This window comes from Semicossyphus pulcher, unplaced genomic scaffold, assembly GCF_022749685.1.
Source record: "Semicossyphus pulcher isolate SPU_LCO1_2020_fin unplaced genomic scaffold, fSemPul1.0.p SCAF_18, whole genome shotgun sequence".
Taxonomy (NCBI): domain Eukaryota; kingdom Metazoa; phylum Chordata; class Actinopteri; order Labriformes; family Labridae; genus Semicossyphus; species Semicossyphus pulcher.
In genome coordinates this window covers 4230104-4302192 of record NW_027211691.1, presented here as the reverse complement: position 1 = coordinate 4302192, position 72089 = coordinate 4230104, and the positions used below count along the sequence as shown (strand labels likewise).

Below are 72089 nucleotides of genomic sequence, written 5' to 3'. Positions count from 1 at the left end.
TGCGTTCCTGGGACATCACGGTACCGTCTGAGCGGGTATTCTCTGTGGCAGGTCTCATAGTCAACAGACTGCGCACCAGACTAACCCCACAGCATGTCCGATTTTTCTTGACCAAAACCAGTAGAAAAAACAGTCTCCCACATAATAAGAACTGGTAAAGCCTGACTGCCAGGGTCAGCCCTACACATGGGTCTGAATGTGACTGACTGACTGTATGAGTGAGTGAGTGAGTGACGGTACTCTTTCAGAGCCGTAGAGAGAGAGAGTTGCGTCATTGTGATGGCGGATCATGGAGCATATTGGACCTCCCCTGACGCGACTTTCTGTCTATACGGCTCTTGATACTTTGTCCAGGGAGTAGGCGGGGCTGCTCCTCCGCTGTCCTCACCTACGTGCGCCTGCTTTCAAACATGTTGTCATGGGCCTCATAAGGACCATCCTTGTAACACAATGCCCACAAAAGCCCACATTGACCTCATGCAGTCAGCCACATACGTTTTTGAGCAGAAACGAAAACTAACATTTACACACGAGGCACAGCAGCGTAACTAAATTATTTAAATCTCGAGACACGCCATCAGGATCGGACAAGATCTTATATTTATTAAAGTTACCATCAAAGAAAGGTCGGCTGTAAATCTTTATTTACTTATTGTTGCTGCTGGATCAAACGGCTGTATTCTCCAGTGCGTAATGGACACTGGACAGTGTATTAATATCTGTGTGTACAATAGTTGATGCAACAGGTAGTTATGTTTGAGGATAATAATAAATGTACCTCTTAATTTCGTGTGTATGTGTGTGTGTGTTTCTACGAGTATTAGAGAGACCGCGCATCAGAATGAGCGCGCATGATGGAGAGCTTGTTGTTGGTTTCCACGCTCTGCAGCCACACTTGGCACGGGAATTGTAGAGGCAGTCTTTTCCAGCTTTGCCCAGTCAGGAGTAGCTTTCCCCCGAAATCCTGGAATTATGCCACAGGGAATTTCAACCCGCCATAACCACGCAGTGCTGTCATTACCAGCACTGTACCTGGCCCAGTGCCGAAGTGCAACTGATGGGTCGCACTGTGCCGTTGTCCGTCTCTGCCTGTCCATGTCTCCATGTCTAAATAGTGAAGGCATAGTTAAGTTTATATTTAAGTTCTCTTGGCAACATCTTTTATTAACACAGTAGCCTATTCAATACGGCATTACTAATTTTGTCATTATTTATATATTTGGCACATTTTTTTTTTTTACTGTTTAACAGATAGTATTAATCAGTCAGCATTGTTATTGTCAGTTAACGGTTAAAGGTGCTATATGTAACTTTAAGAAAATCCTCATTACTCGTGACACGGTCGGCCGTTGAGGGAACAGCCGTCAACCTTCTTGTATGCGCTCGCACGGACACTCGCACACATGAACAAGCATCCAGATTGTTTTGCCTAAAACACCTGAAACTGAGCATGCTCAATCTCGGAACTCACCGGCTCTGTTTACTTTTCAATGATGAGATGTGTTCATTGACCAGTGTCATGTTGCCTGCCATCATATTGTCCCAAATCAACACTGTTTGTCATAATACCTAAGTTAATATCATGTTAGGTTGTCAAGCTAGACTGACAACACTGACATACAAACTTGGATAGTATTTTGGTTGTCATAACGTTAGCGAGCTAAGCTAAGGTTAGCCAACTAGCTCTAACATAACTACACTGCATGGATCTGGCATTGTGCTTCGTAACCAAACAGCAAATTACTCAATTACCAGCCAGATCAGCCACGGGAGTCAGCGTGAGTTAGCTGATGTTATCCACTCGACGGTGTTTTGCAACGTTGCCTAACTGGCAAATCATCTACAACAGCAGACAAGCTAACGGTAGCGTGTTTCCGGCTTACAGCTGGCTGGCTGACCTTAGCCTAGGCATGTAATGCAATAATATTGGCTAATGGAAAATAATCAGAAGTTATACACATTTGCTTTGTTCTGCTACATAATTCACAAAATCAACACCGTTTGTCATGTTAGCTGGCAAATTTATTTGTCAAGCTAGAAAACCGACATACACACTCAGACAGTATTTTGGTAGTCATGACATTAGCGAGCATGCTAAGGTTAGTCAACTAGCTCTAACATAAATACACTACATGACTCCAGCATTGTGCTTCGTAACCTAACCGCAAATTACGCCGGCAACCAGCAAATCATCACAAGCATGAGCTAACATTAGCCAGGCAGGGCAGGGCAGGGCAGGAGGAGAGAGTTGGCGGTGCAGCGTCGACCAATGAGGTCCAGAAAGCCTCGACCAATAGAATCGGACGCTCTTCAGGACATGCGCATTGCGACATCTAGCGATCACAGTCTTCTCCGACAGTGAGCGAGCGAGTGAAGGAGCAGCACCAAGTAGTGAGTAATATATCTTCCAATTTCATTATTTATGATGTAAAGTTTTTGTAAGAAACCTACGTCCAACGCCTATATTGAAGTATCTGAGTTTTAATAAATAAGCTAAAACACAGGAAAATTTGTTTATTTCATGTTCAATGTTCTGTCCGTTTTAGCTAGCTAATACAAATTAACGTAGTTGACATAACTTACTATTATACTAGTCTTCAAACCCCCCGAGATCAAGGGCAGTAGAAATAGTTGAGTTTAACACAACTCATTTGTGGATCCTTATAATATTTCATTATTATTTGTAATTCTCCCAAAAATGTAAGCTTTTTACAGTGAAGTTTAGCAACTGCCTGATGCCGCTTTTTTTCTTTTTGTGCGTGCTTTTTTTTTTCTTTTTTCTATGCATTAGTTAGAACGAGAGTTCATATTATTTTACATACCAAGCTGTTTAATCAGTAGCGATCATGTTCTAATCAAAAATTTACGCAAATCCATTTTAGCTGACAGATTCTACACTGAGGCAGGCTTTACAGTTCGTTTTTATAACACTGATGTATTTTAGGAAAATGCAGCCTTTTTCTGGGTTGCATTTTAGCATTTTATAAGGCTTCTTTTTTTCAACTGTGATCTTGTTTGGCATATTTAATAGTGTGTGATTTCGGGTTCCCCTAGTGGTGCCATGACGTTATAACGCAGTATCCTACAAGAGTCATGCATCCACAAAAAAAAAAACGTTTGAGGGGTGACGCACGACAGCTTAATCGATCCGCGTACAATAAAGGCAATAAGTCTGTGTTACCTTATTTGACAGAAATCTATGCATTTTCCTGTTTTTTCTGGTCATTTGGTTTATTGTCTACGGTGCTTGAGTAAATGAAATGTTAAATGAAAACCCAGTTTACAAAACTTTATTACAAACAAGTGCTCCTCAGCGTCTTGCTGCAGTGTTTCTGCAGGAGAAAAACATCTGGCGATCTTCCAGAAAGCTTCGCTCAATATTCAGGATATCAGTTCGGGACAATTTCCGGAGCTGACTGCTGGAAGTCAAAGATGTGTTACTTTAGTTTACGTTCAGTTTATGAACTCCAGAAACAAATGCTGCAGACTTCAGATTAGATTTTTTTTTCATTTCACCTCTTTTTTTTTCATTCTCAATTTGGCGCTGGCTTAAACCTCTTTTTCTTTTAATTCCTCTATGTACGTAAAACCCTGGAATATCATGCAATGTAAAAGACTAAATTACCCAACAGTAAATTAAGTACCATAAAATGTCCTATATTAATTATATATATATATTGTGCCTTAAGCTATTGCTACATTAAGTAAAAGCCCTTAATGCTTACTCCACCACAGCCCTGTACATGCACACATTTGTAACACTGATTTGAACATTGACCAAAAATTTAATTTTGTAGTTGGTAAGTTTTTATCAATACAGTATTTACTTACGTGATGCATCTTATCTCACTATTAATGTAATCAAGTGATATTTTTGTCTTTGTAGTAGGGGTGTAATAATTCTCCAGATCCAAGGTTTGGTTCATCAGCCAGCTCTATGGCTATCATTTGATTAAATAACTGACTTAATAGTAAAATTATTACTCTTATTTTACTGTTAAGTCAGTTAATCAGCCAAGCAACAGCCACAGAGCTGGCATATGTCACCCACATGACACGTTTCACATTACCCGTTAGACACAGAGAGTGTGCAGGTTTTTTTCGACTGCTGCACGTGTTTTCCTCTGTGTACTTTAGTGAAATGGAGTTTCATAATGGCAAATCATGGACAAGGAGGAGGAGAATCAAGGTTAGAGTGCAACAGCATTTAATGAGCCTTGCCATGGAGGCTGTGGACCAGGCATATCAGACAGTGGACCAGGCAGATCAGGGTATGGACCAGGCAGATCAGATTGTGGACCAGGCAGATCAGACTACGGACCAGGCAGACCAGGCTTGGGGCCAGGCAGATCAGGCTGTGGACCAGGCAGACCAGGCTTGGGGCCAGGCAGATCAGGTTTGGGGCCAGGCAGTCGAGATGAAGATGTGGAGAATAATGCTGATGAGGCTGTAGATCTGGAATGTGACATTGATAGTGATGATTATGACTTGTACATGGCTAGTGACCCTGATGAAGATCCTAGCTGTGATTTTGCCGGAGAGCAACCCCAATCTGACCCTAAGAGGAAACTGTCTGAATGGGCAGCCAACTGAAATGTGTCTCATTCTGCACTGTCAGAGCTACTAGGCATACTTTTGAAGCTAGGTATGGATTTACCCAAGGATCCCAGAACTCTCCTCAGTACATTGAAAGATTGTGAGGTCAAACATATGGGACAGGGAAGCTAATACCATTTTGGCCTGCAAGTGCGATCATTTCCGAACTGAAAATGACAAATGAACATGAACTGACAACAGATACATTGACTGTTCGCGTGAATGTTGATGGATTACCTCTCTCTAGGAGCTCTAACATGCAGCTTTGGCCTATTTTAGGTCAAATAGTTGAACTTCCAAAAGCAAATGTGTCCATCATAGTATGCAGGTCCCTGTAAACCTAAATCAGTACACAACTACATGCATGATTTCATAGAAGATTTGAAAGTCATCACAACAACTGGTGTAACTTTTAATGGCAAACAGTACAATGTACCACTTCCAGATGCTTTTATCTGCGACACTCCAGCTAGAGCCTTTTTAAAATGTATCAAAGGTGGCTACAGTTCTTGTGAGCGTTGCACACAGTATGGCACCTATTTTGAAGGTGGAGTTGTGTTTCCAGACATGCATTCTAGCCCAAGGACGGATACACTGTTTGAACAAATGTCTGATGAAGACCACCATAACTCTAAATCACCTCTCCAGGGGCTAGGCATTGGCATGGTTTCTTCTTTTCCTCTGGACTACATGCATTTAGTTTGTTTGGGCATTGTCCGTAAATTGATTGCTGTGTGGTTTAAGGGACCATTGCAGTGTCGTGTTCCATCTTCTGTTTTATCTGCTATCTCTAATCACTTAAAACTGTGTAGACAGAGCTTACCACGCAGCTTCTCCAGAAAGCCACGTTCTTTACAGTCAATGGAAGGCTACGGAATTCAGGCAGTTTTTACTATATACAGGGCCAGTTGTGCTTTTTCAAAAATTGCCCCGTCAACAGTACAATAACTTCCTGGTTTTGTCATCTGCTATGAGAATTCTTTTGTCTCCTCTGTGTCGAGAGTACTGTGGTTATGCACAAAAATTGTTAAGATGCTTTGTTACAAACTTTGCTAAGATATATGGGACAAAATGTATGATTAACAATACACATAATCTTTTACATTTAGCAGACGATGCTGAAAAGTATGGCCTTCTGGATTCAGTTTCATGCTTTCCTTTTGAGAACTATTTGGGACAGTTAAAGAAAATGGTGAGAAGACCACAGTGTCCTGTTCAACAAATTGTCAGGTGTGTCTATGAAAGGCAATTATTTCTGCGCACATCTCAAGAAAACCCTGAAGGTGTTGAACTGAAACAGCCTCATGTATCTGGACCATTGTTGCCAGAATTTTCCATGCATGTTCAATACAGGATGTATAAACACAAAGACAAAATAATCTCAAACTCCAGTGGTACCAGTTGTTTTGAACTCGAGGGCAGAGTTGGGATTGTGTGGAACATAGTGCATTCCACTGGAGGAACACATGTACTGTATGAACTTTTTGAGACAGGGGCATGTTTTTTCAACTACCCCATTGATTCAACAGCTCTGTTTTTTATCCAAACTGTCTGGGCAGCTTGCTAGTGCTCCAGTAACAGTCTTCACAAAACCTCTGCTTTTATTGCCTTTTAAGAATATGTTTGTGACTTTGCCTCAGCTACACAGCACATGACTTGATGAACTTTACAGGATGCCCTCATTCAGTGTGGTGGAGTTTGTGGATGAAGTTGACCCTGATGGCAGCAAGAAGGTGGACATCATTCCATCAGAGTGGTTCAAGGGCCCTGATAGAATTGCTGCAGGAGTCGGCCTGGGAGCTGACTGGAACACAGGAGCAGGAGTCGGCAGAGCCTCCGACCAGGACACAGGAGCAGGAGTCGGCAGGACCTCCGACCGAAACACAGGAGCAGGAGTCGGCAGGACCTCCGACCGAAACGCAGGGGCAGGAGTCGGCAGGGCCTCTGACCGGAACACAGGGGTAGGAGTCGGCAGGGCATCCGACCGGAACACAGGGGCAGGAGTTTCTGGGGAGCTAGGCAGTGGAGGCTCTGGGGCTCTGGGCTGGAGAGAGGGGCGAGGAAGACGAGAGCCACGATAGCCGCGTCTTTTTCTGGTACCACCTCGTGAGCCAGAATAAACAGCAAGGCGAGTCCCAGACCACGGAGACTGCGGGTCGGTTTGGCAAACCATGCTGTCCACAGAAAGCTCACATATTCCAGGTGAACAGGCAGATAATGGAGGAGCGGGCTCTGGACTAGCAGGTGGTGGGCTTGAAGGCTGGAGGCCTTTAGAGTATATAAAGTCATTTACCCACTCCGGTAAAAATGTCTTTAGCCAAGGCCTAGAAAACACTTCTTGGTGTGCCATAGAGAGGGCTTCCTCCCTGTCCTCTCTACTAGAGGCGTATTTAAAGTCATTCTTAATGCACATTAGGTTATATGTCACCTCACGTAGTTCTACAAAAAATAAAGGGTCTGCTGGGTCCATGCTTGGCCAGTTCATTCTGTCAGGGTTTCGAGTTAAACAAAAAGGTGAGGACCCAGATGCAGACTTAGATAGATAGGTTTAATAAACAAAAGGCAAAAAATGTAAAAACAAAATCTAAAATCCAACAAAAGACAAAAAAAGAAAATCAAAAGGCAGAGCAAAAGACTTACAACAAAACAAGGAACAGGTAATCCAAGGGACACGAGGGGTCAGGTGAAGCACACAGAATATCCAGGGGAAAAACATAAAGAACCAAACCGAGGTCAGGGACATAGACTTAACTCAAGAGAAGGACGACACAGGATAGACGACAATGAACTGGCAACAAGACAGGGGAGCACAAAGACTAAATAAACTTGGAGGTGAGGTGAGGCCAATCAGACACAGGTGAGACAATGAAGGGGCAGGTGAAAACAATCAGGGCAGGGCACAGAATCAAACAAGCAGGAAACACAAAGGCAGGAAGTGGACCAACACGAGAGACAAGGTGACAAAGTAAAACAGGAAATGATCTAACCAAAGAGACACAAGTGAAATACTTAACTAAACAAGACTAAACACTGACAAGAACACAGAATAAACTAAATACAAAACCAAACGATGAAAACTCATGACAAGGGACAAAGTGACGAGGTAAATCAAGAAATAATAACTGAACACCGAAATACAAGACAAAAACATAACTAAACTAGAATGACTCATGACATTAACTTAGTGTACCTTTAGTTGTTTTTAACCAATTGTTTGCACACGTTTTCTTTTAGCACACCTCATATTCTCAGAACTCTACACATAAATCCAAAAGACACAAAAGGCAAAAATCCGAAACAGTGATATATATTCTCAAAATGGTAGTTTTTTGTATGACACAGTTTTTGAAAGAAAAAAAAAAAATTTTTATTTTCATGGTCAGCAGCCAGCTCCGCGAATTCCACTTGAATTCATCCTGGCTCAGTCGCCGGTCTAGGGATGTCCAGAGCGCGGCGCCGCACATATATTACTTAACGATGCAACAAGTTTGGCCGCACGCTAAATACAAGGGAGTGGACTTACCTGTCTAACCTAGGCACCCTTGGACCAACGCTCCACAACATATCTTAATGAAAACCGTTTAAGATTATAATGGCTGCATTTTTCAAGGCAACATTTAAATTCTAAGAACTTTCAGCTTTAAAAAAAAAAGCTGGCCAGGCTCTCTTCTACATAGATCCCTATTTATTTTCTCTCTATACTTCCGTGTCCTCTCTATCCCACGTATTTCTCTCCCTCAATATTTTACGTCTCTTTAAAAAAAGTCATTTTACATTTTAGTATCACATTTTGTATTTATTATCATGACACTTTTTTAACATTCCAAATTTTAAGCAAAGACAGAAGAGATGATTTCAGTTAATGTAATTATAATATTTAAAAACAAAGATAATGGAAAAAAATAAAACTTGTATTTCAATTTTTGGAACGGCTCCCGAAAGAGACCTTTTCCTCTTGTGTGACATCTTTGTTACCTGTTCCTTCTCATCCTCCTCTTTCTCCCCTTCTTCTTGTTCTCCTCATCCTCTCCTCCTGCTGCTCCTCCTGTTCCTCATCTTCTCCTACACCTCCTTGTCTTCCTCCTCTGATGCTCCTCCTACCACCTCCACCTCCTCCTTGTCCTTTTACTTGTCCTTTTCCCCCTCCCCCTCTCCTCCTCCTCTGCCTAGGCAGGATTCACGTGTGCTATAATTATATATAAAATATATAAATAAGTATACAGATTTGACTTCACAAGTAAATGTTGAAATATATGAAATGCTTATTTTATATAGAAAGATTTTACTATTTGTCTTGACACATATCTATGACTCCAAAAAGTACTGGTGTTAGTGTGTAAACAATTGAGAAAAAGTCATACTGGAACTCAAAAAAATGACCCACACCTGTGACTGAGTATGTGTGTGACCGAAGAAATATTTGCACCGATCATGAAAACACTAAGATTCAACCAAACTACTCTTATGAGACTGGTATCATTATTTTTTGGTTTTGTTTTTCCTTACTGTAGGAGGGGGTAATGAGCTCATAAGTCTTCTTCCTGAAGTTTTCAAATGTCATAGGGCTAGGGACACTCTTTTCAAACCTTTTTTATTATCACCCTTATTTTACCTAGCAAAAAAGTGCTATTTGTAAGTTAGTTTATATATATTCCCATTTGTTTTACAGAGGCTCTGAGGAAGAATGCACTGACGTCCAAGGTCAACCAGCAAGAAGCTGAGAGGGCTCTCTCAAAGTGGTTTACCGGGGCTCGAGACAGAGGAGGACTCAGGGCGTCCAGAATGCACCAAAGTGCAGCCTAAGGGATGTTTGGATGTGGCCACAATGCATTATTCTGCTAGTAATTTGATTACACGTTAATAAATGGGCTTGGATTTACATAACTGTTGATGGTCAGTCTCCTTTTTTGTGGAACCCTTGTAGTCAAGCAGACTAACATTAACAAATAAGACTATTTTCTGAAACCTTCTAAAGGCTAGTATTCAAATGTTCCAAGAAAACCACAAAACAAAAATGCATTATACAAACCCTGGGTTTTATCTCTCTAAATTAATTTAAACTGACTAATCTAAATTCTATTTTATACCATACATTATATAATATGTACATATCCTTATTATATTTTTATGGGCAAAAATATGTTTCAGTAAAAACTGAATTTTATTTGAATTATTTGAATTTGAACTATTCAACTTGAATTGTCAGGGTCTGAAGTTTTCTTGTGTTTCTGTTTTTTCTTGTGGCTCTGTTTTTCTCTCCTCTTCCCCCTCCTCTTTTTGTTACCTTTTCCCCCAGTGTGTGTGGCAGGAGGCGTGGCTGATTCACCCTCCTCTGGAGCTACAGCAGAGGCACACCTGTTCTCAATCATCCAGCAATCACCTACTCCATAAAAGACTGGTCAAGACTCCACCACTCTGCCAGATAATTCCGTCCCGTTCGGTAGTGCTGACGCATGTATTTTTGACTACAGAGTTTTTTCAGTGTTTTTGCCAGTTTGCCAGAAGTGTTTTCTTCCTGCTGCCTAACTATTGCTGTTGCTAACAGTTTTTTCCTTTTGTGTTTTTTCAGTGTGTGTGCCCTGCTGCCACGCCAAACTTCAGATCACCTGCCCTTTTCCCTCACCACCTTCAGTGGTCAGCCAGCCTCCAGCCACCACCACCTGGCTCATTTTTGTTTTGCCCTTTTTGGACTTTTTACTTTTGTTGAATAATCTTTTGCCTGCACAAGAATAAACACCTTTTTTGAACTGCTATCTTTGTTGGTCTCCAGCTACTGCGGTCCTAACACTCGTCCAACCCTAACATGAATAGTTGAATTAAACATCTGAATTTGAATCACATAATTTGAAATTGTATTAGTTTGAAACTAAATAATTTAAATTCAATTTTAACTGACACGTGTTTTTGCCCATCGTTTTTGGAATAGAATTCTATAAAAATAAAAAAGATTCTGACCATGTTTAAGGTCGTTAAAGTCATGGGGGCTAGATGGGTCTTATGCATATTGCCAGTTTGGGCCCGCCTTACGGTAAATAGTGTCATAACTGTAATACAAAGTGTAATTTATCTTGAAATCCATTTGGGCAATAGGCTTGGGCTCATTATGTAACCCGTGGACAAACCCACTTGCAACTCATATTTCATCTCACATAGTTCCCATGTAAGACACACATAAAGCTTGAAGATGGGAAACGGATGGTTCTTGCTTATTTTGTGTAGTTGGGCCCCAGTGTAATACTACATGAAACCCTTGTGGGCAATCTGCATGGAGCCAATATGGAACCCTTGGACAAACCCACTTACAGCCCATGTAGTCCCAATGTTGTACCCACACTGACCTCAAAGCTGGGGCTCATGTAAGTCTTACGGATGTTGCACAGCTGGGCCCAACCTAACATCAAGTGTAATCCTGAATGAAACCCACATGGGCAATTGCCATGGGGCCACCATGGAACCCGTGGACAAACCCACTTACAACCCATATTTCCGCCCATGTTGTTCCAGTGTAGTACCCACATAGAACTTGAAGCTGGGTCCAAGATGGGTCCTGCGTATGTTGCCCAGATGGGGCCCACCTAACACCCAGTTTAACCCTGCATGAAACCCACATGGGTAATTGTCATGGGGCCACCATGAAACCACTTGTGACCCATATTTCAGCCTATGTATTCCCCAGGTAGTACCTATGTAGAATTTAAAGCTGGGACCAAGATGGGGCCCACTTATAACCTAGTGTAAACCTACATGAAATCCATGTGGGCAATTGACAAGGGGCCAACATGGAACCCGTGGACAATCCCATATAGGTCCCATTTACTACCCACATGGGCCCCACATACAAATGTTGGCTGGGCTAGTGGCGTAGAATGAGCTCTCGGCAGAGGTACTCACAAACGCGCAGCTACATCACATCCTCTTGTTTCCCGGAAAAACCGACCCGAGTGCTTTACATAAAAATCAGCCCACAGGTTGTGAGGGCCAATGGAGGACGTTGAGGTCTCAATTTATCAGTTCCTCAACTATCCCTTCACACACTGGCAATAAAAAATTATATTTGATTGATGAATATCTGTAAAATCTTACGTATAGCCCCAATAAACGGTTAATTAACGTACCTACTCAGCATTGATTCCATTGTGCAACTTTTGTTGACTGGACCGCATTGGAAATAAACAAAACAAAATAAAAAACTACAAAGATTGTACAGGAGTAATCGTTTAAGCAATGGGACAAGTAATCGGTTAGAGAAAATGGTGAATTTCTGCATCCCTCATGTGGATAATTACCTGTGGGACTTTGTACCTGCTAAAATACCCAGTAAAAGACATTATATTCAAGTCTTGTGTTTACGTGGGCTGCACTTGGGTCTCCACACCTCCCGTTGCAGTCTTACCAGACAATTTAAATTGAAAAAAGCAAAAAAAGTGTAAAAATGTTAAATGTTAAAGCAATTCTTACCTTTCTGGCATGTCCCTCAGCACTTACTTAAAATTTGAACAAGAACAACTCCGCCTCCCTTCAAAGTCCCACCCTCTTCCCCCTGCCTGACCTCTGACGCTCCCCCCCATCCATCCCTGACGCGTGCGGTGAGAGAAGCAGTGCGAGTGAAACGGCTCAATGGAGTCAGAGTCAGGGGCACAGGTAAGTGAAAACTAACCAACAGTAATTAAATAATATTCAATTCTGCATGTGGTATAAAATAAAATTCCCTCCCTCGTAACGGTTAGTTACCTTTTGTAGTCTGACAAACTACCAACGTTACTATCGTAATTATAGCATTTCATCGCCTGTTTGTTTACAGTCAGATGCGTCGTTTTTCGGCAGAATTAATATTTTCTTGCTGTCAAAACGTCTTACCTTGCCTGAATTGTCCTGGTGACGTTTGTCATTAAATTAGGAGCAGTTGAAGCACTTTTGTTTCCAGGTTAACTTTGTTGAGAACCTGTTTTGTCAGCTAACGGTAGCTAACTTTAGCCCTCGTTCACTGTTTAGCTTCAACATTTTTTTCTTTTAACTTTATGTTATATAGTCACAAAGTAAAAGGCTCTTTCTTTTTTTAAATTGTGGTGCTTCTTGGAGGAGAGTGTGGTTGGAGATCCCGACTACGTTCCGGATCTTCAGAGGCAGGGGCCGACAGCAGCAGCCTACAGCAGGAACCAGCACAGGAGGTGTAAGAGCCCAGAGAAGGGCAGGTCCTTCCAGGGGCTACCAGGGTAGGAGCAGCAGGGGCCGTGGGGTGATGCAGAGTGGGGAATCTGCTGAGGAGAGGCCCAGAACCAGCAGACAAGCTGCCCCAAGATCCACAACAAGAGCCAGAGGTTGGAGGGCACGTGGACCTGCTTACTCAGTCCTGACGATCTCATCCGAGTTCAGCAGTTTCAACAGGACAGGGTAGCAGCCGAGTGGGTAAAGCAGTACATTATTATAGTCATCATTGTAATGATTCATCTTCTTATTGTTGTTACCAGTACTGCGGTTGTTGTTGTTGTTATGGCTGAGATGTTCAGCAGCTTTTCTATATTTGTGTTGACATTATTGCTCTTGACAACAACATCTATTGACATGAATTAGTTTTTTTTTTGCACAAAAAAGTGTCTTGTAAATGTTTACATGTCTGTTGCTGCTTTTGATATGTTCTTTTTGGGTGTTTGTGTAAATTTTAAGCCATTTTGTTTTTAAAACAATTGTATATATACATATATTTTTATATTTTTTCATATAGTTTTTTTTTATTTTTTTATTCACGTTGTACAATAAAACCTTGCATTATATAATTGCCTGTCTTTTTACTCTGTAAAATGTTCATGTTTATTATGCTTCACTTCCATTATGCCCCTTTTTTCATATTCCCACTTCATCTGAATGAACTGCAGTGAATTGCTAAAATCAATTTTTTAGAAAAACAATTATTGCACACAGTTTATCTTTTCTTCTTCTTTCTTCTATTTTTTTTTTTTTTTTTTTTTTTTTACAGCTGTCTTGTATATCAAATAAGTTATTTGATCCCAATAAAAAAAGCAAATAAATAACATAAGGCACTTGCAAGATTACTGTTTAGTAATGCAAACAAATCTTTTAGATGTAACATTCAGCTCTTCATGAGTTCCAGGGGTACCAAGTCTTGGCTGGTGCTGGATGTCCTCCATTACGGTGAGAGTGGTGTACCTTGACAAAGAGTAAAAAAAAATAGAAACGTGACACAGGATATAAATTGCATAAACTCAAACAGGCTAGATTTTATATAGATCTTAGGCTACTTTGGCACGGAGTGATGTTATCACAATGTACAGTAAGTGGAGCAAGTGTATGTATCAACTTCTTACAATTTAAAATTCCCTACTGGTAAATAGTACTTCTTCCCAAGGATGGAAAAAGTCAGAAACAGACAGACCGGTCTTATTTACACAGATGTCAGCTAGCCAGCATTATCTATTAGCCGGAGAAGTCTTCTAGCAATGTGCTGAACTAGCTCTGGTTACTGTACAACCAACCAAGTCAAACGCAACTCCGGAGTTATAATACTAGAACTGGGTTAATGACAACTTCACAATAAACACTGAGGCTAACGCTGAAGCTAACGTCACCGGTAGTGTAACGTTAACAAACCAAGCTGTGGAGGCAGTTTGTTTACACTACCGTTGTGCAAGATTAACTGGTGGTTGGATTGACTGGTGATAGTACGGCAGATGTGTTGTGGGCGTGGCCTTTTAGGACCCCACGTCTACTAACCAGGAAATAAAGGTATTGATAACTACAGTCTTTTCGCTGTATCTTGAGACATGAAAGGATTTATTTCAACATTCATGGTGGTCTCGACCAGAATACATGAACAATCAGCTGTCTTCATTTCGACAATAACCGTCATCTGTCCGCATAGAAAAGCAAAACTACGAACGCTGGAGTCGAGCCCGTTTGTGTGTAGACCAGATTTCATCTGCTTCTGGCACAAGATTCAATAAACATTCACACACATTTACAGCAATTTTCAAGTCTCATGGTGCCTAAAATTATTATTTAAGTGAGCAGTGCATCGCAGTCATCAAAAATGTATTTTATGCTAAATTAGTTACGTATGGATTCGATCCTGCATCAACAGCACTCACACCGAGTTCTTATCCCTGTCTGCTATTGACGATTCATGTTACACAGTTGTTCGTTAGGTATCAATCGGTTACGTCAGCATCTACACCATACAGCCCATAAAGTGCCGTGTTAATGTTTTTTTATATGCAAGATAAAATGTGTTGAAATTGCGTCCTTGTGTAGACAGGATTTCACCCAACACAGCAAAATGATTTTAGAGAAATGACGCTACAATCATTACATCCTGACCCCTTTATTGCTGTTGTGAACAAAATGAGTAAATAAAAATGAGTGTCTAACACATTGATGTCTTAACCGTATTTTAGGCTGTTGAAAAAAGGTTTTAATTAGGTCTTAGATGATCAGAACTGATTTCACCCCGTTTTCAACCAAACTTCAACGTTGAAATCCCAGTTGGAGCTTACTGGGTATTAGACACCAAAGCATCTGTGCTATTTCGCCTGATGGTGTAAAAGCAGACTTCACGTAGCCTGTCTAATTCTGAGCTAAATCGTGGCTATACATAAACCATGTGAAAGAAATGACACACAACCTTGTACTCACTGTTGACTTTGCTTACATGATTGGTTATCAAACATCTTGCAAGCTGTGCCAGCAAAAACTAACTTTAATCCATTTGATTAAAATTTGGCCTACACATAGTACATCTATTGCTTGCTGGGCGTGAACGGCAGAATTCAGCTGTCACTATTAATTTCTATACTAATATTTCTCAAAACCACCAGAGACATCAAGGACATTGGAGACACAAGAGAATACGATTCCCAGTGCCAGAATTTGTCTTTTGTAAATTGTTTCAATAAAACCCCTCTGCATCTAAGGTGAGCAATTCGTAGCATTGTATATTGTTGCCAGACAATGAAATAGCTTCACATGTATTAACAACAACTGGCTACTTTTTCTACCCATCATCATTTAGACCCACAGAAAATATTGCAGATACTGTGACAGAAGGAAAGACAAAAATAATCAGATATATTTTGACTTTATTTGTCACAACCGTTACAATAATACTCTCCCTCTGTAGAGGGGTTGCCAACACTTACTGTGTGGTACCACAAGCCACATGTTGTGCACTCAATCTGAAAGGGAAAAAGAAACAAATCTTTAGGGCATTGTTAAACATTTTGACAGGTTCACACTAATCCAAAGCAGGATGCACAATGAAGCAATAGTTGAACATTTTATGACCGTCAGATTCTGGATTTAAATCTTAGCTGTGGTCCTTTGTGTGGAGTCAGTGTCTTCCCATGCCCTCTTAGTTGCTCCATTGTCCTCCAAAAGTTAGGACGTGCAAGTTGGGTGAATTAAACTATACATTTGCAATAGCTGTGTGATTGAGAGTGTTCACCCAGTGATGTTGAGGTAACCTATCCAAGGTGCATCCCAGTCATCTAGCTGAACGGTGGCCTATTGTTAAATTTATCCTCTTACCCACTCATCGGTTGCAACCCCAGCCCCTGAGCTCTCCTCGCCACAGGCCCTGCAGAGCTGGGAAAGATCATCTGTAAAAATAAGACAGGAATTATTATAGTGTCAATGGTAATAGACAACATTTACGCTGTTAAGTGTACTGTATACCTGAATCATTCAATAATTTTGTTGCAATGTCGAGGCGCAACCTGGCCACACCCTCCTGGTCCACAGGGTACTGGACATCTTCTTTGTTCAAGATTTGCTCTGCAAGCTAATAATGTATATCATAAATGACTTCATAATGATTGCTGGACAGAGATTTACAAAAAGAAAGTGTTACCTTGCACACAAAACCCCACATGACGTAGTGTCCTGCTGTTTGGAGTGGGCAGTGGTTGTACATGCCCATTTCCCTAGAGCAGGACACTTTTTCCTGACAAGTGCCCTACACACAGAGTACAGATTGATTAGTTGAATCATGTTCAATAATTCCTAAGGGTGAGTTAGCTCAATGAACAGTAGTTAAACAAATGCATTTAATGTGGCCTGTGTTGCTCCCTAAATATTTTCCAAACATGCATTTGTTCATATTTCACTCACCTTGTCACATCTTTACACTGCTGAATTTTGGCTGGAGTTGCCCCAAACGGGTCGATGAACAAAGCCCTCATTTCCTTAAGATACATTATCTATGGAAGAACAAAAAAGTCAAACCCTCATACAGGCAGTGTCATGTTTGTGCCCAATTAATATTTAAGATTACTTACAATGAGTGTCCAGTGACCATCATGGCAGACAGCGCCAACTGCCACATCATGTTTCATGAGGTCAAGCTAAAAATAAATAAATAACAGATCATAAACAAAGATAACTATATTGAACATGTAAAACTCAAACAAAATACTTACTCTTCTCAAATCTTTGTGCTTCCCCTGCCAGAAGGAAGTAATGGCATACGAATCTACGACCAGAGCACCAGTTGCTCGGGCAACAGTGCTCAGATAGGCATTCACAACCTATGAAGTACAAGAATAACGTTATCTGCTGTTTCTCCAACAGGCTCAAAGAAATCAGTCCAATAGTAATGTCATTAAGAGTAAAATACCTCACTCTCCAACTCCTTCCCTGGGGCCAAGTCCCGAAGGTTCTCAGAGTAGACCTTATAAGGCCCAACTTTTGACCATAAGGTCTGTGTCCTCCTCCCTGCCCATATGTCTCGGATTACTGTAAAGATATCAATGTCAGTTATTTAGGAAATGCTAAATTTGGAGTGTACATTTTCGGTTTACTCAAATATTTCGGCATCAGGATGTTCAGGGTACTTGTAGGGTGTAACTTCAGAGGACGTTTGCTCTAATGCCTGTGATGGGCCAGCCAGAGGAGAAGGATCCATCCCTTTTTTCAATTTGGCAGGGATCCTCTCCTCTGGCTGGAAATAATGAGTCAAATGGTCAATGTTGACCTTTATGTGTTTCTTGCCTTTTTCAGAAGCCAGGTCTGCATTTTTCTCATCCAGTTTCAGGATCTTAAATAGACCCAACATGTCTGCCTCCAGCTTCACCCCTTTCCTTTGCTCCTGCCGCACATTTTTGCGCAAGAGCAGATCTCACACTTCAAAGTTGTCCGCCTGGCCCCTCTCCTCTTTCCTTTTGTGGACCTTTTCCTGTTGTTTTGTCACATTTGCTTTGCTTTGCTTTGAGTCCTGAAGTTGCTGGCCTTCACAGACAGTCTCGCTCTGCAACAACATGCAGACCTTCTCTTCTGTTACCTGCCAAAAATCAGTTAGAATGTAGAGATCAACAACCCTTGATAAAGATAGAACAAATACAAAAATATTAAAGGATGAAAAGACAAGCCAACTTTGTACTCCTCTGGAACCTCTGAGGGATACCTGGCCTCCCTCCCAAACATCAAAAACTCGAAGCCCGAAGCGAAACTCAGAGCCCTGGTCTGTTAGCAGTCTTTTAGGTGGACCAAATTTGTAAAAGAAATCGAGTATACAATTTGTCACCTCATCTGCTGTTTTACTCTTTAGTGTGTAGGCCTCTGCCCATTTGGTGAAATAATCAACCATGACGCATATGTACTGGTTGCCACCATCTGTTTGAGTGAGTTTACCCACCAGATCCATCCCAACTAGTTTGAAAGGCTCCAATACCTGTGAGTACAAAAAACAGCATTAAAGGAATGTGTTGGAAAGTTGACAATGTATGGCATTATTGTCATGAGTTCTTATTGTTTAATTTTGTATTTAATATATTGTGTTCTTGTCTTGATTTAGTCTTGTTTAGTTATGTAATTCATTTGTGTTTCATTGTCTAGAGATTTTCTCCTTGAGTTCTGCTGTCACAGTCCTGAGTTTGGTTTTTAGTGTTTCCTGTTTTATTTTGTAGTTCTTGCCCTATGTATGTTTTGTCTTGTTCTCCTTCCTGCCTTTGTGTGTTTTCCCGCCTGTTTGATTATGTGCCCTGCCCTTATTGTTTTCACCTGCTCCCTTGATAGTCTCACCTGTGCCCGATTAGTTTCACCTCCCCAGTGTATTTAGTCTTTGTCTTCCCTTGTCCCTGTGCTAGTTCGTTGTCATCCACCGTGCGTGAGTCTTTGTCGTCCTTCTCTGGAGTTTTGTCGTTGGTCCATGTCCATGCATCTTGTTGTCAGTACTCTCAGTCTTCCCTGGATTTTTCACCTTCTGTTTTATTTGGATGACTTATTGCCTGTTTTGTTTGGACCTTTTTACCATTGGATTTTGTTTGCCTGCCCCCTTTGGATTCCTCATAAGAGTAAGCCTTTTGTTTCGCCTTGTGCCTTTTTGTTTAAAATAAATTCTTATTTCCGTCTGCATCTGGGTCCTCAACCTTTTGTTTAAACTCGAAACCCTGACAATTATTTCCTTTACCTGTATTGGCTTGTACTCCTGCTTTTCCATGATGACCGCTCTCCTGGCCTGGCACTGTGGACATTGGTTAATCTAAACAGACAAACGTGATTTCAGGATTATGACAAATGTTATGGACATTAATTTCGCACTATAGAAAACTAGCAGTAGTCATTTGAGCATTTAGTAGGCCTATGAGGAATTATCAGCTGAAAATTAAATTGCAGAATGTTATGTTTTCTATACACACACACCGTATTTCAGACGTTTGTGCACTACAACAACCTGAATGTTAATTCCTCCCCAAAATTTAGGACATGGTTACCAACTTACCCTCTTGCGGATGTCCTGCTCCATGCCAGGCCAATAAAAGCGACGAATGATGGCACCTTGAGTTTTTTCAACACCACAGTGTCCGCCAATTTCACTGGACTGAAACTCAAAGATTGTGCTTGCCTCCTCTGCACTCTGCACAACCTTGGCAAGATGCTCTGATCTGTCCATTTTGCGCCTGCAGATGTAGTGCAGGTTGCCGTCTGCAATTAAAATGTAATTTAAAATTTTTGGGAGTTTTACCATAGCAGATGCTCATTGCTTTCTGAAGTACACATGGCATGCATCCTTACCTTTCATCCTGAAGGTGTCAGCTCTCCTTTTAATGACAAATTTGTCCTTGCTCGCTGACCCTTCAGGATATCGGTTGTGGAGTTTTACATCCAGCACCTCTCGAACTATTTTAGGATCCATTTCTGTCCCTCTCTACACTTACCTCCACCTGTCTCACCTGTCTCTTTTCTGCCTTCTCCTTCCTACTCCCACCTCTACCTCCCTACCACACCTTTTCACACACTAACAGATACAACAAGCACAATGACAAATACACACAGACCACACTGTCACAGACAAAACAAACCTGCTATAATAGCCTCACAAAAACACACAAGCACAACTTCAACACTCACCTGTCTCCCACACTGTCTCCCACACTGTCTCGCTGTCTCACGCTGTCTCTCGCTGTCTCACACTCCCACGCTGTCTCACACTCTCACGCTGTCTCTCGCTGTCTCACACTCTCACGCTGTCTCTCGCTGTCAAACTGTCTCTATCCAAACTCAACAAACCCACAAGTTTGTGAAACGATGTTCAAGGCTATATATACTCCCCCCATGCTGATTAGCCTACATTAGTGTTGTCACACAAGTGTAGCAAATGCAGCGAAATCAAAGCTGACATTAATGTGTAATTTGGATGCACGAGTTTGTTTTCTCATGGTTTTAGAATGTCATTAAGGTGAAGGAAATAAACGTCTGTATGGTTTCATATGAAACATGATCGTAGTAGACAGATGTTGAATCACAAGTTAATATGGGCGTTTCACGTTGACATCACACTACTTCCAGCTGAATGTGAACATATATTTTTCACTTACAGGCTGTATTAAGGCAGAAACACATCTCATATTAACTTCACATTAGATTATAAAGACAAGCGATAGTAATGTAAGACTGACAACAAGATTTGTTTGGGAATAATTTATTGACGTTTGCATCGTTTTTAACAGGCATCGAAAAAATCACCTACGTTGACGCACACGTAAATCAATTCTTGTCAGTAGCAGTACTTAATGTAGGCTAATTATTATCGGGGGCACAGTAAATATAAATTAACTTTACATCAGATTATAAAGACTAGTGACATAACACTGAAAACAATAATTGTTTCTGAATAATTTATTTACGTTTGCATTGTTTTGAACAGGCATCGACAAAGACACCAACGTTGACGTTCCATAGTCTTCGCTCTGAACATATCAAGTTAATTCAACACCGATAAGATTTATACCCACGATCAGACACAAAGCCATACAATATTTTTAATTACTATTTCATTGTACATCTTACTTTGGATGAGCGACGTGAACCCGACAACATGTGGTACCACACACTTTGTCTACAGAGGAAGCAAAGCAAAGCCTGCGACAAATAGTCAAATATATCTGATTATTTTTGTCTTTCCTTCTGTCACAGTATCTGCAATATTTTCTGTGGGTCTAAATGATGATGGGTAGAAAAGTAGCCTGTTTTGTCAATATATTGTAAAGCTACTTTATTGTTTGGCTACAATATAAAATGCTACGGATCGCTCACCTTAGATGCAGAAGGGTTTTATTGAAGCATTTACAAAAGACAAATTCTGGCACTGGGAATCGTATTCTCTTGTGTCCCCGATGTCCCCGATGTCTCTGTGGTGGTTTTGTGAAAAATTAGTATTGAAATTAATAGTGACAGCTGAATTCTGGCGTTTCCGAGTACGACTCCAGCGTTCGTAGTTTTGCTTTTCTATGCGGACAGATGACGGTTATTGTCGAAATGAAGACAGCTGATTGTTCATGTATTCTGGTCGAGACCACCATGAATGTTGAAATAAATCCTTTCATGTCTCAAGATACAGCGAAAAGACTGTAGTTATCAATACCTTTATTTCCTGGTTAGTAGACGTGGGGTCCTAAAAGGCCACGCCCACAACACATCTGCCGTACTATCACCAGTCAATCCAACCACCAGTTAATCTTGCACACAGGCGCTAACGCTAGGCTAAATTTCCCTGCACAAATAACATAATAATACAGAACGATAGTAACTGGTAACTGATGTTATCACATGTAATGTTGTGTTCTAGGATTAGGCAAACTAAAAGTACCTGTCCAGCAGAAACTCCACGACCATCTCATCTCTTTTTAGCTCCGGATGAAGCTGCATTAGCCTCCTCCATTGCTGGAAAGCAGAGCCGATGTTGACTCGAATCTTGCCTCTTGCCGCATCAAGCTCTTTCTTTATGGCAGCTTTTTGTGAAATAGTCTTCTTTGATCTGATAATTTTCTCTGTGGGGGCAGCTGATGATGGAAGTGGCGGCTTGCCTTGGTCAGTCATTGTCAGTTCTCCGTTCCTTGCTCTCTCTCACCGCTCCACTGCTCTGCCAGAGAGGCGCGCAACTTGCGAGCCATGAGAGCGGTGCAACTGGGAGGGACGCGGCGACGGATGACAGACAGGAAGCTCGGCAAATCAATTTACTCGGACCGAATAAAATGATTGGTCAGACTTTTATCAGAAATATATGAGAATTAAATATTGATGAGTTTCAACGCCTAGTGGATTTCTTTTACATTTTATTGTGCTATACGCTTATTAGGAGCATTTTATGATTACAAAAGAAAAGTGTAAAAATGCCAGAAAGGTAAGAATTGCTTTAATGTACTGTTCCTAAAAATGGTGAGTTTTCAAGACTTGAAGGACAGGTTTGCTCCAAGAAATCAAGACTTGTTTAGATATTTTCAATTGAGAGAATATCACAACCGAAGGATTAAGGATTAACAGGGAGGCATCAGAAGAAGAGAACCCAGTGGTGGAACTAATGGTCAAGGCATATAATGAAGAAACATCAAGGATTATTTCTACGCTTTATCATAGCTTAATGGCATGTCAGGCCAATAATGGGGGGTGTTATGAGCTGGTTTGGACACTAGAGGCCAGAGTTTGTTTAGAGAGAAGACTGGTAAGGATCAGAGTCAGTCTGTAGATTTGTTATGTTTTATCAACCTGAAAATGTTCCAAATTCTTCCAAATTTATTGAAATTCTTATAATAATAATGCTTATTTAAAAAAAATCTAAAAATAGCCGAAATGTTAATGGTCCATTAAAGCAATGTTATGTTATAGTTTAATTGGTTTTAACTTGTTTTTCTTGACTGTGTGATACTTGGTGCCAATGTTGCTCCCAGGAAGTGGTCTGATGCTTTCATAATTCTGCAGCTGTCTTCAGGATCAAAGAGACAAAAAAGATAATCTTGTCAGTGGTTTTCTAAAGCGGGGTACACACTACAAGATAATCGGGCCTCAATTTTGGGCCCGATTCCCTCTTCCGACAATCGAAAGCAAAGTCCTGATTTTTTGATGGTTCTAAAGATGATCTTGCCAGATGTTCCTGTGGTGTGAGGGATGTCAAGAGTGATTTAACTTCCCCCAATCTGCTCAGAAGGCCGTCGTGGCTGCCCCCGATTTCAAATAAATAAATATTAAACGTTAAATATTAAACGTTCAATATTTACGATCCGTTATCCTGTTATGTGGGGGGAACTACGATGACATCCGAGCAGGCAGTCTGTGGATTGTCACGTGGAACGAAACAATAGCCAATGGGGAAGCAAGCTGACTGAAGACAGAAGCACAACAACCGCAGCCATGGCAACAAAAGCAAACGGGGAGCATAAAGTAACATGTACATTTAAATAGTGCATTGTGGGGGTTGTGATTATCTGCTGAATTATGAGCTAAAAACTTGTATCTGCAGGAGGACTTTGGCCTGTGCGATTCATAAATCGGGGATTAATCTGATTAAAAAGTTCTTTATATATGTTAAATAACAAAAAGGGGATAAAATGTTAGGTAATTCATTCAAGAGCAAGAAGTACAAGCACATGTTTTATATGCAATACCAGCAGATGGTGGTATTCGTCTTTGGCAGTCATTGGAAAACCATTGAAGATCACTGTCGAAGCTACCGCTTTCAGATTTGACTCTGAGGCTAGAGCCTTAACAGCGGACAGAGCTTCACGCCCACTCACATGTCATGCTTTTAGAAAGAGGAAGAGTAGGCCTTGGAAACAAATAGGAGAAAAACTCTTCACACTTTTCAAACGCTTGGGTTCCCCTGATGCAAAATCATTAGTAGATACATTTAAAGGTAGGAAGGAAGAGGCCTTTGCTTAAACTCATTTATGGCTTATCTGTGTGATATAGTCTCGAGCGTGGGAATCCAGAAAAGCCCAGTCTAATTAGCTTCCAATGAAATGTTGTTTTGGGGTTTTTCACCCTTTAATTGGTCTTTCTGCTGACATGTTCTAGAATAAGCCAACTCTATGAAGCAGCAACATTATCAGTCGTGCAGTATTTTCCTTCTCGTGGGGTAGTTAGAGCGTCCCAAAGCAGTACTTTGGATGGCTGACTTCAAATCAAAGTGCAGTGGTGGAGCTTTTAGATTCTACTTCTTTACACGTTCTTCCTCAATTAAAATTCCTTCGTTGAAAGTTGTACTCAAAAATACAAAATTATGAAGAGAAGATCATAATTAGAATAATGAACTTAATATACGTCATGCTTTTCCAGTGTATATAAATTATAAAATCATTTTGAATTCTGTGTTTTTGATTGTAGTTCAACAAATTTTGAAGTTTTAGGCAATTTAATATCAACACCCTTTCATGTAAACCACCGTGTTTAACAAATGATAAGAAAAAGGGATGCAGAAAAGATGCAACATGTTCCACTTGGCTGAATCTTATTTCTTTTTTTTTACCCACCCACTCTCCACCGCAAAACCATGTTCCCTAAGTAACAAACAAAACTCTTCATGTTCCATTAACACTAATCAGTGGTCATGGTTGTCATTTTAAATACCAAATCTTTGCTCACAGTTTTAAAGCTAGAAGTTCCGCAAAGATTAATGCTTGTTTGGTAGAGATGGTGCCATATACAAGCTGTGTGCCAATGTTCCCAAAACATAAGGGGTTGAGCATTTTTTACAATATAGACGTATAGACAATATAGGCTTTTTATTTTATTGCATTTATTGCTTAATAACGGACACATTTTAATTTTTGGCAGTTTAAAGGCTCAATACTAAAGAAAACAGAATTAACACAGTCGTTTTGTTTTTTTACTGAAAAGCACTTATTCAGGCCAATCACATATATATTGGTATCGGTGTACATGTTTTCCAGGGTGTGCCTTTGAAAACTTTTTTACACAACATATTTAAAAAACAATGCTTAGGATGATTTTGAAATATGTCATCATATAAATTGCCGTAAAGCAGCAATGCAACATCAGTGCACTATCAACAATTAAAGGTCAACTTTCATTCCAAGTTTAATATTTCCTATATTTGCTGCTATAATCTGTAATCGATGTATTCTTCAGTATCAGCCTCAAAAATACCTGATCAGCGAAGCTCTAAAAAGCACAGCAAGCCTCATCTCACTGGATGTACAGAACACAAATCAGATCTCACATGCATTCCATAGAAGTTGCATTTGCATAGCATCATGATACTAGTAAAATTCCACAAGAATTAACAAGAGGAAGTCCATAAAGAACTATATATCATACATGTTTGCGTTGTGCACACATGCCTTAACAGATAGCTTACATATTTTAGTGCTACAATAACATATTTAGACTTTGTTGTATAAGAAAAATTTGATTACTAACACATTGAAAAATAGCTTGTACATTAGTTTACAGTTTATAATACACAATGCATCTCTTACAACCACTGTCCTGCAGTGTTGTCCATTTTCAATTACAGGTCTCTTGTAAACAATTGCAGTCCATTAATGAGCTGTTCTCCTCTCTCAAATATCTATCAGTCCTTCAATAATGGAGAGTGAGCCATACTTTGAAAAAAGTTCAGCTTCATTTATATTGAGCTGGGGTCCGCTGCTAGCCATATTCTGAGGTGGGGGGCCCTGTCACCAGTTTAGAGTAACCTGACAAGGCCCCCAGGTCAATGTACAGGGATCCCTTCCTCCTCATGTGACCAGAGTCTTCAGAATACAGAGAAGATTCTATAGAAAGAGAGGAGTACATGTTTAGATTATGTACCTTATCTTTGATCATTGGTACCAAATTATCTTCAACAGCCAGGTCCTTACCCTGTGTGGTGTCGGGATGCTGGCTCTGCTGCCGCAGCATGGTGTGGTTGGCCTCCTCCAGAGCAGAGTCAAGGCTCCAGCAGCGCGGTTGATCCTCCCTGGGTGGGTTGATGGCCTCATCCTTTAAAAGCTCAGTTGCTGAGCTCCGCAGGGCAGGGTTCCTCTCCATGGCTCGCTCCAGGAAGGAGCGGATGGCCAGGCTGCAGTCCTCCGGTATGTCTTCCAGAGGGGGGGCCTGCTTGTGGATCTGTTGGAAGTGAGATAAGGGAAAATATGCAATTCCAATTAAACCAAAAACAACAGGTTATGTAGAACTCATCCAGCAGCCGTGACCCCGTTTCATTGTAATCAGCAGCTTTTAAAACAAGTTTAGCTTTGGTAAAAAGGAAACAAGCAAACATAGCAAGGCTCGGTCTGTAGAAGAGACAGAACATTACTTCTCCATGACAGCAGTTTCAAGAGGAAGTGAGTAATACTCTAAATCAAAAGAGCTAATAGTCATTTCAAAAACAGAAACGGGACCTTTTGAAAGCAAAGAACCCATGTAATGGAAAACCTTTAAAAAACAGAAGTAGTGTCTGACTAAATGGGCCATAGATCACACGCTGTGATCAGTCAGGTTAAGTCTTTTTTATCTTGTGATAATCTAGGCTGGGGAAGACCGGAACAATGTCATAGAAAAGTGTGTCACTTTTTCAAATGCAGCAAGACACAAAATACTTTGGCTGCATGGAGGTCTGGTGCAAAAAGCAATGCTAGTGGCTTTGTTAGGGTGTAATTCTATATGCAAAGAAAACCAATCTGAAGCTGCAGTCCAAGCATTTACATGTATATGAAGAAGTTTAGGTGAAATCAATTTTCAAAGATGTGCCTTTCCCCCTCAAAATTAACTCATTTGTCTTAGATGAGAAATCATAGGAATTGTTTTGCAAAAAAAGCTTCATCCTCTGGGGTCCATGAATTTGGGGGTTAATTGTCTTTGCAGTCAGTCTAATATTCAGGTATATTTCATTATGGACAAAGGTTATGAACTAATGGACCAACCAATGACCATTGTGCATAAAAAAATGTACAGCACTTACAATGTAAAGGTAAGATGGGTAGGCGGTGCGTGGGTATCTCTGGACCCATGGAGGGCTCCCAGTCTGCATGTGGATGATGGTGGTGCCCAGGCTGTAGATGTCTGTCTTGGTGCTGTGTCCTCGACACAGAACAACCTCTGGACTCATGTACATCTAAACGAACAAAGTATAACGTGACATGAATCAGATACAGTGGGGCTGCAGAGGATGTTAGAGGTGTTAAGAAGTTCCTCTTTTATTGTTCTCCAATTCAAATAAAATTCAGATATAACTGAAGATTAACCAGTGCTTCACAACAAAGAGGAAATGGCATCAAGCTGAAAGTGGTGTTTCCGTTTCAAACTCTGGACCCATGCTGTTGGTGTGTGTCAGGGTAAGGAGAGGTCGACTCTGGAGTGTGAAAAGTAAACGCACTACCATGTCTTTCTCTGCTGGAATTTCCAGCCTGATTTCCCATGTTAATGTTAGCCCGAGCAGCCCAGTGTATCTGCTTGCGCTGTCTCTCTTATTATTACTGCTGGTTGCCTGCCCTGGGACTTTCCACAAGCCAAGCCATGAGAGGCCCAGGGTGCATGTTCACAGACCTGTGCACACTGACAAACAAACAGGCCAATACATGGGAAAGCTAGACAGATACATGATGGGAAAAAAGCCTTGTGGGAAATCTTTTGAATTAATCCTTGCATTTTCCACAAATGCTAATTACATCTGCACTGAGAAGCCCGAGCATCAGCAGACTATTATTAGCATTGTTAAAAGTCATTGAGTGCACTGACTGCTCTGCAGAAACACTTGCCAATCATTGACTTTCTATAATTATTTTGGAAACGACAGAGACAAGTGCCGACAAGTCTTAGGTTTTTCAGACCATGGGGAAGTCTAGCCTGAGACGTGACTAAAGAGTGCTGCCTCTTGTAGGAAAAGCACACAAATCATCAGCCCAAACATTGATTGGACAAAGCAATTACATGAAAGCAAGACACACTAGGTCTCTGCATTCATTACAAACTTACAGTAGCAGCCTGTAGAGCCCTATTTGCATGGGACTGCCATTACCTAGGGACCTTTTGTAATTTGTGATTATTGCAGAGTCATCTGCGGGACTCTTCCCAAGAGGCAGAAAAAGAAAAGTACGGCGGTTTGGCTGGCAATGATAGACAAAAAGCTTTGACATTTGGCATTTTTGGTGCTTTCAGTAGGAGCAAGTTTAAATCAATCAAAAGGCAAAACAGTTATGTTTAGTGGTAGCCTATTAATAGTGAATGTTAGCCTTGACATCATATTAGTACGTATATGTTTATATCATATCAGTCTTTAAAACACAGACTTGGCTTATCATGTGCGAATGCGCAGTAAGAAACAAGGAGGGGGGTGGTCAATTTCTAAGTCGCATGAGGTCCCCTCCCGAGGTAATACTATTCCTGTGCAAATAGTGCTTTAAGACTCTTCTTACCTCTGTTCCTCTCAGGTCTCTGGGAGTGTATATATCCTCTGTCATCTGCACTGTGAGGCCAAAGTCCACCAGCACTGCCTTATCTGACATCAGGACGATGTTACTGGCTAAAGAAAACATAGAAATAACAGTTGTAATTTACACATTTTACAGAGACACTGGCATTGCTGTGCAGTTTGGTATTGAGGTCAAATGAAGTGACATATCAAAGATACTTGAGCTAGCTTGTGCTGTGTTTGCACTGATTGCAACTGGAAAAAGAGCACTGAAGCCTCCCAAGAAGAATTCAGGCATGTCTCATGCTTTAAGCAAAGGAATTTGACAGATAATTTGAGGGCAAGTCTTTTGTGAAAAGTCTCATCCTTACTCTTAAAAAACACTCAGAGGTTTAATGACATATTTTGATCGCAGGCAGGAAACACAAAGAACCACAGCAGCATGTCACAGGGCCAGTCTGGCCATGGTCGTTAGTCACTTGCCTCTCTGGACCCTCAATTAACCCAGATAGAACATGAGAAGAGGAAGGCTGGAATTTCCAGACACCAAACAGCCTTCAGGCCATGAGGCAGACGCACAGCTCTGGAGAATGCTTTGATGCCCGCAGCGTTACTGTGGTCTCACCACCGTGAAACTACCTCACATCTAACCTCAGCTGAGCCCCACCTACAGTAACCATCACGTCTTCTTGTAATTTAAGTAATTAGCTGCCAGATTTTTTTGTCAGTGTGACCTGGATACCTTTGAACACTCCCTCAAGTGTGTGTGTAAGAATCTCAATCTCAGATTTCTGTTGTCTTGAATAATTCACCTCTTTCCTTCTTGGTGCTTTACACGCTCAGCAAAAGTTGCATCTATCTGTGGCTTGGCTTTGACGTAAAATGATTAAAACTGACATTTCATAATTTCCTGACCTATTTGTACTACATGGCGCCATGCAGTACAACCCCCCTAAAAACACTCAACAGGTGAAAAACAATGCCTTTCTTTTGATCTTACGTTTAATGTCGTGGTGGATGACTTTGTGTGAGTGCAGGTACTCCAGGCCCCGCAGGACTTGTTTGGTCACCCAGATGATCTCGAACTCCCTCATGGGCCCACAGCTGTCCAGCTTCTCCAAGACAGAGCCGCCCTCTCCGGCCTCCATGAACAGGTGGACGTTCTGGTCCCAGAGCAGAGCACCGAAGAGTTCAGCGATGTTCTCATGGCGGAAACGGGCCTGAAACTCCACGTCGGCTGCTTTGAAGTTCTCCATAGGGATCTAGGAGATTAATGCTGAGATGTAAATAAATGCATCTTCACAAGTCTGAATCATCTTTCTAGTATATGCAGGGCTGTCCCTCACTCTGTACTTTAAACTAGTCATTTCTCTCTTTTTTCCATCTCATCTAAACACCAAACTCCTATATAAGCCAACATGAGCCTCATGTTTAACCTGTAAGACTTTAATTGTAAATAATCCTAGGATGTCACCCGGACATTTCCAGTCAGTAGTTTTCTAATATATCATTTTATTTGTGTCTGGTAAGCTCAAACTGACAGTCTCAATGTCTGTAATAATACTATATACTGCAAATGCAAAAGCTTTCATCAGTGGGCCATAGGCTCAGTCACCATTGTGTTACCTTATTCAGCCATAGATAGTGACTTAACAGACATTTCCTTTCATGAAAATCTTCAAGATTATTACTTTAAGTCAGTGGCCTCTCAGCCTGCAGCCTCTGAACCCTTTCCACAGCTCTCATCTGTCTTGTCAAGATGCGATCATTAGCTGCAGCAGCTAATTAGCTTAGTTTAACATAACACTGAAATCAGACTCAATCAGCTAGCTGAGCTCTGTCTGAAGGTACACCTCTAAAGCTCACTTATGAACATGTTTTTTGTTAAATCTGTACACAAACATTTAATGTAAAAACTATAATTTGTGGTTTAAGGGATGCTGGTCTGGCTGTTTTCCCGTGCTTTCGGTTTTTCTGTAAGTTAAGCTTACACAAGAGAGAACAGTATCTTCTCATCTAATTCCAACCAAGGGAACAAAGCACTTGTCCTAAACTATTCCATTAAAGCATGTCTGTTACATGATGGACCAGATTTTGAATGAAGATTAATTAATGACACTATCACCTCAAAAGCAGGAAATCTATTGTAACTAAGAAACGGAGCAAACAAACTAGTTCCAATACACCCTCTGGGTGTTAACAGTGTGCACAGAACACTGTGTCAACAAAGCAATCTGCTTGCCACCACCAACACCTGACTAGGAAGGAAACTATACCTTCGTCATTTGTCAAAACCTTCCATGTGAGAAAGAGTAAACACACTGTCACGTAGCCCCCTCTCACGTGGGGTTATTAAATATCCATTCTTGCATTCATCTTGGCCTATTTTGTAAGTTTTCTAGAAAAAACATCTGTTCTTCTTTAAAGTGCACTGTTCCTCTTTTACTCAAAAGAAAAACACACTAAATGTCATGTTGACATTCACATTCACTCAACAAACACAGGACTAGCCTCTGTGAGAACAAATAGTACTTGGCAGGTGCGTTATTTGGCACCAACAGAGCAGCAGTTTCGAGAAGTCAGCACAGATTGTTTCTAGATTCCAGTCTTTGCTCAGCAGGGCTTACCAGTTTGCAAGCCATTCTTTTTCTCGTGGTGGTGTCCTGAGCCAAGTGGACTTTCCCAAATGAGCCTTTGGGCACGAGGCCAGAGCCGTGATTCTTGTAGGTCAATTTCCATGGAAAGAGGACCACATCCTTGTTGATCTGGTAGTGGCCTTTTTTCACAGCCATGTACTTCTGCAAACAACATAAAGTAAAAAAAAAAAGAGAAAATTCTTCAGGTTCTTTGAGGGCTGATCATATAAACAAAACTGACTTTGATGCATGCAAAAATTCTGTTCTTATTATTGCAGTGCTTCTCACCTTGTTCAGCAGGACTCCCATCTCCTTAGGCAGGTTCTGCAGGGTTGTTGTCTGCATGCTAGAGAGCAGGTTAACAAAGGACAGGAGGTCTGTCACCGTCCCGTAGCGAACACCACCATTGACCTCATAATCCTCCTGCTGACCCCCAGAGCCCTCTGAGTCCGCCGCCTCCTCGTTCTCATCCATCTCCTCCTGGGAGAGTTCTTCCTCCTCAAATGACAACCTTTCTACTTCTTCCACCTCCTCAAGCTTGTACAGTCTCTCTGCAGCGTTGATGATGTCTTCTATATTCATGTGAGCCAACAGCAGTTCTACTCCATTATCATATTTGTAATCCATCTTGAAGCTTGACTTCTGCTGCTTGCTCTAAAATGAAACATGAGGGGGTCAGTTTATGGACATTTCTCTATTTGGTTCAGAGTTGCAAGAGATCCCGTAAGTGATTAGCTCATCTGGAACACAGGATACAGAGTGACACTTCACTGAAGCATGAAGCTTTGGTTCAGCGAACTGGGAGGGGCTTAACAGACTGTTTTCCAAGCAAATGAAGGGAGTTTCACAGTAAAGCTGGGAAGCCCCCAGGGAAGCTTAGACGTTATTTGACATCTGTAAAACACTAACTGCTGATAATCAGTTTGTGAAAAAGCTCATTAGAAGTCATTGCAAAATGTTACAGCACAGAAAACATCTGTCATTTTTCGAGACTGGGGTTTCCCTGCCAACAAAAGACGTGTGTAAATTGAACAAAAAAGCTACGAATATATACTAATTTTAATCGCAGTCTAAAAATGCCCAATCACAATACATGTAGGCCAGATGGAAAAAATATAGTAATGAACACGATGTTATACAGAGCTTATAACCAATGTATAAAACACATGTAAGCCTTCATGTTATTATGGATAACGTCACATGAGATAAAGAAATTTCAAAAACATGCAGTACCTCTTCCTTGGAGTCAGAAGCTTTACAGGATTATCGTCTCTCCATTGTGCGTCTCCGTCGCTGGTTGACTGACTCGCGGAGGTCGGACTGTGCTTGGAAGGAAGTAAACAGAGGAAGTGCATGCGATCAGCGCGTGGGAGGTGCGTGCGTTAATGTCAGGTGGCTACGCTTTACTCTCCGTAGGTTTCGTTTTCCCTTTCTCCTGTTTTCGCAGATGAAAAACAAATTTCATGTGGCTGTCTTGCTGAAACACAGGACATCACCTTCCACGGAATCGTTGGGTGTTTTCCTGTGGGAAATATAATTTTGTAGTGGCTCGAAATAAAGTCTTCATATATATATATTTTTTTAAAAAGACGTTTGAGTACATTGTATATTGGACTTATGCTTTTGGCCTGATTCAAAAGATGAAATTAAAATAAAAGTTAAATGTGACCGCTAACAAGGACAGTAAACATTTATGTTAAAATTTTCGCCTATATTATTTCTAAGCACAATTTGTCCAGTTTGGTACCTCTCAGTTGCCGTAGACAGGGCTATGCTCATGCGCATTTCTGTTCTTTTCGCAGCAGCAATGGCGTCCTCCTTTGCAGTGTGCAGGTTACATATGAGGGGAAGGGGCAGCCTTGTGAAGTACCTACAGAAAGTCGATAAATTAATTCACAGAAATGTCGGAACAAACATCGTTCCTGCGCAAGGTGAAGCACTTCGCAAAGACGAAACTGGTTAGTATTTCTTGCTCAAAATGGACCAACTAAGCGTACTAGTAGCCCCGACACAATACTGCATCTCGTTGTTAACGTCGTTCCAAACTTCATTCAGAAATCGTTAAATTTTAGGTGGCCTTGGTTTGTGTTCAAAATGCGTAGCATATTTCTTGAAAAAAATCCATAATTCAAGACATCATTAGGAGTTCGGCCATTAGTTTTTTCATTGTAGAGTCCATGTTTAGTAAATCTAGTCAAAAACGGTTTCAGTGATTACAGATCAAATTTGGTTTTAAATAGTGCTGCTTTGTGAATGCCATACATGCCGAATTTAAGCGTTCTTAATGAAACTTACGTATGTGATATATGACATTTGCCAAACACTGCTTCTACCTGTAAAATTGTCAGTTTGGCGTTGAGTTCTTGGGCCACACCTGGAACTAACAGGGCTGAAGTCTTTTCAAAGCTGGTGCTGCAAAGTTTCTATGACAACAAATTTGCTCTTATTACACCAAGATATACAGCTATAATACATACATCTCTACTTCAGTATCCTATTTGTTTTGTCAGATGAAACGGATGGACTTAAATCTTTTTATGCTGCCCAGGCGAAGAGACAAGAACAGGCAGATAGATCTGTTCTCATCAGCTGCCTCTCCAGAACCAATGAGAAAAAGTTTGTCACGTTTTTATCCCGACATGGAGATATCAAGAAATACTTCTTTTATGAAAGCTATGTAAGTAAAACTCTTTAAAAAGTATTATTTTGCAACATTTTTTTTCAATTTAAGGTGCACATATAACAAACTTCACTTTCCTAAAATGATTGAGGTGGATGATTAAACTTTGTGTTTTGATGTTCATCTCCAGGGCATGTATGCAGTCGTAGAATATGCGAACCAGGAAAGTGTTGCCTCTTTACTTAAAGATGCAGGCATCCCCAGTGTCAACCATGAATCCCTGGTGCCTTTTAAATCAAGACTGCTGTCACTGAGGAACATAGGCTCTGCTGACTCATCAAACCAGCAGTCAGGCCAGCTATGCCAACCACAAACTACCATTCCCATCAATGAGCTCATACAGAAACTGTCCAGAGAAGAAAGTGTAAGTGGAAAAACTAATCGGGTGACTTAGATTTAATTTTGAAGTCGTATCAATTTCAGTAGATGCCCTAAAGGCAAAATCTGGTATATACCTCAATGATTGTGTTGACCTTTCTCCTCATTTCACCTCAGATAGACCAACAGGTAACCTCCCTGACAGAAGCTTATCAGCTAACAGAAGAGAATAGCCGACTGCGCTTCCTTGTCTGCTCTTTGCTCAAGGACATTGCTGCTGCTTATTTCCCAGAATGCACCATCAAGCCATTTGGCTCATCGGTGAACGGCTTTGGAAAGCTGGGCTGTGACCTGGACATGTTTCTGGACCTTGATAGCATCAGTGGGAGAAGAGCAAAGATGGTAATAGCAGGGGGTTGGGGTTATCTATTACAAGGTGTCTAAATGAGAATGATTTGTGAATGCCAAACTACCAGCTAACAGGCAGATTTAGTTAATATTATTAGTTTACAGAATAATGTTTGATTAATAACAATAACATACTAACTTAATAAAACTAACTTACTAATTGGTCATAATTAAGACATAATGCAGCATATCTTTCCAACAGCAACAAGTAAGCCTTCGCACTAAAAAGCAAAGCAATGACCAGTTTCTGTGGTCAGTCGCCACCATTTCTGTTCTGAGTGGCCCCACGCTGCAGGGTGAAACTGAAGACAGCTGTTTCGAGCAAAGAATGATACAGACACGCTCAGATACTTTTTACTACAATTATTTTTTACTCTTTGAAATTTTTAATTCCTTGAGTAGATGAACATTATATTGGTTTATAATTTACATAAGTCAGTTACTGTTGCCTGGTGTCACTCCATTATTATATATTGTTAAAGTAAAAATCTCTGAGATTTTCATGTAAATAAATATCTGTTAAGTCACTATCTGTCGCCGAATGAGGGTGTCTGTGGCGTCATTCGCGTAAAAAATCCCAAGCGGCGCCCAGTTGGTCACGCGGTTTCCATCAGCCAGCAGTGGTTGGTCTGCCAGAGAGGGTAGGCGGCGCAAAGCGGCTGCTTTTCCGCTCTCTGCAAGTGCTGCGAGTAAACAGTAATCCACTATGGCTGAACAAACAAAAATAAAAATAAGAACAAAAATAAGTGAAAATCCAAAGAAAAAGAAACAAACTCGACGATCAGATGAAGGCAAACAGTCTAAAAAGGAAAGCAACCGTCAGTGAGGAAAATCAAGAGTTACAACCGTTACAAAGGGAACCAACCATAGACGTCTGGATATGAAGGAGGTGTACCCCCGTAACTACCGTTTATCGCCGTAAGGTGCCGCGAGAGAACAGATCTGAGATCCTCGAGATTATAACTTGACGTGACATGCACCAAAAGAGGAGACTATATACATTTCATAACAACTAGTGCAATCATAGTAACACTCCACTTTGTGTATATATTTAAATAGTTTATATCGTACTAAAATTTAGCTTTACTTGCAGCAGATAAAAGAGTGTATACATGCATTTGTCAACAACAATAACTCCCCCTGTGACAAACTGGAGATTACTGTAGAAACGGATAATAAATGATAATATAGTAAAACACAGTTGTAAAAGTACAAATACGTCTTCATAGGAAGTAATAATTATAGTAATAATTGTGACCAATATTGCCAGTGAACACGTCAAATGTCTGTGTACACCTACATGTATGCATCTTATTGATGGGACACAGCTACGGACACAGTTACGGACATGTAACATTCGGTGAATTAAGTTTTCAGCTATTTTGATAACTGATAAATATTTTAAGCATTATAAGCACATTTGCAAACTAAATATCTCTGGGTTTTGGACTGTCGGTCACTTAGAATAAGACATTTGACGACTTCTTAAATTGTAGGAATTTTCAACACTTCAAAGCTTATTTTTTTGTTCCATCAAGGGATACTTGGCGCAAAATAGTGCATTTGCAATTTGGCAACCTAATTATGTCATTGTTTAATAAGAAGTGCTTTAAATACCATATCTATAGAGATTTAGCATCATTTAACATCTCTAAACGCTCTGTGTTGCAGCCAAAATCAGGCCTGCTCCTGGACTACCAGCTGAAGAGGGCCAATTCAGAGCGAGCCGTCACTCAGAGCATCCTGTCAGTCATTGGGGAGTGTGTGGACCAGTTCGGACCTGGGTGTGTGGGGGTGCAGAAGATCCTCAATGCACGATGTCCTCTGGTCCGCTTCGCTCACCAGGCCTCTGGTTTTCAGTGTGACCTCACAGCTAACAACAGGTATTCAACATACTGTGCACATTAAGAGAATGGGTCAGTTTCGTGTAGTCAAGGGGTAATGTGTTGAAATGTCAGTTCAAGTTCGTCATGGGCCTCTTGCTTCACAGAAACTGCAACTTTTCTGTTGTCCTGAATATTGTTTTGGCCTCACTGGCATTGCAAAAGCCCCGAACAGAAACCTGATTCTGGCAGGAAGTGCTGTGATATTTCAGTTGCATGCCACAGTGAAACTGAACAGTAGGGCCAAAAAGGGGGCTTGTTTGTGTTTCACTTCTTCCCTTTCAACCTTAAACATACTGTGGTCGCTGCTGATGGTATAACTCCGACACGCACACGCCTGCTAACGTACAGAAAACCACACAGCAGTTTCGAAGGAAATAAAGTTGAACTGTCTTCTGTGGGTGGAGGTGAGGGGGACTTTTCTACAATAATGCTGAGATCTTTGAAGCAAAGCACTTTCCTGCCTCTCGTGTGTGTGTGTGTGTGTGTGCAAAAGAAAACTAACCACAGCTCAGTGTGACTGGCTGAAGGCTGCTCTCTAGTGGTGGTATCGCTGTGTTTTTAGTTTCGCTTATGTTTCACATTCAACACACAGCATTTTATTCTCAGTGCTCAGAAGGCGGTGAAGAATTGTTATCAAGTAGGTGTTCAAAATATGCAAATGTTTCTGTTCTAACCGCTCTTTGTCAGGACACTTTTTATCTTATTGTTCTGTAAGCATCATGTCTAATTAAAGGCCTTCAACAAACAATTTATTTGAATACAAATAAACCACAACACAGAATTCAGACAGGATATTCAGAAGGAAAAGATTAAATTCAGCTCAAATAAGGCAATTGCACTTCTCAGTTACATGGACTTCTGTCAGGGCCTTGGATTTTTCCAAGGGGACTAAATGATTTACATGCACAGTGCTCTGCACATTATTTAAAGTCCAGGGACCAATGTTTGAGAGTTAATATTTCTGAGTTGGGTGCAAACCATTGGAACCTGTTGGGGAATTCAAATAGTCAAGTGTAGCTGGAAACTGAATGAGGAGATTATATTATATCTATTATATAGATGCACTCTTGATAATTTATTCTTGCAGTAAGGCCTTTTTGTACACAAACAAATTTGCAGATTAAGTTATTTATATAGATTTAATTTGTATTTACAGATTCTACACAGAAATGTAGAAGGAAGGCAGGGACATGGATTTTAGGGACGGCAAGTGTTCTTGTTTCTGTTTGAACTACGCTTGTAGTCCGAGTAATATTGACCAATCACGTATCAGCAGGCTGCGGCGTATGCGGGAAAAACTGTGGAGAGCAAAAGAAGGCGGAACGTAATCCGCTGTAATGACATCCCAGCTCCCATCAGCGTCACCTGGCGATGATTTAGCTTCTTATTAATCTCTATAAACAGACATCTGCAGCAAGTTCAGCTCACAATCTGTTCTAGATCTAAAATTCAACTTGAGACAAATTTCCTGATGCTGTGTCACAAAAGCCGTTCAGTGTTCAGATTTCCCGACTTCCTTGAATGCATCAGAAATGATCGATCCAACCTCAACAAACGAGCATTTAAAAGTAGTTTTCTTCTCCTCTTGAGGACAGACCTGTCAAAGCTTCATTTTGACTTGTTACTAATCTGCATCATGATGTTGTTATTTCAGCAAACTTCAGAGCCATTAAAGTCACAAGAAAAAATTGTTTCATTTTCTGTAAACAATGCAGCACGCGGAACAGGAAGTCTTGACTGAAGTCGTTTATCGCTAACCGCTGGCTACACGCCTGGCATGTTGACCGCTGTGTCCAGAGGCTATATCGTTGTCAGACTTTTGCAGATGGGATCCGAGATTGATACAGATTTAATGATGGCTAGCCTACCAATCATAAAGCATACAATGATGAGAACCTGAAACAGATTAGGTTAGAAATCAGAGTGCACTGTGGTACACAAAATGTTAGATATAGTTAGTGAGTAAATAGTGGCAGCATGCATTAAGACAACATCACTAAATCACATCTAAAACACTTAAAAATGTTCCTTAGTTTTAGTGTCCTTTTGATTTTTATTGAGTAATTTGAAAGAAAACTTAATCCAAACAAATCCCAAAATAATGTTCACACTTTCTTAATGAGTCCCCATTTACAGTGTAAAGGTTTGTGTTACCTGGGGACTGGTAACAAACCCTAGAAAAATATCCTGCATGTGGTGTTCCTATCATTAAGAATTAACTTTAGCCCATGTAGTGGGATTTCAAAGAATTCACTCCCCACAAGAAACTGTCAAAGGATTCTCAATGGTTTAGTCATAATGTTAAATAATGCAGAAGTACAGTCACTTAAGGGCGGAACAACCCAAAAAGTCCTGGATTAGTATTAAGTGTTTTATACTGATGCTTTCTAGAAATATATTCTGAACAAAAGTATAGAGGGGTGTGTATGCTCTTGGTAAAGAGCGAATGTTATTCTCCTATGTCCATCTCAATGTCCATTATTCATAAGGACAGACATACTAAAACATGTAATGATGTGAAGGTAGCCCAGTGACTAATCCAAAAACTTTACATCAGTTTTAAAGAATCAACAAGGACAAGTAGGTCATGTGCATTTTGCCTTCTTGGATGGCAGGGTTTTCTGTTTGGAGGCTCGGAGCAGAAAACAGAATTCCTTGCAGTAATTGTAGACAAAAGAACAAGCTCAGAAATGAAGTGTTCGGCCTGCACTTGTGTCAGAAGTCAACACGAGCCTACGCTTAAATGAATAACCACAACAAAACATGTAGCAGTAATACGGTATGTTCTCCACAGGGTGGCGATGAAGAGCACGGAGCTGCTCTACCTGTACGGAGAGCTGGACCCGCGTGTGCGCTCCCTGGTGTTCACTGTGCGCTGCTGGGCCAGAGCTCACGGCATCACCAGCAGCATCCCCGGCGCCTGGATCACAAACTTCTCCCTCACAGTCATGGTGTTATTCTTCCTGCAGAAGAGGAGTCCTCCCATCATCCCCACTCTGGACCACCTCAGGGACCTGGCAGGTACCACTAAGCTCCACTTTTCACTCCCTCCTTGTTTTGAACAACCAACTGACCATTTATTACATTACCACATCAGACACAGAAACCAATCAGTAATCAGACTTATTAATTTAGCCATGGAGTTCTCAAGACATTTTTGTTTGCAAAAGTGATGTTTTCTGGCCTCTTTTCACACAAGTCTCTATGAGGTGTAGCTTGTTAACAAATGCTTCAATAATGTACCAAAAACTGAGATTGCAGCCCGGGCCATTTTCTGCATGTCATCCCTTCTCTCTCTCTCCCCCACATTTCCTGTTTCTCTTCTGTGTTCCCAGTGGCATTAAGGCAAAAATGTCCCAGAATTATAATCTTTCATATAATAATTCATTGACTTTTTTAGGTAGCTACAGGCTATTTTTTTAGCATTTCAACTCTTGGCTGCATAATGTGGCACTGATTGTTTTCCTCCCTGGAGGGCCTGATTTAAAGAGTATGACGTGTTGCGCTCTGTCTTTATGCTTCTTCGACCTGTCCATGATTGTTTAAATAAAAATATTGCCAATAGCAGCTGATTTTCAACCTCAGTCCTGTCATGCTATTATGGAGCTAATGCCATTATAGTAGGAAAAAAAATGCTATTTCGCTCTGTGCCTTTGGAGGATGCTATCCACTTCTCCAATGGGCCCTGGAAAACCTCCACCAGACTATGTAAAACATCTGACGGAGGCCATGGAGCTCGCTAAACTACACTTCCTTAATCTAGGGCGCCCACCTCCAATGTCATGTCTCGTTCAAAATCATCATGTTTGAAATGTAGACTGTAGACCTGAAGAGTTTTTTAGACATATTCTCGTCATATTTAGGATTCTGTACCGCTCTAAGTCGTTGCCTGCAGCGATCAATGTCCTTGACTGGAAAACAGTAGTATTTCACTCCAGCCTCTCTCACTGGGCTGTTCCTTTCAGAGGGGCGCAATGCATGCTGGGTGTTGTAGGAATGTAGAACGGGCGAAACCACAAGCTGTTTGTACGACTTTCTCCACAGCTATGTCGCCAATTTCAAATATTATTGCTTCGGGCGATCATGGTGGCTTTTCCCAGGGACGTATTGCTCCTTTAATGCCAAATATGACCCAGCTACCAACCAAGAGTGCCAAGCATGTCCTTCATCAACATTTCAGAGTGTCTACAGTTGTTATTTTTTAATCCAACTATCCCAGTGGTTTCCATTTTAGCTCTGTAGATAACTTAAGAGCGTGTCTTCCCTTGTTATTACCATGTATAAATCTGTCCCGAATGTGAACCACCAGTCTGCCTGCAAGTTCACTGCAGCTCCTCCGTCTCTGTCTCCTTCCTCTCTCTCTGTCACCTTGGCTGCCTGATAATTGCCTTCCAAAAGCAATCTACCCCAAGCCCAAGCCCCCACCCACCTCCTCCCGTCTCAACCCGAGTTTAGCGCAGACTCTATCACACAGAGTGCTTACAGGACAATAAAAGGCCCATCACTCTGGGAAGGTCGATGACCCCGCCTCCTCCAGACACACAAGCTAAAGCACAGGCAGCTATTTAGACAGTGGTGTAACACACACAGACACACACCACCAGCAGCAGCTTGATTGTGGTGAAGGAGATCAGAAACAAGGGCATTGGTGGAGAAGTAAACCAGCCAAGCAAGGACATGATCCTCTGCTTTCAAACACGCACATGTACACGCTCCTTCTCTCTCTCCTTCCCTCTGTGTCTGTCTGTTTCCTCTCCTCGAAAGCTCCGTCACCATCCATCTGTGTCTTGTTTATGGCGCTCATAGACCTGTTAAGCCAGTCATTTACCTTGTATCCCCGCTTTCCTCCCACAAGGTCCCGCGGACAAGAGTGTGATTGAGGGGAACGACTGCACGTTTGTCAGCGACTTCAGCAAGATCCAGCTCCAGAGCAACACAGAAACACTGGGTGAGCAGGAGAGCGTGGAATCAGGGCTGCAGGGCCACAATTCACTTTGATTCATACCGATGTTTCTGTCAGCATTTAACTCGACTTTTCTCACTTTGTCTCAGAGCAACTGCTGTGCGAGTTCTTTGAGTTCTACAGCACCTTTGCATTCAACAGGTTTTCCCTTAATATCAGAAAGGTATGTATGGTTATCAAATTCACCTCATCTATTTACTTTTTTATAATAACAATTCCTTAGATGACAATGTGAAAGAGGATGCTCAAAGTGACGAACCTACAGAATACTCACCTAATGATGCTTTATGATGACTTTCAGATAAACCTTGGTATCTAATAAAAACATCCCAATACCAGTTAAAATCAACCAGTATCCCTAAAGTGACACCTGTAACAATAGAGTACGTCATTTGCTATCTTTTTTCCTGCTTAACTCCATATCCAACCTGTGATTGGACGCTACTAGTTGCATAAAATGCTGCCATCACTCCTCCTTGTTTAAATACAAATACATTTAAACTGCCAAATACAACATACTGGACTTCACCGAACGATACACTATATCGGTTGTAGCTGCTGGCATCTCACATCTCACATTTAATTGAAGAAGGTTTACCCGTGATTAAATAATAGATTGACGTGTAAAATGCTCTGCCCGTAGAAAACTCTGCTGCACATCAGATCAAGTGCCTCCTAAACTAACAAACGACAGAGCGGTGTTTCGGTTCAGTGAGTAACCATGTGAACTGGTGACTTTCAGCTGCACACATCTGTGGTTGTCGCAGTTACAGCAGCTGTTTTAAACGGGAAGAGAATAAATAGCTGTCCTTGTGAATGCCTCTTTGTTTTTTGTTTTTAAGAGGAAGAGAGCAAGTCACTTGTTAAACCGAAGCACGGGTCCCCCCGAAACAGCTCGCCATCGGTTGTTTGGGGGTATTTTGGCTTTAGGGCAAGTGATGTTAAGCAAGAAAAAATAAATGCATGCATGCATGCATGAAACCTGTGTCTGCACCGCAAAGCAACACAACTAACTTGTCAAACCAGCTGAAAAAACAGCACAAAGTGCAGCATGATGAGTGTATTACGGCCAAGAGGAATAACGTCGCTACTGCTCGTCCTCAGTGTCAAGTCAGACATCCATATTTGCGACTCTGTACTGCGCGACACCATATCAACCCCACTCCCAAAGACTGAAATTACCAATGCAAAATTTGTACATGAAAGCAGTGCTTTGTTTGTTTACATGTGAAAGTACATTAAAACAATGTTGTCCCTAAAATTAGTCAATAATGGTGATCTCAATATTGATCAGAATAACCTTGATTATCATTCTGGCCATAATCGTGCAGCCTAGCTGAAGCCAGACACCTTTTTTTACTAGATCTTGGTACAAAAGGATCCAATACAGGTATGGTTTGACGGTGGCAGTTTCTACAATACTTGGTACGGTCTTAATTCGGTCAATTCCAAAAAGAATGACCAGCACTGATTCCCAGCCCTAGTGCCAGCTTGTAGCTTTCCAAAAACACATTTCTTCTGTTATAACAAAAGGTTTTAAACCTCCTTTTGTACACCGGGTGTCAAATATTATGTGCACATTGTAGCACAGTATGAAACTGTCTGATTGAAGCCATAAGGACATTGAAGGAACATTAAAGTCACCAAAAAGCCATCACTCTAACAGATGGATGAAGCCAGCAACTTTCCACGTCTTAACAGGGCTTTAGTCTCTTTCTTGTGGACCTTGCAGCAGAGCACTGACTGAAACTGCAATATCATCCTCACTAATAAGCTGAACCAATAAACCAGGCAGGGTCAATATTAGCTTGTTGTTCCAGAAATGGAAAGATTTGTTGTGATAGAATTTTGAAAGACTGTATGTTACTTTGTTTGTAGAGCACTGGTCTTTAAGGCAACCCATTTAGAGGATCCCAATCACAGTGTTTTATGTGCTTTATTTTAGAAGAAGTGAATACTGGCCTAAACTTGATTTTGTAATTCTCAGATATGTTTATTAGTAAAAGCATTGAAAAGATAAAAATGGTCCATCAATCACATCATGCTTGGTCGGATTCTAATCTGGTTTTAGAATCTATCCGTGGCATCACTGAGAAACTCGATCATAAAGAAAAAGTCTTTTCAGAAAGAGCTTCCACACTGAAGGAAACCCAGTTCAGCCTCCTTTTAAGTTTCGCTCCCAGCTTCAGAGCTGAGCTCCAGCAGAGAAATCTGTTGGTAATAAAGGCAGCGTTCGGTTGATGGCGTCTTCCCACACACACAGATGACAGCTGTCCTTGTCATATGTGATTGATGTCGGCCCCACAGGCCCGGCGCCCTTGAGCTAGGATCCCAATTAAGAGCTCCATCAGGCTACGTGTAAACAAACACATATTTATTCTATTTGGACCCGCACTCTGCGGAGTCATAAAACAGAATAAATCTGTCAAAGAGAAAAAAATAATTGTAGACATACAAAGAGGAATGAAGAAGAGAATAAAGAGTAAAGTAACATTTTTAAATATGAAGGCTAATAATTAAAATAAATTAGATTTTTAAAATATCTACTTTCAAATGTATTTGTTCAATTATTTCTTTGTATCATTACGCATGAAATAATTTCATGCATATACATAAAACACCTTTTCACTATTTACTTACTTATTCCTATAAATCACATTTTATGGCACTCATATGACTTTATAACCTGTCTGTGCCTGTGTAATACTTTTTAATGCACCAGGCACAGAAACACCTTCCATGATGGGACATTAAGTTCTTGTAAGAGAAAAGATCAAGCCAAAATTGGTTTCTAAGTCATGCTTTCTCTCAAAGGTAATATAAACAGGATTATTAAAGGCTAATTTGTGCTCCCTACATCAGGATAGTTAATTAAGCTACCTTATAAAATTTGCAATATTTAAAGGAGACTGTCAGTCAAAGCTGGTGTTCTCTGTAATCGATAGAAGCAATAATATTTGAAATTGGCGCCATAGCTGTGGAGATAGTTGTACAAACAGCTTGTGGTTTGGCCCATTCTACATTCCTACAACACCCAGCGTTCATTGCGCCCCTCCCTATGAAGGGAACTACCCAGCGAGAGACGCTGGAGTGAAATACTACCGTTTACACTGCAGGCAACGGCTCAGATCGGTACAGAATCTGAAATATGACGAGAATATGCCGGTGGATCGTCTTAAAAAATCCTCAGGTCTGCAGTCTACATTTCAAACATGACCATTTTAAACGAGACATGACATCGGAGGCCTCTTCCTACCATAATGGCATTAGCCCCCCATAACAGCATGATAGGACTGAGGTTGAAAATCGGCGAACTGGCCCTTTTAATAACATCCTATTTATCAGCTTTTTCTTTTGCCCTCAGAAATTTACTTGATGAAGTAGTTGTTCACGCTCTGGTGGCACTTGCTGGTGCTTGCAGAATAATGAATTGATGCCTGTGGGAAAGAAGGACCCTGCAGCCTAATATATGAGACTAATATCAGGTTTGACACAGCAGTGGAAGCCTGCAGGTAGACGGTGGCCATGACCCATACCTATAGGCTTTCACCAGAGGAGCAACAGCCATAAATCTGCTTTACTGAGCAACAATTCTCTGGTTCACTCCCCTCCTCTGACTGATGGCTTTATGTTGCCATCTTCTGTTCCCCACAACTCCACCCCTTTATCACTCCTGCCCCTCTTACTGTCAGGCTTTAGGCAGGATACGGCATGCAAAGCACCCTGGAAGGTTCTTGACTTCTCTCTGACCCACGTGTTAATGGTTCATTTGAAGGCCATGAGTGCAAGACAGAGGCATGCTTCCACTGCTAAAATCTTGGCATGCATAGCAGGTTTTCATATCAAATTCATGTCATTATTTTATTGCGCTTGATTTATTCTCACTTTCTCAACTCAAGTCAACAATTTTCTACAAGATCCCTGTCCAAGCCTCATCCGCTCCCGTCCTCTAGCATGCAGAGAGGTGTTTCAGTTTACACACTCTACTTAATTTACTTTACTCTAAGTGCCGCAGATACAGCTGCAAAGTGCTAAAACCATGACCAATGAGATAGATGGACCATAACATACTGTACATGCAGGCCTTATGGCTGCTGCTGCTGCTCAGGAATGTGTATTTAACTGACAGAATTGTCCCCTACTTTCTCTGCAGGGCAAAGAGCAGAGCAAGCCGGAGATATCCCCCCTGCACATCCAGAACCCGTTTGAAACCTCTCTTAACGTCAGCAAGAACGTCAACGCCACACAGCTAGAACGCTTCGTGGCTTTGTGTCAGGAGAGCTCCTGGCTGCTCCAGCAGAGTGAAATGAAAAAACCCAAAGGTGCTACAGGAGCCAGCACTAGCACACCTTGGGGACTTGCTACCCTCCTCCTGCCCTCCCAGGTTGCAGGGATCAAAGGTCGCAAGAAAAGGAGACGAGAGCCGGCCAGTGAGAGGATCAAGAGCTTGCTGGAGTCCTTGAAGAATAACAATCAGCAAAAGCAAAGCTAAGACTCGGCTCCATCCTTATACTATTAATTTAATTCACTCTATGGTGGACATGTGGTTTTATTGCCCAATGACTCCTTGAGGAGGTGAGGAGCATTTCTGAAGTGCACTGTAGTTCCAAACATGGACACTGGAGGGTGTTACTGAGTTCTATATGTGCATATGTTTGGGACCTGGAATAAGGAAGTGATTATGTTCTACTTTCCAGTAGACTTACATACTCTGTTGTTATTACAGTCAGTACAGTGGATACTCATGCAAGTCCTGCCAAATGTTCATGTAGGACGAAAGAAGGTATATCCACAGGTTCGTTAGATTAAAAATTGATTTTAACATCTGTTTACACCTTAAACATCCCTACTGATGTATTTTTGTATTCATGGAACAATACAGAACAATATCTGTAAGTTGTAAGTTAATCACAGGTTCATAAGAGAGCAGAAAAAAGCCTTCAGTCATTCAATACAATAAGAAAATACAATATAGCGTTTACCACCTTTTCTTTACCAACAGTATAAAGTAATAAAACATATCACAGCCGTTTATTCAAATTGTTATTTTATTTCAATTATGTAATTCCTCTCTTTGTCTCTGACTTAGTCTCCGAACATCCTACTAGAGCCATGAGAAGACTGACATCTAAACAGACCTGAAACACCTTTAGCTAATCACACTGATCATCAGCATTTTAACCCAAAGCTACCTTAAAGAAAGCTAACTTTAATTATTTATCAACACTCACAATCATCCACACAACATGTCGTTGTAGCATTGCTGTAAAAACTCTTGTCGCAGTAGCATTTTAGCATGCAAGCTAAGGGTTACGAGCCTCAACTCCTAGGCCTGATCCCGGGCAGTCCAAACTTCCTTTTGTTTACAGAAAAAGAACCCGTTTTCTTCTGATTTACTTTAATTCATTGGTCTTACCTTTGCCTAAATTATAACATCATGATGCAGATTAGTCAAGTCAAAATGAGGCTTTGTCAGGTCTGTCCTCAGGAGGAGAAGAAAACTACTTTTAAAATGCTTGTTTGTTGAACGGAGGTCGGATTGACCATTTCTGATGCATTCAAGGAGGTCGGGAAATCTGGACGCTGAAAGGCTTTCGCGACACAGCGTCAAGTGAATTCATCTCTATTTATATCTTGGATCTAGGACAGATTGTTAGCTGTTAGCAGGCAGATGTCTGTTTATAGAGAATAATAAGAAGCTATCATCAAATAACTGCTGATTGGAGCTGAGATGTCATTACGGTGCATTATGTTCCTCCTGCTTTTGCTCTCCACATGGACTGTTTTTCCTGCATACGCTGCAGCCTGCTGATACGTGATTGGTCAATATTACTCGGACTACAAGCGTACTACAAATGGAAACCAGAACACTTGCTGTCCCTAAAATCAACGTCCCTGCCTACAGATTCTACATTTCAATGTAGAATCTGTAAATAGAGATTACCAAGTTGGCTAAGAACTCTGGGTGCATAAAGTCCGCAATTTGACATCAAAAAGTCTGCATCAGAGCCCTCACACACTTGATGATCTGACGGTGGGACAGCACTAAGCACTCACACACTTACCGGAAACGCGCCTCAAAGTCTGCGAGTCCGTGAGTGTGGAGATTTGGATTTGGCTCTACAATACTTCTATCTCCCTCACATGATTGTCCATTAGTTTTCATATATTTTACAGTGTTGAGTGTGTAAAGAAAGCTTTGTTTCTTTTCACTCTGCATTGTTACTGTATTGGCTAATGTCTGAAAACCTTATACCGCCTTTTCACACTTTTCAGGCCGTCAGTTTTTCTACAAAAAAGGAGTACAAGACATGTTAATCTGAATTAAAGTTTTTAGCAGAAAAACATCTAGAACAGTAACATAATGGTGCAAGTGTGTGTTAAATTTATATACAGTAGATCTGGACAGGCCATCAACTTGGTCATCCAGTTCATTGGAACCAAAGTCAGCCAGCTTTGTGGTGAAGCCTGTAGAATGGAAACGCACTGGTTGATATGTGAAACATATGAAAAGAGACATGTCACTTTAACCCTTCTTAATTTAGTTTCCAGATTCAAGTGCCTGTATCCACCGATCACACAGCTCAAGGTGTGGTCCTAACAACGCCAAAAAGGTCATTCACATCCTATTTCTCTTCCCAAAGTTACATAACCTGAGTGTATGTATGCCTGTGTGAGATGGAGGAAAGAGAACAGGACCTTAGGGTGACTGTGCTAAGAATGCGTCTGCAGGTTCACATCCTATGAGTGTGCCTCAGAGCGTTTGTATATGTGTGTTTCAGGCCCACGGGACAGTGTTTGAGGAGTGAGAGTGTGCGGCCCACAGCTGTTTTTCCGCTCATTGCCGTGGGAGGTCAGAGGGGTGAGACGAGAGACTTTTAACTCCCCTTCCCCTCCCACCACCCGTCCACCCTTTGCCACGGGGGCACTGCAAGGATGGGAGGAAAGGAGTGAGGCACCAGAGAGCCCATCATCGCCTCACATCCCCCCTGGTTTTTGAACTTAAATCGCTGTCCCCGCCTTCTCCTCTCCTCGCTTTCAAATTCAACCACCTTTCTATCTCAGTCATCTCTTTCCTCTCAGAGTGGCAGCGTTCTTTGAGGTATGCAGAGCTTGTTTACTTCCATGAGCGACTTTCTTACTGATGAATCTGATCTGGTGGAGCAACGGAGTGGTTATGAAACCCGGTGGTTAGAGAAGAATTGGGTGGGGAAATAAACACCTCGGGAGATTTTGATGAAATGGGACTGCTGGGGTTCATTTGGAGGAGCTTTGTCAGCACAGTGGATTCTGATTTGTGTTTGGAGGCTTAAAATGTGCTGTACTCTTCTTTTTTAATTTATAGACTTTTTTCTGATGGCCCTCTCTGCTTTTATGAAACAGTTTATGGGGTAATTACAGGGATATATAGAAACTGGGGCCACTTGCCAAAAGGCTACCACAGGTCATTGGCAAGGTTAATAATATTTTTTTGCAGCACATACCAACCATTGCAGTGTCAAGGTTTTATATGACAGTCTTTGAGGAAAGTCTGCAAGGTTGTGTCTGGCTAGCCTGTCCAGTGACCACCTTCAGGGGTGTTTGCAGGCGGCACATTGGGGTCTCTGATTTATTAGGAAAACTGCCGTTAAGTCCAAGATGAATCAGCCCTCTCTCAGGACGTCCAGAGGTTCAGCGGGGCGATGGCCAGAGTTTATGCTGCTGCCTTTTTCTTGGCTCTAAATGTGCCTTCAGAGCCTGAAAGAATGTAAAAAGGTGGCCTGAGGGTTTGAAAAACAGAGGAGGGATTTGAGGAATCACGGTGAGTGAGGAAAAAGTGGGAAAAACAACACCAAGATCTTGGCATGCATTTCAGGTTTAATGCCCCTGAAATATATTAAAGTCTGAAGCAGCTTCTTTCTCAGAATGTTTTAGCGCTGCAGGGTTTTGCTCCTGGAGAACACGGTGTTTGATGTGGAGGCCTTATCAGTTGGAGCACTTTCAGAAGTTGTTTTATCAAGCCATCCGATCACAACCACGCCACTCCTTCCCCTTACTTCCACAAAGAACTCAGAGCAGTGTGGAGAACTTAATCTCCAAAACACTTCCCCTTACAGTTCCATGAATTGTCCCTGTAACATTGTGAGAGGTCATTACGCTGGTTTTCCGTGGTTGAGGGACAAGCGTCCTGGTGGCTCCTCTGGGACCCCTTTTACTCCCATTTTTTTCACTCATCGACACCACAGTTTGCTTTGCCTTGGACGTGGTGAGAGGGAGCGCTGGAATGCACTTGCTGCACACAGAGGCCCCCTGAGGTTATCACTGTATGCATCTCTGGCTCCACACTTTCTTTTGCGTAAGTGCAAAGGCTGAAAAATGTTATTATTAAAAGCTGCCTTCAAGTGACCCCAGTCTCAATGCAGCAGCCTGTATCTCCATGTCTGCATGTTCTCTACAATGAAAACATGATGTAAAGTGTTGGCAACCAACTCAACAATGATTTAAACTGTCTATGCTGTATGGGAATGCCTGGGACTTACTGTACCCTCTAACAGTACCATTGTTTAAGTGAAGGACGCATGGCTGCCTAATTGGAGCCTGGCACAGAGTCCGTGGCAACCAAAGCGTCCGAGTATCAGCGCCCGTTGTGGTTTGCACATTCTTTCTCTCACTAGACAGTAGAGAGGCTACATCCATTCAGCAGCGGCCAGATCAGGCCCCTGTTGAGGCGCGGCTATGACGGAAGATGAACCGTCACATGGGTGCACCACACACAAGCACACATGGCTATTGTACCACTGCGATCAGCAATCGGTGGGTATCCATAGAAACACACCCGCCTCATCCACAGCGCTCCACCAGGCTCTCCTGGGTGCCTTTAATGCGTGAGCGGAGAATGCATGTGTGATGCCACATATATACATGTGACACTGGTCCCCGGAGCTCCAGCTGCTGCATGTGTGTCATCACACCTGCTTTGTAGCTCTGTCAAAGCTGCCACTTAGCCATGAAGAGGCTGATTTGATTTACAGCGTTGAGACATGGGAGTTGAGCCTTCAGTTCTTTTAACTTCACATAATTGGGTAATGCTCTTAATTTTACGGGTCTGTTATTTCCTATTAATTTTTAAGAAGGTGCTTTGAAAGAAAAAAGCAATTTGGTACTCATTACAGGAAAGATGAAAACAAAGTTTAAGACATTATTTTTGTTTAAATTGAGGTAGCGTTGTTTAAGTTCTAATTTTAAAGTCTTTCATTATGTAAAAGTCAGTTAAGTTATAATCTGGAAGATCTCAGTATCGTTCTCTTTGGCGGCACCTATGGTGATAAACGGTAATTGCAGGAGCACACTTCCCAGATATCCAAACAGTGTTGCATGTGTGACGTCCACGGTTGGCTCCAGTTCAACTCTTGATTTTCCTGGCTGACGGTCGCTTTCCTTTTCAGACTGTTTGCTTCATCTGAGCGTCGAGTTTGTTTCTTTTTCTTTGGATTTTCACTTCTTGTTGAAGTTGTATCTGTAGTCATCCATCTTTTCTTTGTTTGTTCAGCCATAGTAGATTACTGTTTACTCGCAACACTTGCAGAGAGTGGAAAAGCAGCCGCTTAGCTCCGCCTACCCTCTCTGGCAGACCAACCACTGCTGGATGATTGAAAACGCGTCACTAACTGGGCGCCACTTGTGATTTTTTTTCTGCAAAAGTTGCACCAGACACCCAGTCTGTAATACTGCAAAGGCTTTCATCAGTGGGCCAGAGGCTCAATCACCTCTCGGCTGACTTGTAAGAAAGTGGTTATTGTGGCTGAACGCACAAATAAAAGATCTTTGGACCTTCAAAAACAAGTGAAAATCCTTAAAAAAGAAACAAATTGTACATCAGAAAGGACACTGTTTCGATCTTTCTTAGAGTGAGGTCCAAAATTACATCTGCAATTACAGCTATCGCCATAAGTGCAGTCAAATCTTTGAGATTGCTTCTATTAGTTTAAGAGCAGCACTGCTCATTCTGTTATTATTGAAGACCATTAGGTTAAATTGTGTTCTTCCTTCCTTATTTTTGCTTGTTCATTCAAAAGACGACCAATGCTAACATGAACTGTACGTGATATCTTTGTAAATGATGCTTCAATAGTTGTGTTCTAATACAGGGCCTTCTTTCAGGCTTTTCCTTGATGTTTCTGTACTTAGACGTAGCTATTCAGTTTATAAACTATTCATGATGACAGTGTGCAGAAGCTGATTCATAGGTCCATTATGCATACCTGCTTATCGTGTGCAGGCTTGCAGGGGCTTCTTTTGCACCCTGTTCAGCTTCACGGATTAGCAGGTGTAGCAAGTCTCTGAGTTTTAACCAATAAATGTTTTATCTTATCTGTTTTTCTTACAAAACATCTGATTCATGAAAAGTAATTGATATTGGAGCTTCAGAAGTGCTGTTGATATAACCCTCAGATACACAGAGTGTGTCTGATATGGACCCTGAACTGGGCATCAGGCCTGGGTCCAGAGTGTTTGGCCGGCTGTGATCGGCCCCTAAAGGGGGGTAAAGACAAGGCTATTCCAAGGACAGTGGGGCTGGAAACAGGGCTGAGTGTACAGTGCTGAAGCTGTAAAGATAATAATGCTGGCCTTGTGTGTGTGGGGGGGGGGGGGCTGATCACTAACATCCCCCGCTCCCTCCTCATCCTCATGAGCCAGATTTCTCCTCCCTTTTCTATAAGAGCTTAATCTACAGTCTGCACCGCAGCCAGAGAGGCCTTATCAGCTGTGTGAGAGCCTGCACGTCAGCTCCAGCCTTGGCTCCCTGCACTGGACAGACCTGACTGAGTAGATACACACTCATATGGACATGCATATTCACAGCCACAAGGCTAGTTCAAGTTCACACTCTGCCTAGAAATGCTGCAGCAGGGTTTTAGAGGGAGCAGATTAAGAAGATTATAAAGGCTCAAGAATAAAAATCAGTATCAGCTTTAGATTTTGGATGGATTTCAGCACTGGTTCCCAACTTTTTTGACTTGTGATCCTTCATAGCCAAGACATGTCTGCCTGTGGGCCGCTGCACATCAATCAGGACTGATCTGCCCTTTATGTAGATTTCATTTCAGTATTTTAAGAGGAAAATATTTTCAATATTAGAAAGAAAAAGGGTATATGTAAGATGATTTTTATGCAGCATTAATGCTTTACGTCATGCTAGCAACTAAAGTGTTGGTCAGTGTTTTATTTTTGTCTAATGTGTTGGACCCAGTAACTGACCGTCAGTCATTGGGTCCTTACTTTAACGACTATCGTACTTCTTACAATGGGATTTTTTTTTTTTACAAACGTTCATGCTTCCCAGACAATGAAATAAAATGCCCTTATGATAACCGGACTTTTACTACCTATAAAACTCATCTCAAATCTCAAACTCAAATCAGCCTGAGCCTACTTTTATGCCAATAGGCAAATGTTAGCATGCTAACACACTGGGCTATAATCATAAACAAGGTAAACCTTGTCAACAATAATATCACAGTGTTTGCATTGTCATTTTGAGCATGTTAGCATGCTGAAATTATCATTAAGCTAAAAGAAAATGGCTTCACAGGGCAGTTAGCTCTTGGGCTGCACTCACATATACATATAAAGTAGAGTAGTCTCTAATAACGCTAGCTTTTTGTGCGTTTACTTAAATCCTATGCTTTGACTGGAAAGTTGTGTTCTGAGGTAGATGCCTTGTTGAAACCTTTTAAACGGCTACAAAAAGGTGCCAGAGCTAGCAAAACTGTGGTTCTGTTTTTGCCCTGGAAGTCAGGCTCACTCTGTTAGTGGAGCGGAGCATTTATGAGCAACTCTGTGATCCTGTTTCTGCTGGTGGTTGCTGCTATCATCGTGTCAGAAAACATTTGCATACATTTGGGCTGTTTGGTAATTTAATATTCAGTATCAATGGAAGCTAACTGCAACTTGACTCGTTCACGGAGGCATTAAATTGCAAAGTGGATGTTGTTGAACATTTTGCGAGTGCTACGATTTATCTTGTTACTTTATGTGTGAGATAATTGGTATTCAGAATTGTCTTTACCAATAAACTGAGCACGTAATTCTTTGAAATTACACTTTTGTAGGAGTCCAAACTTATATTAGGGTGTACTATTCCATTGCTGCTAAAGCTATAACATTGATTTGGTGTGACACCTCAGCTTAGCATATCCTACAATTCTGTGAAGAAGCCCCAGATTTAAATAACCCAGTGAAATTAAGAAAGTTAACTCCAATTGCTACTTTTAATAGACTGTGGTGCAAGTTAATAAGCAATGAACTGTGCTGCAGAACAAAACTAATGCATGTGCATATGTTAAAATGGGAACCATGGCCCTTTAACATCTTTCCAGGGCAGTCTCTCCTCTGTGTTTGGGTTCCTTTGGCTCCCAAGCAGTCAGACATAATGGCATTCATTCCAGGAAATCATAAAGATACAATTCAGAGGCTCTGTTTTTATAATCAGAAACTAGGGCCCGCTCATTTTTTCTATTATTTTTCCAATCAAAGCCGCACTATTTCATTCCCCCCTCAGTGTAAAAGATTGTTTTCCTTCAGCGGTATTGCTCGTGCAATATAGACTGCGACCGCCATGTGTTTCACTTCTACGGAAAACATTTTCCTCCCTCTCCTCCTCCATGCACAATTAATTTCAGATGTCACTTGTAGGTGGCTGGTGAATTCCTGAAATACTGGAATGTTTTTTTTTCTTTGCCTCGCTGTATTCCAGTAAGTACAAATTGGAGATCTGTGCATAAGAAAAAGCCACGGAAATGAAATGAGACAGACTGAAAACAAGCCTTGTACTGCCGGTGCCCAACAGAGAGGGACTTATCCAGAGTCATCACAGGCTGCTGTTAGGAGCTGGGACCAGAGCGGGTTATTAGAGGAAGGAAAACCATCTAATATAATGCTCGACTTGATTAAAGTTTCCAAATGACTACATTTGGCAATATTTTGGTTGCATCATAACCACTGGTATGAGGTGGTCACGTGACAATGCAGCACTATGAGGCAGAGAGCTACACTGAAGCTGATGTTTTCATGAATGGATCCGATGCAGTGTTGTGATCAAGTCATCTTTGCTCAACTCCCAAGTAAGTCTCAAGCAAGTCTTGAGTCATTTTTTCTTGGCAAAGTCAAGTCAAGTCACAGGTTATGTCAAGTCAAGTCCTTAGTTAAGGCAAGTGAAGTCCCCAGTCAAGTCACTTTTTTCCACCCAAGATCCAGCACTCTTACCTGTAGTATCCGGTCTTTTTAAAGAGAAAAGACAAGGTGTTAGTAGCTCGTCTAATAATGATATTATTGCCCAATTTATATAACCTTTTCAAAAGGTATGACAATGAATTGTATCTGTCTTATCTTGACGATCACATTCTGGGGAGCTTTTTGAGTCGTCCGATCATTCCCAGTTTGTGCTGCGTACATACTTTATAGTTAGACAGAAACTTGACAACATTGAATTTTATCGTTTTATATTGAACAGCTAACATTCAAACTTATGAACACACGCAAGTTGTCCAAGTCATCATGCCTCAAGTCCAAGTCGAGTCTCAAGTCATCTATTTTTTGTCAAGTCAAATCGCAAGTCATCAAAACAGTGACTTGAGTCTTCTCGAGTCCAAGTCACCAAGTCTCAAGTCCACATCTCTGATCCGATGTAATTCCTTTTTTCTGAGACTTTCTTAATCTTCCATAAATTTAGCTTAAAGGAGAAGTTTGGTATTTTTTTAACCTGGGCCCTATAAATTCGGGTGTCGAAATGACTCATAGGAACAAAAGCTTTTGGAATCGGTCCAGTAGATGTCCTCCGCCGTAGCCGCAATACGGCCGCAATGGCTGCAACATAATCCCCTGGGCCAAATGTGCCCGATCAAAGTACATCCACTGAAAGTGCTTGTTTCTGATGCTGACAGGCTCAGATTGTTACTCCAGGTGTCAGACAACAAGGATGGCCTTTTACTCAAGGACAGATTTCAGAGCGAAACTTCTGTTTCTGGTTACACTAAAAGGATCTTACTCTTTGAAAAAAAGGACGATCTTTGTAGGGATGTAACTTCTCCTTTAATAACACACATTTCTGAATTCAACTCACCTTAAAAGATGAGATGGCAGCTACTGCTTCTCTGCTTAGGAGGGCTTGTTACCCTTTTAGCCTCTGCTAAAACAAACCCAACCACCAAGATCATCAAAATGTATATATTTCAATTACAGAAGGCAGAAAAGGTGATTACATTTCTATAGTGCATCCAGTCTCTATCATATTGTTTCAATTTGAACCAACCCAACCTTGACTTCGACAAAACTAGCATCAAAAGCCATTAGCTTAAATCCCGCCCTTAGCTAATGTTTTCTCGTAATGAGCACTTAGAAATGGCTCTTTATTCTTGTGATACTATCACATATTCCATAGTGGTTGAACAACATTGTATAATATTCACATATCTGGGGTTAGAACATGTTCGAGACCTTTTTGTCTAAAGAACTCTGCCTAAGGACTATCAACTACAAACTCTAACTTTATTTATCCCTATTGCTTTAAGTTTGTTTTTACTGTGCCCTGGTTTTATGTTTTGTTTTGTACTAACTGCATATTTTACATTTCTTTGAAATTATACATTTCTGTGGCATAAAAAAAGCAACAGACATAAAACACAATTTTAACTAAATAATGCATTTTGTCTTTGTAGAGCAGTATGAATAAGGGCTAGAGAGCTTTGAGTCCCTGGGAGGTGGAGATGCTCCAAGGGAAGGACGGAAACAAGCACTTAACTTGGTGGGCTCAGTTCAGGACAATATGGATGTGAGGGTGGAAGCCACAAAGACAGCTCTGTGTTTCAGCGTGAGCTCCAAGTGGCTCTGCTGGCAGCCACACATAGATCAGTATTGTGTCTGTGGATAATCCATGGGACCCAATGTTCAGCTGCTCCCCCGCAATGTCACATGAACTCATCCAGATGTGTTCAGGACGCATCACGAGGGGGGAATCAGACTTTGACTCAAACAAAATGCAAAAATAGGGCGATGGTACTGTATCTCTGTTATCACAGCATCACTACACGTGTCTGTTGTCACAGGGAACAAGGCCTACACCTCATATTTATCTCTGCAGCTATAATAGGGAGCACATCTTCTGTCACCTCATGCACTCTGACGTGAAAAAACTACACTGAGAGGTTGGATAAATATAGACTCTGAACTAACTATGGAGGCACCCATACTTAGAATCAACCTAAATTCCTTAAACATCTCAAAATACCTCCCAAGCCTGCTTATGTCAAACATCACAACTCCTCGCCTCAAACGGCTCCTGATGCCTGCCATCGGCACAACAGGATTGAGGTTAGCTGTGCAGGAGAGAGAGAAAGGGAACAAACATAAACTCATCCTCAGGAGTATTATCCTATTTTTGCGGCACATTTCTATTCATCTCTCCCTTCGCCTCCACCTCTGATTTTCCTCAAGATCAGGGAGAATAACAGAATAGGCAGAGATGAAACACAGATTACTCTTTCCCTTCTGCCTCGCCCCCTTTCCCACCATCTCCCACCTTCCTCGTTGGCTCCAATTAAACCGGCCCTTTTTCCTCTTGCGTAATAAAACCCTAATAAAACCCCCTATCAGCTTCCTGTGCAGGTTCATGGTGTGGTTAATGAAGCTGCTATCAGCTCACAGAGCGGGACAAGGTCTTATTAGAGCTGGTGGAATGTGGCGAGGCCCGCTGGATCAGAGGCTTCCAGCTCATTAGAGAGCATCTGTAGCGACCAGCTTACATGGGAGACTGGCTGGCTGACCAGACTGATTGACCTGCACCTTTTTAATGTTTCCACTTTCTTTTAATGTGCCGTGTTTACTTTGGTTTTCTTGGTGATTTCTAGAAAGGGATGAGCCAAAATCAACTAATCAGCCCGACTATTTAGAAGTGTAGTCTATTAAACCTTCCTTACAATCAATCCAGTGACATAGCTGTGTGAATTTAGTCATAATTCTGTTGTTTCATAATCATACGGGTGATGAACACAACAGCATGGCCATCTAGAGCGACATATAACATACCAAATGGGCAGCGACATTTCTTTCTGAACAGAAATAATGTTTTTTTACAGTATGTTTTCTGTTGTTGATCTCGTCCTCTGCTTGGAAGGTTAGAGACCGCCGGAAGTCATCCCCAACTTTGAAACATTTTGGTTGCTGTATCCCGAAAACATCATAGCGCTGTCCCATCCTTTTGCGCAACTTTGAATATGTTTAATACAGGATGATATACATTCCTGCCTTTAGCAGGCTGTGTAAAACAGGCGTATGTCCCTTGTAAATAAACGTCTGTTAAGTCTCGCCGAATGAGGTAACACAATGGCGATTGAGCCTATGGCCCACTGATGAAAGCCTTTGCATTTGCAGTATTACAGACTGGGTGTCTGGTGCAACTTTTGCAGAAAAGAAATCTCAAGCACCGCCCAGTTAGTGACGCGTTTTCCACCAGCCAGCAGTGGTTGGTCTGCCAGAGAGGGTAGGCGGAGCTAAGCGGCTGCTTTTCCAGTCTGAACAAACAAAGAAAAGATGGATGACTACAGATACAACTTCAAAAATAAGTGAAAATCCAAAGAAAATGAAACGCTCGACGCTCGACGCTCAGATGAAGCAAACAGTCTGAAAAGGAAAGCGACCGTCAACCAGGAAAATCGAGAGTTACAACCGGAGCCAACCGTGGACGTCACACATGCAGCACTGTCTGGATATCTGGGAAGTGTGCTCCCGCAATCCAATCCAATCTTGATGAAATATGTGGCTCTGTCGATGCTCCATTTATAAGGCCTTTGCACTTGTAAGAAGAGTAAGTGTGAACCAAACCTTACCTTGTAGGCCATGAAACCAAAACAAAGAGCTCAAGGTCACTCAAATGTTCCATAGAGATGATGTGAACTGCGGAGAGGTTAGATAAATCTGTGGATTCGCCACTACCAGCAACACTGTTCACATTCAAGATAGTAATCTGATCCATAGGAATATTGATTAGTGCAGCTTTGGCCTAATGACATAACCACAGATTCTGGGAAATGGACCAGCCACACGCATCTTGGAGCATTGCCCTTCTTTGACAGAAGAACAAAGCTACAAGTCAGCAATATCAGTTTGTTGCTCTCAAGTATCACCTCAAAAAAGCATTGATTTTTTCTTTCTATTATTGATAACTCAGAAGGTTATTTACTACATTTTGAAGGTATTTCCAGGTATCTCAAAGATAAACCATTTGGAGGACCAGTCCAAAAGCTTCATGATAATAATGCTTTTGGTTTTATGCTTGCTTTTGAAGAATATGTAAAATTATGAAAATATGCAGCTAGTAAAAGTATCTCATCTCCCAACATCAAGGAATATCGTTGCACGTGGGTTTATAATTTTAAAAACCTGGAGACAGACTAGTTGGTCTCTCACCTAAACAGCCATGACACTGACCTTGAAAAATGGGGCTTTTGCACTGTCCAATTTCCCAGAATACCTTTCAGAAATGGGAATGTAAAAGCCATTTCAGAGTTACTGTACATATGTAGGAGGAGACGCTAATATGAGTAAGCATAAGCACATTTTTCCATCGCAGGAAAAGTGAAAGTCGTGCCAATCACTCCAAAGCATGTGTGGTGGAATTCTGCAGTGCATCATCAGTGGAAACGTTGGTATCTGCATTTTTTGATGTATTTGATGTATCAACTGTTCAACAGTTTTCGGAAGGTGAATTACTCCTCTGAGATGGATGACGTTGCCCTGCAATAACCAACAGTTCAGAAAGCTCGTGCAGGAACATTGCTCTTTAGAGATTATGTCTCAGCAATGAATCACTCTGTGAATCACTTAGTCTTTTATGTGCTTGGTGTTATCGCTGTAAACCCTTAAATATGGCTGTAATATCCCTATACTTTAACATTTCACTCCATGCAGTGCTGTTTAATAGCAGCAATCAATCTCGTGCATTATTCGAACTTGCGTGCTCCCTCAAGCAGAGTCAATAGGTCACATCGAGAAGGTTACGAGGGTCAAGCTCCCTGAGGGTTTCATGTCAAGCAAACCTATTAAGCAGCCACTGTTCAGTGCACTTCTTGGCTTTAAGTTATGTTTAGGTTTTGCATGTCGACAACCTCCGGGTCCGGTAGCCCATTATGAAGCATCCCTTCATCCCATCACCCGTTTAAAAGGGGCCCCTGAAATAGAGCATCATTGTCTGATTAGGAAGAGGCTGATGTTGGTCAAGATGCCGCATTTCCGCTGCTGCTGAGTGGAGTTCATTAGAGGTCGTCTTTAAGATGAAATGGACAGAGAGAGGCTGAAAAAGGGATCAGGAAGAGAAGAAGAGGGACAGACATTTGGACGAGAATTGAGAAGTGGGATTGGAGCCGGACTGGGGGCCTTTCCTCTAAAGGGATTCATTATGGTAACATGATAGCCCTGTCTGGGATAATGGGAAGGAGAGGAGAGGAAGAGGCCACGCCGGCGAGGACCCAGAGCAGCGTGATGTTGATGCCTTTTTCCTGGACGTGGGCCGTTCTCCACAAAAATCCAGTCAAAGACTCTGTAACTATAGCTGTGTTGTGGTCGAAGAAAGCCCCAAAAGCTGTTCCGTTTGTACAAATTCAGCTGATGTTGAGGCAGATATGGAAAGCAGTTAGTCTCTGGATGTTGGAGTGTCGTCCAGCAGGAAAAACATTTGCTTATTTCAAGGCACGGATTATTTTTCTTATCATGTTTCATTATCCGTCCACATGCATGACTGTGGAAAGAAAGCAATTCTGTAAAGCTATTTATTCCAAATGTTATTTGATAAGAACGTGAATCAAGAAACATGTTTTCATTTGGGTTCATTTTCTCCGGCATAATGTAAGAGCTGAGTGCAGGGCGTGCCTTCCTCTGCTGTGTTTAGGTAGCAGGCGTGGGGGTACATAGACACGGGCCAGAAGCCTCCACGCTCCAACAGCAGGTTTCAATTCTCCACCAGCGGGCAGGTTAACTTAAGCAGACACCAATATGTGAATTTGGCCAGGTTTATTTTCTTTTGATTAAATAGGCATTTGGGGCATGTGCAGCCGGGCTTGAGCCTCTATAATGCCTTTATTCTTCAGGCGGTCGCCGAGGGGGAGGGAAGGCGAGGTGAGAGAGGAGCCGGATAGGGAGAGCCGCGCTGAAGAAAGAAGTGGTGGGAGACTGTTTCTGTCTGTGAGTCCTCTCCTCTATTCCCCCTGACATCTTCGCCCTCTTCTCCATCTCCTTCTCTGGCACCAAATTCCACACATGCCTTTAATTTGGAATGAGGCGGCTCAGAAGTGAAGTTATCTTACTGCTGTGGAATTTTCCACTCTTGCCTCCGACGTAAGCCCAGAAACAATTAGGCAAAAAAAGACCTCAGAGTGGGGTGTGTGACGGGGTTGGAAAAGAAGGGCCATGGCTGTCTGTGAATGAAAGCTAATGCAGCAGTCTTCTGTTGTTTAGTGGAGAGTGTGAGTGTGAGCGAGAGTGGCAGGATGGAGCGATAACGATGAGAAGGTGAGAGGTGACGGAGGGATAAATACTGCAGTCCTCTGAGGGTGAACTGAGAGAGGATGGGTGTAAGAATATTTATCTAAACCTAGATGACCCCCGCTCGTTATCTCACTTTCCTCCCCTCAATCATTCAGAAATGTTCACCCGTTACCCCTCACATGATGAGCTGCATCTCAACTGAGTCATGCCTTTTAATAGGCCTCCCAGCCCCGACTGAATAATGACCACTGTTACGTAAGCGTGGAAAAGGACAACATTTTCTACATCCCACAAAACAAGCCTTCTTCCGTCTCACCCGTTCTTCCTCATGGGAATCTGCGGGCCATGAGTAACCCAATCACCGCCTGCGTGATGGGTCTGTGGGATGTGTTGGATCCGTGGCTCTGCGATTGACCGCCTGGCCTGCTTTAGTACTCATGTCCTTGGTTTGGTTTCTGCTCCTTTTGTCTAAAAGCCGGGTTATAAAAAGAACAGTGACGGAAGGCCTTTGAAGTATTCTGCGAGAAATCGTGCAGCGGAGTGGGGAAACAGTTGGGTCCCTTCTACTTGAAATAGTAATTATGCTAACGCTTTGATATGTCGGATACTGGGAGCGCACGTACAAGCTTTCTATTCTCAGCGCTGTAACAGAGAGAAAAATCTCCCATTCTGCTGAATAATAACCAAATTGATGCTCCAAAAAGATCCTGATTCCAAAGCGACTTCAGAGATGTGCTGAGAGAGAAAACCTCCTTTTCAAGCACTAATTGATATAGAATCTAATGACCAGCTTCTTCTTCTCTCAGTTAATGGCGCCAGCTGCACAGCTAAAAAGAGAATTCACTCTGTGCAAATCAGCCTCGTATAAACACCAGGATACGCTCGTGATCTGCTCTAATTTCTGTTGGTCCAGGTCATAATCTTAGAAAAGCTCTAAAATGTACTAAAACCGCAAAAGGGATCTCATCTTGACTGATATATGTTACACATAGAAAGGGGATCCTCAGCGTGCTACAACAGTTTGGCAGTCAGTCACATTCTCTGTCATCTGCAGTCGAGAAAACGTATGACCGTGCTGCAATGAGCCATTAGCAGGAAGCGAAGAGAGTGCGATTCTGAGCCCTTTGCACCAGTTTGAGTTACATGAAACCCACCCCTGCTGTCTGGCCAACTCCTGCTCTCCGCCCTGTGCTAGAGAATGAAAACAAGGGTGTGTGCCGGAGAAAGAAGGAAGGAAGGAAGAAATAGCTTGCTCTTTTTTTTCTGAGATCTTTCTTTTTTTTCTCCGTCTTGCTGTTGAGGATATCCAGAGATTTCAAAACTCTCACAAAGCAATGTGATGACAAGCCAGTTTTTTTCATCATGGACACAAAGTGGGAGATAGACAATGAGATTAAAGCGAGAAAACAATAAAGCAACAGAAAAAAGAACAAGCAGACGGAGGATTAGATGAGAGTAAAGACTAAACATAGTCTCTTCAGGAAGGAGAGGTGAGCAGATGTGTAGTCCTCTTCCTGAACTCGGGCACAGCGAGGTGACACCTCCGTCTGCCGCCTAACAGTCGATATCTGTTGGACGTCACAGGAGGAGGAACTGACGAAGTAGTGATGCTCTTTGTGGGACGGTTAACGGGTATGAAACCGCACTTTTTTTTAGTCATGTCAAGTCTTGAAAAGAAGGTTTAATGCTGGGGTCAGACCTGTTGACTGAGGCTACATCCACACTGATACACTTTCATTTTTAAAGATGTTTGACACAGACACAGTCTCTGTCTAGACGATTGTTTTAGCTAATCTACATCCATACTAGCAATAAAATGACATATAATATGACCACTTGGATTGCACATGTTAGTATAAACAGGCACATGATCATGAATGCATGTGGTAGAATTTCCTGCACAGTAAAAGCTAGCATACACATTCAGCAGCACCTTTAATTAGTTATTCATGTTGAGTTAACCGCTCCAAGTACATTTCTTTTCTTTTGCAACACAGACATGACAAATCCTGGAACGACTCGTCCTGACTGATAAGATCCAATCTGGAAGTGAAGGTAGATGTCTGCGTCCTCATTTTCAAAAGTCTCTGCCCGTACCAAAGAAGTTTCAAACTAAAACAGGGTCAGCAGTGTTTCCAAAAGTTCGGCTTTTAGTGGTTCCAAAACATTGAAGTAGTGCAGTTTGGCTCAGTGGTCAAAATCGTCGTCCCCACTCTCTCTTGCCCTGTTCTGGACACTATCTACTGTCTGTCTCCCTCAATAAAGGTACAAAAGGCCCAAAACATGTCCTGCATCAAACACCAAACAAGGACAGCACAGTTCATTAGAGAGGAACAAACCTCTAAACTACTGTCAGTGTAAAGTCCTTGAAGTAGCTGTACTGGATCAGGAGAAAGAACTTGTTGCTGTTTCTGGCAGCATCATAATATAAAAGTATGCAAAGAAAAAATTGTTGTGTTTGAGCCTGGAGCCAGCAGCATTAGATTAGTTTAATTTTTGTTGTGATTCCAATATTTGTATGTCACTTACGAAGTACTCGCATTCGGATTAAACATCTTGCCTGTGGGGATCGAGGCCTTTGGTGATACTTTGACCAAACTTGTCCCACAGCCTCATTCACTGACTCACACTGACTCTCACTGACAATGTGAATGGCATTGAGTCAACATTGTCATCCAAAAGGCAGCAGAGCAAATATTTTGTCTGTAACTCATTTCTTCTTTGTCTCTTCTGGGCAAACTTCTCTCCACTTTTATTTCTCACTTAGTGGAGGTATTTTCCGGGCTGTTCTTGCCGTCAGATGACCTCATTTGCTTAAAGAGTGCAAGAAAAAAGAAGCTCTTCACAGCAGGAAACCTCAAATGTGGATGTGCTCTCCTAAATGCTCCACGATGTTCACTAATCCACTCGTCACTAACTTTGTCTGTGTGCTGCTCAGAGCAGTAGTACTGTACAGTATTGTTCACTGTGCAGTACCACACACTGTTTAGTGCTTTTCCTTACAACTAAACTTTAGCTTCAGTTCCAATAAGGAGAGCAATGCTATAATGCCCTGTTGTACTGATGGTACCTCAAGAGTCTCTTTGGGTTTCTCACTGAGGTGAACACCTTTAGCATTATGCATACTAACTATTCATGAGTGCAATTTAAATTCAGTCACAATGAGCTTTGTATATTTAACATCAGATCTAGTCAAGCCGATTCTTATATGATTCTGGACAACTTTCATCCCATATTTTACCTTACTGTGACAACTAAAAGGTTACATGTGTGTGATTTCAAATGGATTCTCATCCACCAAAGGTACCATTACTAATACTAAAGATATTCTCACTTTTAAAGTAATAATCTTGAAGATTTTAATTTTAAAAATGTCTGTAAAGTCACCATCTATCGCCGAATGAGGTAACACAATGGTGATTGAGCCTATGGCCCACTGATGAAAGCCTTTGCATTTGCAGTATTACAGACTGGGTGTCTATTGCGACTTTAGCTGTGTGGCGCCCAGTTAGTGACGCGTTTTCCATCACCCAGCAGTGGTTGGTCTGCCAGAGAGGGTAGGCGGAGCTAAGTGGCTGCTTTTCCGCTCTCTGCAAGTGTTGCGATTAAACAGTAATCTACTATGGCTGAACAAACAAAGAAAAGATGGATGACTACAGATACAACTTCAAAAATAAGTGAAAATCCAAAGAAAAAGAAACAAACTTGACGCTCAGATGAAGCAAACAGTCTGAAAAGGAAAGCGACCGTCAGCCAGGAAAATCAAGAGTTACAACTGGAGCCAACGTCACACATATCTGGGAAGGGTGCTCCTGCAATTACCGTTTATCCCCATAGGTGCCGCCAAAGAGAACGAAACTAAGATCTTCGAGATTAGCCCTGTAAAGTAAAGGTGGACTGTAGCTAGTCTCCATCTTATCAAAGCTTCACTAAAACAATCTTCCCTAAAATCGAATTGCCAATCTGCCTCCCTTTAGATCACACTTTTTACACACATGGAATTCACCTTGGTATGTTGGTCACAAGGATAATCATAGTAAGTAAAAATTACAAAGAAATATTAATTCAAGTACAGCAAGTCAAGTTTCCATAATAGAAATCAGACAATAACATATGAAAACATTTACAGAAAATGTGGAAACAATATGATACTATGACTCTTATTAAAGTGAAAGAGTTCCAGAGTTTCTTGCAGGAATGTGCAAAATTCAGACCAGGGAATGCGAAGTTTGCAATTTGCAAGAAAGGATTTAAAAGCACATCGTCTGGATTGCATCAATTTAACATTAAAAGGTCCATTTAGTCCGTAGTAAAAGGACAAAGTAATAGATACAAGCCTCTGAGCAGATTCAGGAGAAAAGGCAGGATCTAGTGAAAGCATGATGTTTGGGGAGTTGGGGACTTGAACACTCAAATATCTCTGGGCAATTCTTAAACTAACATACCCCAGATAAGAAGTGTAGTTTTTAAAGAACCCAGGCTGATTGAACTGTACCATCCATCACCTCACGTGGCAACCATCCAGCAAGTGTCCCGTGACCCGTTTCAGGACCAGCACCGAGGATGACTGAGAAGTACTCTGCCGTGAGCGCCATCGTTGTTGTTTCTGGAGGCCAGAGTTACCCAGTGTGAACTTCACTGGTTCAGTACAGACGGGGCCTACTGATCCGTACTCTTGCAGTCTCACCAGACCCTCGGCGCACTGCCCCACTCTCCTGCCTGCTGGGCTTCCTGTGCTGAGGAAAGAGGGTAAGAGCGGGAGGCGAGTGGCACGCGGCCAGCAGCCAGGAGCATGTGTGAGCAATCTGTAGAGTCAGACCAGTGGAGAGGAGAGAGAGAGTGTGTGTGTGTGTGTGTGGGGAGGATGGGGCTGCTGTGTGTTTGCAAGGGTATGTAGGGGCTGCCATACCTGCACTGTGTAGTCACGTCTATATAATACCTTTCCATGTTGCTCTTTGTGTTTAGCTGCATGCGTCGATTGTTCCAGGAGACATTTGGTGATGAGAGATTTCATTTAGAGGTGTAAGCTGCTGCCAGCAGAGATCTGAACCTGGGTCAGTTTTTATTTCTTTAATCTGCACAGGGAAAGACTGGCCCTTAAATCTCATTTGATTTCCATGTAGAACACAAAATGTACAAAGGCGGATTTCTCTCCGGACTGATTTGTTTGCTTTTCTAATGCTCAGATTAGTGTTCTGTTGCGCAAGCACGCAAATAAGTGACCCTGATCCCTCAAGGTCCATCCCTTCCACCACCACCCCTGAGGCCTGGAGAGCCTCTGAGCCCTGACCCATGAAAGTAACTGCACAGCCCTCTGAGATTAACCCCCGACCTCTACCTTCACTAATATTTGACCCTCGTCCGGCCCCCACAGAGACACAACAGAGCCCCATTCAGATGATGGACTCCCTGGCTGCTCTTACACAGACAGACACTCAGGGTTGTGTGGGCTCGCGTTCCAGCTAGACCAAACATTGCACTTCAGATAGCTACCCTGAGACACACTTTACAGTTTACTAGCGTGCACGGGCTGCAGTGTGTGAGACATGACTTCTCTGTGTTTGTCCCACAGCAGTTTATTAGTGTAATTTCCTCTCCACCTCTGGGACAACACACTCCCTCCGTTTCATAACTGAGTGGAGTCCTGGATCACAGATAATCCATTTTTTCCTGAACGCCAGCAGCCTCTTTGTTGTGGACGGGCCTCTTAGGGAGGGGTACATTGTTTACGGAAATGCTTTTTTCATCGTGGGGATGCTGGATGTAGTTTACAACTTTGACTCGGTGTGCATCTTGAACTCCTGAAGTCTTTGTGAGAAATGTTTGGAGGTGTATTCCTAGAAAGTTGATTCCTGCCTGAGCCCAAAACAACTCGTTCCCTCCTCCGACCTACATGGTAGCCTATTAAACTGACATGACAAATGGAATATCTTTGCTCTACAAACAATCAGCATGTGGGTTTAAACTTAAAAGCTCTAATTATGATGGATTCCTTTTGTTACTGTCTTCAGAGTCTCAGTCAGAGTAGCGCTCCAAGGCAAAAACTGTTATTTGATGGAATCAAGTTGTCTTGAAGGCTTGTATTTATAGAGTGTTATCAGGTTTGTTTTGGAGTGCTATCACAGAAAAGTGCTATCGCTTTCCCATGCTGTTATCTCTTGGAATGTGCATCGCCACTGGCTGGTTTCCCACAGAGATGGGATGGGTGTGTCTCCCACCAGAGACGCTATCCAGAGCGAGCGAGGACGCTGCAGAAATCACAGTTTGCCTGGAAATCAAGAGGTGGCATTGACGTCTGGATGTCGAGACTGACTCCTCCGAGTGTGTGAGATAAGAACCGGGGAGGGAGAAAGGAGTCTCTGTAAAAGAACAGAGAATACATCAAATAACATGAAGGAAAAATCCACTTTTCAGACCCCCTCACAGTAGAGGGTTTTCATCACTTTGTGTATTTTGTAAAAAACATTAAATAATTCAAGTTCATAAGTAGCCAGGATGGTAGCAAGTCCGGCGTCCTAAGTACAAGCAACAATCCCCAAACTCCCATAAACAACAGCCACATATTAACACCTGATGCTATGTTATGTTTGCTATGGTTAATAGTACATATCTACCAGAAAAAACAGGATTAATTTGTCATGTTTTGTGAGTGTTACAACCTGATGAATGTATACAGTCTCATTTGAGCAATGATTTTGATCTCCACCAACTCCTGAGGGACTCCCTAAAATCACAGCATAACACCCAGGGCTGGTGCCTCTCACACATCCTGCGTCACACAGTGTTGCGGGCTTGTTGCAGGTTCGCGTCTGCTTGCATCAGGTTGAGTCGTCACTTTCTGTTGAAGAGAGCAAAACTGTAAACTAAAAAGTTGCTTATTAACCAAATCTTTGCCATAACCCAAAGATTAAGGGGGCCTTCACAATAAGGACCCGGGCCCGGATCCGAGTATACTTGACCCCAAAGTCCAGTTTGTTTGATTAGTGTGAACACTGTGTACCGCACTCGGGCACGGATCAACGAAAAGGTGGTCTCAAGTACGGTTCAGATCAGATCTGAAAGCTAACCGTACCAAACCACAGAAGTGGACTGCTTTTTATAATGTCTCCGAAATCTGCGTATGCGCACAGCACCGCCGATCTCATCCTCTGAGCTGCACGCCCATGGCTGATACCGATATAGGAATGTAGGTGAGAGGGTCGTTCTGGAGATTTTCTCCAAAACATGAATAATTGTAGGCATAGTGCCAAGGTCGACTCCATTGGGATCATGCGATTCAAACTCTTTTCTACATTACAACATAAACAATGTTATGTAGTTGATGATACTTCTCTTCTTCTCCTTGTTTTTGAGGGGCATTACCGCCACCTTCTGCTTCGGAGTCCTACCGCAAGTGTACTCGGGTACGGAACGAAATTATTAATGTGAAAGCTGACCGGCGGGGGGAGAGGAGAAGGAGGGGCAACCGTACTCGAGCACGGTATGAAGCAATCGTACCTAATGTGAAAACGCCCTAAACCTACTGGAGACACACATCTGTTTGTACCTTCACACTGAGATAATTTTATATTTTTTGTGATCATGGATTACAAAACAGCCACAGCAGCCACAACCAGACTTTCACCTGACTGTTGACACGAAAGGTTTTGGTTACGTTTATGCACCAAAACTACCTGGTTATTTTTTTTTTTAAGTTTCTGGTTTGAGCTTAAATATAAAATCAGTTAAGTTTGACTTTGGACAATCTCTTCATATTGACATAGAGCTTACCAAAGCATGCTCTGCTAAGTCCTGCAAACCCCCCGCCCACCCTGGTGGAACACCTTGTTTTTAGGGAGACCCAAAATGTGTCTACTTTTTAAATCCTGAGCAGGAAGTGTGTAGTAAACTGTTTCTAGATAAGAGCAGCGACTCTGAACCACAACGCAGAAGTTGTTGGCTTTAAAACAAACAACAACAAGCTGAAAAACACTTAAACTCTCGTTAAGGCTGACAGGAACTGCAGAGCTGTGTGGTAATTCTCTATGGATTTGCACTATGAGTGACATCCTTAAAGTAACACAAGAACATTTAGCATGTTTAAATTGTAAAATGTAACCTGCTCTTTTGGATGTAAATTCCCCAAATTCCTAGAAAAATAATAATGTATGTGAAAGTGTTGGATGATGGTTTTTCCAGGTGAGAGCTGTGCTTCGTACTCAAAGCTACATGTGTTGTGCATTGTGGTTTACTGAGGCCGCAGCTGGTGGAGAAACTGAGATCTGCGGCTCGTTTACAATGATTTCTCCCTTACGAATTCGGAACTTTGGTGTTAAATGGTGGCGGGCACAAAACAGACAGAACAGAGCATGACATCACCAACAGCTGTTGGAGCGGTTGATTTTCTTTTGATCCACCTGCAGGTGTCTAAGCATGCGCCACCTCCCCATGTCGAAAACAGATCAATTAGGAAGCAGCGTTATCACAAAATCTACGTCACTGCCGGCCTAAACACAAGAACCACTTGGGTCAATATTTTTATAGTTGTCTCTCACTTATTCTCTTTCCACAGACATCAGCGAGGTTGATGCAAACCCTGCAACACCCACTAACAGGGGGAGGGTGGGCTGGCGGTAAAGCAGCCACTAAACGAGCCTCCCAACGTTGGTGGTCCTCCCCGCCTTGGATTTTATGGCACAAGTCTAGTCAGTTCTTTTGGGGGTTTCTTGGAAGGAAAAGGGGCGAGTACATGTGGAATGCTGTAATGTATTTCATGTGGGGAAGCACCCTGATGTGTACGGAGGTCTATTCTTCTTCTCCTAAACAATGATGGCACTGGAGGCTACTGTAAAGCGGGCGCTGCTTCTCACAGCTTACACAGGGCCAGCTGCTGCGAGATAAGTGCCTTTGTGTGAAATGAAACCCTGCTTATAAAAGATGAAGAACAAGGAAAAGACGAGGGGATCAAATGTCTTGTGAGATAGTTATGCTAAAGAAGAGGAGGCAAAGTATGATACTGTTACGAATGATCAACATTCATTAGACATTATCCAATCTCTGGCTGGATACAGTGTCGAGGCTCCATGGCCGCCTGGTGTCCCTGACTCCCACCACTGTCCCTGAGCTGCAGCTGGACTGCACATTACTGCTGTCTACAGAGGAGGAGGGAGGAGCGGAGGCTGCTGGTTGGATAGTTGGTTGCTGGCTTCAGATCACAGGTTGTGTGCATTCAAACCTCAGAGCAAAACAGGCTGTGCCAGGCAGACCCCGATCTTCCCTGCAACATAACGTGCTCCTCCTGCTTCTTTCATTCTTTCATCACATCACTCTATTTATTTATTTATTATTCTGTTTATTTATTGTTTATTTTTCTTTCTGTTCTAAAATTTGAGGGAACAAATTAGAAATTCATGTGCTCAAAGTAGGCATTTTTATGTGCCAACCGTGCACATGCAAGGTTTCATGAGTAGTATTTTAAGTCATGTAACTACAACCAAAAGTATATAGTGTAACCACAGACTACTGTAATATTATAGTGTACTAGAGTACACCTGGTTTGGTACCCTGAGATTATAATTCCACAGGGCATGGCTGCGTCGCAACACTGCGACAGAGCCAACAGGGCTGATCATGAAACTCTGGTTTACACTGGTGAATCCACCAGATGTGGCAGAGCGCATTTCAGAAGCTCTCCAGAAGCAAACCAAAGATACACATCTACAGAACTGTTGACAAGACACCTCAAGCTGCAGACAAGGCCAATTAGGATTATTTACATGTCTTGTAAATGGATATTCTCATATTTTCAATGGGTTTCACATTTCTGGGTGTTTATTGTTCACAGTGAAAAAGTGAAAACTGCATAATTCCGTGTTTTTCCAGAATGACATGTTTAAAAAGGTCGCCTCTGAAACGAGCCGTTCAGAACAGCTGCAGGGTTAGAACCTTGCTTTCGCTGAAATCGACCAATCGTCATTCACCATCATTCACCTCAGGCTGCCTTCTTGCACGAGCTTGTAGTCAAGTTGTTGTCAAGATTTAATTTTATTTATTCATTTATTGAATTAGGACAGTGCACATTAATCAGCAATATGCTTCAAAGTAAATATGCTGGAATAAGCACAATAGCTAAATTTCATCCCTAGTCATAAGGGAGATACACTAAGACAGGTACTTAAAATATAACAATTACAGGACACTTCATAAGACGACCCACAGGACGGTACACAGACATGCTCACAAACAATTTTACATATAGAGTGGACACATTTGTTTCATTACAAATACCCACAAAGTTGGTTAAAGTGCAAGATGATCCCAATACCCCCAGGAACGGGTATCAGAGGAGGAGACGGATATTATGCATGAGTGCATGACTGGTTAGTTTTGAACCAATGTTTGAGTGTTTTTTTAAAGGTACAGTAGTTATCCCAGTCTCTGATACGTGCTGGTGATTTGTTCCAGGTGTGTGTGCCTCGAACAGATACCACCATTTGGATAAACTTTGTTCTACGCCTAGGTACATTACAGTCTCCTCTAGTCTAGTCTAGTTAAAAACAAGACAAACAAGTTTGGAAACTGTCAAAGTCTAAAATATAATGCAATAATGGACATGAAAAGGATTCCTGTCCAGAACTTTGATGGTGTTCTTGAAGAGAGACTTGATGGGTTTTAATGTGCTCATTGTCGTGCTCATTTCAACTCACCATTCCGATACCTCCCGGCGACTCTGGCTCGTACATATTAGGCCTGATAACCGATCCTAGAGCGGCCATGTTTTCTACAACTTTGGAGTGACAGTGTAGTGCGATCGCACACGTGGGAGAGAGGCTATGCGGTCACTTCAAATACTGTCAGCCAATCGTGGCTAAGGTCTGACCTTTGAATGGCAAAACGGCTTGTTCGTTTCAGGAGGAAGGAGAGGCTCAGAGAAATAAATAAATTCAAATATGTATACAATTTTTAAAACGAAACAAACTTTACCAACGTGATTCAAAAATACATCAGAATAATAGACAATTGATTGCATAGCTAAAATATGTCTCCTTTAAACTTTCCTCCTCCTTTAAAGTGATTAAAATGTATTTCATCACAATGCTTTGATTGCCTGGTACTCTTAAAGTTTGCCTTCAGGGCTTTCTGACATCTGACATCTCTTTTATAACCAGGAGGAGAAAAGGTCATCACTGTCCAATGTAAAAGTCTATGTTTCCTTGTAGTTCTACTGAAACCATGATTGTTTCTGAACTAAACTATGCGGTGTCTAACCCCGAACCAATCTTTGATTGTTTAACAATGTTAACCCCATAGTTTGTCAGGACTTGGTTAGGTTTTTGCAAACAATCATGATTTGGGTTACAAAATTAAGTCAGTAAAATGTGGTTTCACAAGGGACACAAAGAGCAGTTTCTTGGTGCACAATGTTAAAACTTCTCACTTACCATGGTGCTAGCTCAGTTGGGACAGCAGGTGT

The 72089-nt window shown here is 41.8% G+C and overlaps 2 protein-coding genes across 3 annotated transcripts; one reads left to right on the top strand and one right to left on the bottom strand.

Annotated features, from left to right (window-relative positions):
- Window positions 1–24585: 24585 nt before the first annotated feature.
- Window positions 24586–32171, bottom strand: map3k8 (mitogen-activated protein kinase kinase kinase 8). The gene is made up of 8 exons (XM_069667532.1): window positions 32101–32171; window positions 31156–31521; window positions 30859–31029; window positions 29232–29493; window positions 28236–28342; window positions 26783–26935; window positions 25701–25947; window positions 24586–25613 (listed from the first exon to the last, which is right to left on the bottom strand). The coding sequence occupies exons 2-8, from the start codon at window positions 31492–31494 to the stop codon at window positions 25489–25491; spliced, it is 1404 nt and encodes a 467-aa protein (XP_069523633.1). The 5' UTR covers window positions 31495–31521; window positions 32101–32171; the 3' UTR covers window positions 24586–25488.
- Window positions 32172–32638: 467 nt separating this feature from the next.
- On the top strand, window positions 32639–46003 carry mtpap (mitochondrial poly(A) polymerase). Of its 2 annotated transcripts, none has more exons than XM_069667633.1 (9): window positions 32639–32825; window positions 33378–33544; window positions 33678–33911; window positions 34043–34267; window positions 35945–36156; window positions 38954–39180; window positions 41015–41107; window positions 41212–41285; window positions 45276–46003. In XM_069667633.1, exons 1-9 carry the CDS (start codon window positions 32639–32641, stop codon window positions 45612–45614), a joined length of 1758 nt encoding a protein of 585 aa, XP_069523734.1. In that variant the 3' UTR covers window positions 45615–46003. The 2 variants fall into 2 exon arrangements, with proteins under 2 accessions (XP_069523734.1, XP_069523735.1); XM_069667634.1 differs by having other exon boundaries at window positions 32718–32825; window positions 33416–33544.
- The last annotated feature ends 26086 nt before the right edge of the window (window positions 46004–72089 follow it).

What these genes read in the sequence shown, in the direction of transcription:
- map3k8 (XM_069667532.1), bottom strand. Translation starts at nt 31,494, where the DNA reads ATGGATTACAAATATGATAATGGAGTAGAACTGCTGTTGGCTCACATG. An exon ending in AAAGAATGGCTTGCAAACTG is followed by an intron (nt 29,494 to 30,858) that starts GTAAGCCCTGCT and finishes TTAATCTCCTAG; the next exon opens with ATCCCTATGGAGAACTTCAA. An exon ending in ACCCATCTTACCTTTACATT is followed by an intron (nt 25,948 to 26,782) that starts GTAAGTGCTGTA and finishes CACTTCCAACAG; the next exon opens with ATCCACAAGCAGGCCCCCCC.
- mtpap (XM_069667633.1), top strand. Translation starts at nt 32,639, where the DNA reads ATGCTCATGCGCATTTCTGTTCTTTTCGCAGCAGCAATGGCGTCCTCC. An exon ending in ACTTCTTTTATGAAAGCTAT is followed by an intron (nt 33,545 to 33,677) that starts GTAAGTAAAACT and finishes GTTCATCTCCAG; the next exon opens with GGCATGTATGCAGTCGTAGA. An exon ending in CCACCTCAGGGACCTGGCAG is followed by an intron (nt 39,181 to 41,014) that starts GTACCACTAAGC and finishes TCCTCCCACAAG; the next exon opens with GTCCCGCGGACAAGAGTGTG.